This window comes from Nomascus leucogenys, unplaced genomic scaffold (assembly GCF_006542625.1).
Source record: "Nomascus leucogenys isolate Asia unplaced genomic scaffold, Asia_NLE_v1 000955F_66520_qpd_obj, whole genome shotgun sequence".
In the NCBI taxonomy this organism is placed as follows: Eukaryota; Metazoa; Chordata; class Mammalia; order Primates; family Hylobatidae; genus Nomascus; species Nomascus leucogenys.
The window spans coordinates 1-66,589 of record NW_022096510.1 but is presented as its reverse complement, the minus strand read 5'-3'; the positions used below and the strand labels follow the sequence as shown (position 1 = coordinate 66,589).

The window sequence follows — 66,589 nt, the reverse complement described above, 5'->3', positions numbered from 1 at the left end:
TTCAGAGCCTCTCCACAAATCCAACAAGAATATTCTCTTTACTGGGATAGAACTGGAGGCTAACAGCTGCATGAACTGGCTCTTCCTGGTCAGTCACATTACTCAGGGGGTTCCATTCATGCTAAAATAACACCTGTAAGTCACGTGGAAAGAAGCTGCAGACTGAACAAACATGCTGAGCGGTTTACTAGTGAAGATCAACATGGGAAAGTTAGCAAGTCTTTGTTTTTCCCATCCTTATCTTTTATCAGTAAATAAACATGAGTTCTTGTATTCTTTTTCCTGTGCAGTCCCTCATTTGGACAATACTATAGTCTCATTTTAAGGTACAAAATTCAGTGCCTGCTTAGAGGATCACAGCATGGAGTCATGATATTCACACCAGAGATGAAAGGCCAGTTAGTAGTAGTCCTAGGGGTTTTTGCTGTTCCCTTGCTCAGTTTCTCTAGACTTCTTTCCTTTTGCTATACAATTGCAGTGTAAACAACCTCAGGGAAATTAAAATGTTTAGACTTACAGTAAGAAGAAATAAAGGTGGACCACTAGAGAATTGTAGTAATCTATTTTTAAATTGATATTGTGTCTCATTTTTGTATACCTTTTGAAATAAGAGTAGATTATGTCTTAAAATTGCAAGTTTACAGTTTGATAACTGAAAAACATTTTTAAAAAGACAATTTTTAATACAAAGGTAGATAATTTAGGAAGACATAAATAAAATGAAGAAAATAAGTTACTTGTGATCTCACCAGTCTTTTAGATATGCATCTGTTGATGTCACACATGTCTGTTTATGTATTTATGCACCTTTAAAATTATATTGTTTTTAATTTTACATTTGCTGTTTATAATTTAGCACACATTTTTCCATGTCATTATATACTGTTGTACAACATGTTAAATTGTTGCATATTATTTCATTATGCAAAACTTTCAAAAACAAATCCTACATTATCGAATGAGATTTATGATATAGAGGTTACATGTAAGCTTTAGATCAGATAGCTGGAAATGTGAATCCCAGCTTCACCACTAATTTGTTATATGACCTTGGAAAGTTAGTCTCAGAATTTCAGTTTCTTTGTCTACAAATGGAATAATAATGCTTAACTCATAAGATTGGTTCAAAGAGTATTCAGAACCCAAGACGTCTGACACAAATCGTCCTGGGAAAGGTGTCATTACTAGCAGTGTGCAAAACTGATTGTTTCCCTGCACTCTCACCAACACTGGTGTTACCCAGGCTGACAGTGCACTACCTCATTTTTTTACTTAAAAAGAACTGCATTACTGCAATTAGAAGCTATATTTTAATTTGTAAGATATGTTTTCATATCAAAAATTACAAAGTCTGATTCTTAAAAATCTCTTTAAAAATATTCATTATAACTTTGTAATATACATCAAAAGCAAATTTTTAGAATATATTAGATCATACTTTACTGCCTCAATATTTTTCCTCATAATGTATCATAATGAATTGCTGCTCTGAAAACCTGAGTGCATAACTTTAAGAGAAATAGGAATAACCTGTGTAGGGATAATCTACTCAGTAACCAAGGCTATATTGTTTGTTCATTGTCTCTAGCCTCCTGCAAGTCAAGTGGTTGCACATAAAGAACAAGTATGTCGGCCGGGCGCGGTGGCTCATGCCTGTAATCCCAGCACTTTGGGAGGCCAAGGCAGGTGGATCACGAGGTCAGGAGATCGAGACCATCCTGGCTAACACAGTGAAACCCCGTCTCTACTAAAAATACAAAAACTTAGCCAGGCGTGGTGGTGGGTGCCTGTAGTCCCAGCTACTTGGGAGGCTGAGGCAGGAGAATGGTGAGAACCCAGGAGGTGGAGCTTGCAGTGAGCTGAGATTGTGCCACTGCACTCCAGCCTGGGTGACAGAGCGAGACTCCGTCTAAAAAAAAGAAGTATGTCACAGGATGGAAAAGAAATACTCATTTATTTATTGGGGAGTCCAGTATACAAGAGGGTTTGGGGAAAGCATGAGTCAGAAGTTGAGTTGTCTACTACCTAAAAAAAAAAGGCTCAGGCACACTACAGAAGCTTTCTACAAGAGAATAAAAAAAAAAAAAAACCTAAAATGAGGTTTTCAAATTCTGTTTTCTTTCAAAATATTTTGTAAAAAAACAATATTCTTACATGATAACATATGGTAATACCATGTAATAAAGGCAGACTTAATCAATTAAAATTATTTTGGCAGAGGGCGAAGAAAGAACTATTATTAAATGGCCATTTAAGATTAGAAGACAAGAGCTGAGCTAACTAACCAAACTGAAATATTATCTCATTCTCTGTGTTATCATTTCAGTAGATAAACTCCCTCTAATAGAGGAAGTCCAGATTGACATGAAGGTGAAAATATCTGTTAAAATCCATAAGCTCAATCTGATTTTTTTTTTAACCAAAGGAAAAATATACTTCATTGTTAAAAGCATTTCTAGGTCTTTAATTAGCTTCTTGTTAAAATGAACTCACTTTAGTTTACTGGGTGGGGAGAGGGCTGCCTCAGAGTTGGCCAGCCCCAACCCTGTCCCTCCCTGCCAAGGACAAAGCAGGGACCTTGTGTCTGAGGATCAGGAAAATGGTTAAGAGGAGAAGAAAAGAAAAATTGCTTTTCCAGCTTTTTCAACTTCCTATGTAGCTATAGAGAAAAGCAAAATCCCTTTGGGAGGAATAACAAAAGTGCCAACAATAGATAGATGTATGAAGCCTGCATCCCTGCAGTGTACTGGAGCTCTTACCCTTATAATGGCCTTTATCGGAAGGCCAATGCACATTTACTAATAAACTGGTCCTATCTTCCTGGGAGCCTCTCCCCTTCAAGTCATTCCTTGGCTTCACTCCCTTCTCCTGCCAGAAATATCGAAGTCAGAAAAGGGGATAAAGCTGTAAAAGTCCAGCTGCCTTGTTTGCTTTTCCTATGGCACAGTTGAGGTAGCCAGGTAGATAAGAGGTGTTCATAAAAGACTCAAGAAACAGTTAACTGAAGAGTGTCAGGTAATAAGCAAGCCTCTTACAAATCACTTGCCCACTGTATTATGTCTAAGGGCTCCACTTCAGCAGAAACCAAACAAAAAAGGCTCTAAAAAATTTACCTTAAAATTCTGTCTGGAACCTTTTCACTGCACATAGGTTGAATGTCTAATATGGGTTTGCCTAACCACACACTTTGATTTGTCAAATATTTAATTCCAACAATACTTCATGACCTCACTGTGCACTGCCACTGCACATCTCCAGTAATCACAAGCATAGCAGGTACTGATGCCATAGCTCTTAATTGTCTTAGGAATTAAGAGAGGCAGCATCAGTACCTGCTAAGTTGTTGATGAAAAGAATTGTTAAAAAGAGTTTATCAGGGCCGGGCGCGGTGGCTCACGCCTGTAATCCCAGCACTTTGGGAGGCCAAGGTGGGCGGATCACGAGGTCAGGAGACCAGCCTGGCCAACACGGTGAAACCCTGTCTCTACTAAAATACCAAAAAATTAACCAGGTGTGGTGGCGAGCGCTGTAATCCAGCTATTGGGAGGCTGAAGCAGCAGAATTGCTTGAAACTGGGAGGAGGAGGTTGCAGTGAGCCAAGATCACGCCACTGCCCTCCAGCCCAGGCAAACAGAGCAAGACTATGTCTCAAAATAAAAATAAAAATAAAAATAAAATGTAAAATTAGTTATTATTGACTATAGTCACCTGTTGTGCTATCAAATAGTAGGTCTTATTCATTCTTTCTAACCATATTTTGTATCCATCAACCCTCCCCATTTCCCACCCCTGCTCCCCTCACTACCCTTCCCAACTTATAGTAACCATCAATCTCTCTATTTCATGAGTTCAGTTGTTTTTGATTGTTAGCTACCACAAATGAGTGAGAACATGCAAAGTTTATCTTTCTGTGCCTTGCTTATTTCGCTTAATATAATGACCTCTGATTCCATCCATTGTTGTTGCAAATGACAGGATTTCCTTCTGTTTTATGGCTGAATAGTACTCCATTGCGTATAGGTGCCACATTTTCTTTATCCATTCATCTGTTAATGGACACTTAGGTTTCTTCCAAATCTTGGCTACTGTTAATAGTGCTGCAATAAACATGGGTATGCAGATACCTCTTTGAAACACTGATTTCATTTTTGGGGTTATTACTAGCAATGGGATTGCTGTATCATATGGTACTTCTATTTTAGTTTTTTTGTGGGAGAACCTCTATACTGTTCTCCATAGTGGCTGTACTAATTTACATTCCCACCAACAGTGCATGAGGGTTCACTTTTCTCCACATCCTCTCCAGCATTTGTTATTTCCTGTATTTTGGATAAATTTTAACTGGGGTGAGATGATATCTATTGTAGCTTTGATTTGCATTTCTCTGATGTTGAGCATTTTTTCATATACTCGTTGGCTATTTGTATGTCTTCTTTTTAGAAATGTCTATTCAGATCTTTTGCCCATTTTAAAATCAGATTATTAGATATTTTTGGCCTCTTTCATCTTAACTAAGCACTTATTACACACTGGCCATAACTTCTGCAGTATGAGTTGTGACAGCAAAACTATCATGAATTTCTTTTCTTTTTCACAATTTCATGCATGGAAGATTCATTCTTACAGTAGATGTGAGCATACAATTTTTTTTTTTCGAGAACTTTCACCTTTTCACTTAAAGGAAACACTTTGTGGCTTTTCTTTGATATATCTGAATTGCCAGAATCACTAATCTTGTGTTTGGGGGCCATTATTAAGTAAAACAAAGGCAGTTTTGAACACAAGCACTGACATAAGACAGTGAATTGGATAATTGAGGGAGGCTACTTAAGTGTCTGACAAGAGGGTCAGGTCTACAGCATGGGTACACTGGACAAAGGGATGATTCATGTCCTGGGTAGGAAGGAGTGGGATGGTGCAAGATTTCATTACGCTACTCACAACAGTGCACCTGTGAATTGTTTATTTCTGAGATTTTCCATGTAATGTTTTTGGACTGCAGTTGACCTTGGGTAACTGAAACCATGGAAAGCAAAACCGAAGCTAAGGGGGGACTACTGTATTAAGGAAATGTAGCATATGAAAGGGACAGGATTTGAATCTGAAGCACCTCTTTTGCCTGCTAGCTGGAGGACTTTGAGCAAGTCATTCAGTTTCCCTATTTCCAGGGTTATGATGGGACCCATGGCTATTGGAATCATCTCAAAGATCCCTATTTCTCAGGCTAATCTCAAATTGTGATAGTGACTTTGTGATTGTGATAACTATGTAATGAAAAATTTGATCAGACTACTTATTTTCCATAGGCTTCTATTTTGTCACTAGCTGCAGAGAATTAGGGTTTTCTATATATAAGTCATGTCATCAGTACACAGAGACACTTCTTGAATTTCTTCTTTTCTATATGGATGCCTTTTATTTTTATTTTTATTTTGCCTAATTACTCTGGCTAGGACTTCCAGTACTATGTTGAACAGAAGTGATGAGAGTGAGCATCCTTGTTTTTGTTCTTGATCTCTTAGAGGAAAAGCTTTTCACCATTCAGTATAACGTTAGCTGTGGGAAAAGGGAACTTTTTGAAGCTTATTAAAAACAGTCCAGGTTTCGGTTCTCTGGCGATGGATGGATGGATGGATATATATAAAATATAGACACATATATATGAATATATGGATGGCTATATATGATATATATATGGAGAGAGAGAGAAAAAGAGGGAGATGACCACATTTATTGGTGAAAACCAACTAACTTGCCCTTCTGTAAACATAATTCAGAAAGAGTTATTTGTGGAGTACCAGAATTGGTGAGAATTTCGACAGCTTTTCTGTTATAACGCTTTTGCCAGCTGCAGCAATTGATTCAGGTTTTTCTCGTCTTTTGCTGTGGTTGAGGGAAAATCTGTTGAGATTCATCGTTTAAGCTCCCATGTGTTAAGCCTTTTTCCTAGGATCAATGATTTGCTTTTTTCTAGACAAACCTTTTGTTTTGTTTTTTAGATAAAATGACCATTGCTTCTCTAAAGGAAGTATACAAAGAAAAGTAAAATTAGGCTGGGTGCGGTGGCTCACGCCTGTAATCCCAACACTTTGGGAGGCCAAGGCAGGTGGATCACGAGGTCAAGAGATCAAAACCATCCTGGCCAACATGGTGAAACGCCATCTCTACTAAAAATTAAAAAAATTAGCTGGGCGTCGTGGTGCACACCTGTGGTCCCAGCTACTCTGGAGCCTGAGGGTTCCGGTTCAATCGCTTGAACCCGGGAGGCAGAGGTTGCATTGAGCCGAGATCATGCCACCGCACTCCAGCCTGGCAACAGAGCGAGACTGCATCTCAAAAAAGAAAAAGAAAAAAGAAGAAGAAAAAAAAGAAAAGTAAAATTGAAGGCATTGTAATTTAATCTAGCTATAGACTTAGAGCACCTGTACGACTTCTATAGTTGTCAGTCATTTAAATCTCTGTGTGCTGCGTTTGGAACATGGGGGACATGATGATCTACTCTTACAGAATGAGATGCTGATTAATGAGATGCTGATTAAATAGATAATGCTTTTAAAATATTTTGGATTAAAGATATTTTAATGCGTAAGTATACTGCAACTCATTTAAACAAATCCACTTGGTAGTGAAGCTATCTGATTGTACAGGAAAAATATTGCCCTTATGATTTAGAGTAGTGCTGTGCAATATGAGCTACAAATATGTAATTTTTATTTTCTGAGATGGAGTCTCACTCTGTCACCCAGGCTGGAGTGCAATGGCATGATCTTTGCTCACGGCAACCTCCACCTCCCAGGTTCAAGTGATTCTCCTGCCTCAGCCTCTCGAGTAGCTGGGATTACAGGTGAGTGCCACCACGCCCAGGTAATTTTTTGTATTTTTAGCAGAGATGGAGTTTTGCCATGTTGGCCAGACTTGAGCTCCTGACCTCAAGTGATCTGCCCACCTTGCCTTCCCAAAGTGCCAGGATTACAGGAGTGAGCCACCGTGTCCAGCCCAAATATGTAAATTTTAAACTTTAAACTTTGGACTGTGGACTTTTCAGTTAATGCTGAAATGAGTTAAGACTTTGGGGGACTGTTGGGAAGGCATGATTAGTTTTGAAATATAAGGACATGAGATTTGGGAGGGGCCAGGGCAGAATGATATGGTTTGGCTCTGTGTCCCCACCAAAATCTCATCTTGAATTATACTCCCATAATTCCCAGGAGTTATGGGAGGGACCCAGTGGGAGATAATTGAATCATGGGGGTAGTTTCCCACATACTGTTCTCATGGTAGTAAATAAGTCTCACCAGATCTGATGGTTTTCTAAGGGGTTTTTGCTTTCACTTCTTCCTGTCTCTTGTCTGCCACCACGTGAGATGCTTTCACCTTCCACCATGATTGTGAGGCCTCCCCAGACATGTGGAACTGTGAGTCCATTAAACCTTTTTTTTTTTTTTTTTTAAGAAGGAGTCTCGCTCTTTCGCCCAGGCTAGACTGGAGTGGCGTGATCTCGGCTCACTGCAAGCTCCGCCTCCCGGATTCACGCCATTCTCCTGCCTCAGCCCCCCGAGTAGCTGGGACTACAGGCGCCTGCCACTGCGCCTGGCTAATTTTTTGTATTTTTAGTAGAAACGGGGTTTCACCATGTTAGCCAGGATGGTCTTGATCTCCTGACCTCGTGATCCGCCCACCTTGGCCTCCCAAAGTGAAGGGATTACAGGCGTGAGCCACCGCGCCTGGCCTAAACCTCTTTTTTTGTAAATTGCCCAGTCTAGGGTATGTCTTTATTAGCAGCATGAAAATGGACTAGTACAGCTGGATATGAAATTCTTGGTTGAAATTTTTTTTTCTTTAATAATGTTGAAATAGTCTCGCAGTCTCTTCTGGCTGGAAGGGAGACCTCTCAGCTGAGAGGTCTGCTGTTAGCCTGATGGGAATCAGTTTGTAGGTGACCTGCCCTTTCTCTCCAGTTGCCTTTAATATTTTTTCTTTCATTTCGACCTTGGAAAATCTGATGATTATGTCAGATTTTCCTGGGGGATGATTTTCTTGCGTAGAATCTTGCTCTGTATTTCCTGAATTTGACTGTTGGCCTCTGTAGCAACGTTGAGGAAGTTTTCATGGATGATATCCTGAAATATATTTTCCAAGTTCTTTGCTTTCTCCCCCTGCCTTTCAGGGATGCCAGTGATTCATAGATTTGGCCTATTTACATAATCCCATACCTCTCAGGGGTTTTGTTCTTTCTTTTTTATCCTTTTTTCCTTATTTTTGTCTGACTGTCTTATTTCAGAGAACCGATCTTCAAGTTCTGAGATCCTTTCCTTAGCTTGGTGTAATCTGCTGTTTGTAGTTGTGATTGCATTGCAAAATTCTTGTGTTGTGTTATTAAGCTCTGTCAGACCCATTGCGTTCTTTTTTGTACCAACTATTTTGTCCTTCAGCTCCTGTATCACTTTATTGTGATGCTTATTTTCCTTGGATTGGGTTTTGCCATCCTCCTGAATCTCAATGACCTTTGTTCCTATCCATATTCTGAATTCTATTTCTGTCATTTCAGCCAGTTCGGCCTGGTTAAGAACTCTTGGAGAACTGGTTTGGTCATTTGGAGAATATGTGACACCCTGGCCACTTGAGTCACCGAAGTTCTTGCGTTGGTTCTCACCTCTGTGTGTGGGTGTTCCTTTAACTGCAGTGTAGATAGAGTACAGCCAATAGACTTCTTTTCTGGATGTTTTCACGGGGCTGAGGCTTTGTGTAGCTATACTTTTTATTTGAAGCTGACTTCTTATCTTTGGTTTCAGAGGGAAATATGTTAATAAGGTATTTTTGGTATTGAAACTTCGGGGTGTGATCCAGTAGGTGACAGGCTTATTGGTCAGTTGGTTGACTCTTCCTCAATTGTGTGGTTTCTCTGTGTTTCCTCACAGTTGCAGCTGTGTTCCCTCTCAGTGCTCTGAAAGTGTGGGTTCTACTCCCCCTTGAATGCTGGCTGTAGTTCACAACTTGGCACTCTTGGGCTGCCCACTGCCAGTCTGGGGTGATGTCAGTGTTTATGTTCCTTCCCCAGCTTAGAGGCAGAAGAGGAAGAGATCTTAGTAGTGGTTGTGCCAAGGGTCATTTGCTTGACTCATGGGGGCTCCACCCCAGAGGGATATAGGTCAGCAATCATTCAGTGTAATCAGCCCAGCATGGAGGGTTTGTACAGGGCCCAAGCCAGGTGTTCCCTGTCTGGGGATGAGCTGTGGGGCATGTGTGGGACCCATGGGAACAGACTAGCCTCCTCTCCTTGGGGCAACTGCAGCTTGTTGGAGGTGTGGATAAGGCACTTAGGGTCTTTGCTCCTTCATTATTCCGACGGTGGCAAGGGCAGTTCCACTGCAGAGGCAGTGACAGAGGCTTTCAGTTGCCCTGGAGGCTCTGTCCATGGAGTTGCTGAGTTGGTACTGGTTTGATAGCTGTGGCAGGGGATGGCTGGAGGCCCAGGCCTGAAGGACCTGCCTGATGAGGACATACGGGAATGGGCACCTATATAACAGTCTGGCCACTTTCTGTAGGGCTTCTGCAGTATGCTTGGGGCCTACTCCAGTCCCTAGTCACCTCAGATTTTCCAGAACCTGTGGGTCTCACCAGCAAAGGCTGCAAAACAGCAAAGATGGCAGCCTGTCCTCTCTGGGAGCTTTGTTCCAGATAGATACAGACCTTTTGTCAGCCCAAAGGCACCTGTAGGAAGTGGCTGGAGACCCTGATTGGGAGGTCTTGTCCAGTGAGGAGGAACGGGATCAGGACCTGCTTAAAAAAGCAATCTGGCCACACTTTGGTAGAGCAGTCATGCTGTCCTGGGATTTCATTTCAGCCCCCAGTCACCTCAGACACTCCAAAGCCCAAAGGCTGGAATGGCTAAGTTGCCCAAACAGCAAAGATGGTGGCTTGCTGATGTGGTTTGGTTGTTGTCACCACCCACATCTCATCTTGAATACCCATGTGTTGTGGGAAGGACCTGGTGGGAGGTAATTGAATCATGGGAGCAAGTCTTTCCCGTGCTTTTCTCGTGATAGTGAATAAGTCTCACAAGATCTGATGGTTTTAAAAAGAGGCTTTCTCCTGCACAAGCTCTCTCATTTTTTGCCTGCTGCCATCCACGTAAGATGTGACTTGCTCTTCCTTGCCTTCCACCATGACTGTGAGGCTTCCCCAGCCACATGGAACTGTAAGTCCAATTTAACCTCTTTCTTTTGTAAATTGCCCAGTCTTGGGTATGTCTTTATCAGCAATGTGAAAATGGACTAATACACTTGCCCCACCCTCTGGGAGTGCTGTGCGGGGGGGATTCAGATCTCTGTCAGCTAGAGAGCTTGGGTGGGGGGTAGCTGGAGGCCCCTGTTGGGAGGTCCTGCCCAGTGGGGAGGAACGGGATTGGCCACCCAGTTAAAGCAGCAGTCTGTCCATGTTTTGGTAGAGCAGCTGTGCTGTGCTGGGGGATCCCTTCTGCCCCGGGTTGGCTCAGACACTCCAAAGCCTGAAGGCTAGAACAGCTAAGGTGCCTGAACAGCAAAGATGGTGGCCCACCCCTCCCCCTGGAAACTCCTTCTTAGGGAGGTGCAATGCTGCTAGTGGTTAGCTGGCTGGAATTCCAAGCCAATAGGTCTTATCTTGTGAGGTGCTATGAAAATGGGGCCTGCGGTCTGCTGCTGCTCAGCCCCCTGGATTCAGCCTCTTTCCTAGGGGTATGTACAAGATTCTAACCTCCCTCTTTGCCAGAGCTGCAGCTACTTTTGACAGAAAGCTCAAGTATCTAAGCCTCCAGGGTCTCCACACATGCCTGAGTGGCTGGTCTGCCAAGATTCCATGTAACTCTGTCTGTCAGACTGAAGACAGAAGGCCCTGTTGGAGTGGGTTCACAAGGTGATCTGACCCAAGGGTTGCAAAGATCTGTGGGAGAAGCATGGTTTCCCAGGGTTGCTCATTCACTTACCACTTCCCTGGGCAGAAGAGGATACCCTGTCTTCATGTTGCCCCCAGGTGGCCATTATCCTGTCTTGCTTTTCTTCATTCTCTGTGGGTTGAGTTGTTCCCTTGATTAATGCCAATACGAGTACCTGGATGTTTCAGTTGAAGGTGTCGTATTTACTAGCCGTTTCTGTTCCTCTCTGTGAGAGCCATGTATACTAGCTGCTGCTTGTCAGCCATCTTGCCAACTGCCCCTACATTCTTTTTTCATTCTAAGTCTTTGAGATCTGATGTGTATTTTACACCTGCAGCACATTTCAGTTCACATTACACACACTTAAGTGCTTGATGTTCACATACAGAGATTGGCTGCATGTGGGACAGTGTGGATTTAGAATTCATCATGCAAAAATTTTTATATAGGTAGACCTCTTCACTATCCCAAGTTTATTTTATTTCCATCTACCCACCCTCATTTACAACATGCATGCAATGTATGCAGGCATGCATGCAATGTATGCAGGCATGCATGCAATGTATGCAGGCATGCATGCACACATGCACACACACACACACACACACACACACTCCTCAGTACATGAAAATTAAAGCTAAGTAGTCATAATTGGTCATCTTTTGCCTTATAATTTGGATTTTAGGAAAAATAACCCTCTCCTATTTTCCTCCTTTTGAGAAAACCGTAGAGAAATATGTTAGCATTCTCAAATGTATTGGCCTCGTGTATTTTCTTTCTTCCCTTGCATGTAAACCTTGTAGTCTTGCCAAGGTTTTCTAACATTTGCATGTCAAATACAGATTACAAGCCCCCTGGGCTGGATTCACACTGGCCTCTTGGCTTTTTACAAAACTTTACATAGCCTTGTCACTAGCTTGATGTTAAAGCAAATAATGCTAGCATCCTTAGTAAGGCCTTTGCTCTGAAAACTGAGGAAATTCGACCACAATAAACATGCTGAGAATAAAATCAGTCTCTGCTGTAATTATTAGGTCACAGACAGGTAAGCACAATTATTTCTGTACTGAAAAAAAAACAGGTGGGTAGTAGCTGGCTCTGCAGTGAGGGGGCAAAATGCGTGAGGTCCAGGGATGTTCAGTCTATAAGCCCATATGTGTACAACACCCACTTATTCCCTCCTATACATTTTTCCCTTGATGCTATGCCTTCTTTTTGTTTTTAAAAGCAGTCTTAAATTGGTTACCATTTTTTTCCCTTCTCATACTTCTTTCTGTGCTTATAGGCAAGGGACAGTAAATTAAGCATATCTAAGGATTTAATGCTCAAAATCACCTTGGATAATTGGCTTACGGGGTTGAGGCATGCTTTTCCTTCAGTCTCCTAGTATTAATGCTATTTCTCCTCAGAGGGTACATCTGTCAATAATTGATGAAGCCTTCTTGGTAAATGAGCTGTTTCTTGAGACATTATAAATCATATTTGGAATCAAGTTTATTTTCAAGCTGCTTTTAAAGTCTCGATGCTGTGCTAACTGAACAGAGAATGTTAAATGTTTGAGGGACTAGCGCAAGCTCTCAAATGCTGATGGCATTAGTTGGACTTGAGAAAACAAATGGAATTTATACCCTCTGAGGCAACAAGAACACATCTGGTTTGTCAGCAAGGCATATGTAAGTTTGGCAAGGGTCTTCCAGAAGGAAATTGCCTGAGTATCTACTGCGTGCTGAGCACTGCGATTCATGATTCACTTGGGGCATCTGAGTTGATCCTCAGAACAAACTCATCTGGCAGGTGTTACTACAATTTCTACAGATGAGGAAACTGAGGCTCAGAGATGTTGATAACCTCCTCAGTGCACACAGTGAGCATGTGGTAGATTTGAAATTGGAATCCGTTGGATTGTGAAGTCTTTAGTATTCTCACTTCACCAGAAGTCAGACATGCTCTATGACGAGGTCTTCATTCTGTGTTCAGTGGTGTCCTGGTGATCTCTGTGTATTTGGTGTTAAGATTGAGGCCAACAGTCTCTTATGATCAGTGGTGTTCTAGTGATCTCTATGTATTTGGCATTGAGATTGAGGCCACCAGTCCCTTATCACCAAACCTTTTCTGGGTCTCTCAGCTTTGTTCCAGTTTCAGCACAGATACACTTTTATCTGTTTTATATAGAGAGCTTTGGCATGATATTTTTTTTTTTTTTTTTTTTTTTTTTTTTTTTTTTTTTTTTTTTAGACTGCATTTCACTCTGTTACCCAGGCTGGAGTACAGTGGTGCAATCTCGGCTCACTGCAACCTCCGTCTCCTGAGTTCAAGCAATTCTCCTGCTTCCGCCTCCTGAGTAGCTGGGATTACAGGGGTGTGCCACCATGCCTGGCTAATTTCTGTATTTTTAGTAGAGACAGGGTTTGACCATGTAGGCCAGGCTGGTCTTGAACTCCTGGCCTCAAGTGATGCACCTGCCTCGGCCTTCCAAAGTGCTGGGATTACAGGCATGAGTCACCACGCCTGGCCTGGCATGAGATTTTGATAATAAAATTTTGCTGCTAAAAGATACCTGTGAACCACAGCTGTGTGAGAATAATAATAATAAACTATCTTATAAGGCTATTAGCATATGTAAGAACATGACTGATATGTAAAAAATTGGGAAATATTTTGCTCCTTTCTTTGATTCAAAAGACATACTCAAAGAACATTCTAGAATTACTCTAAGCATTGCTGCGGGTGAGTGCTGAGCTCAGAGTCAGACCACTAGGTGTTCACTTTTGTTCAGACATTATCTTACTGTGTGCTGTTACTTCCCTTTCCTCACTTTGCACATCAATAGGCTGGAGATGAGAGTACTTGCTCTAACAACCTCAGATCCTTATTGTGAACACCAAAGGAGATGAAAGATTTAAAAACTAGTTTGAAAAAGAAAGAACATGCCTAACATAGAAGATATCACTACGATTAATACTGCATTTTCTATTTTTCAGGAGGCTGAAAAATCACTAGTAATTTTTCTGAACATTATAGTTCAGATTTCAAAGACAAAATGTTAAGAGTGGAGGGTATTTTGGCATGGGACAGATGGGGACATAAAAGGCATAAAACCATTTTTAAAAGCTCATTCAGAATAATTATTTTAGAGATAATGAATTATTAAGTTCATAATATCAGCCCTTGAGTTCTAGTTATTCACAATATTGGCTGCTGCTCATTTTTGAACTTTCTAATGAAAAGATAGACTATGAATCACTTTGCCTCATTTTTTTTCAATCTCTCCTAATTGTCAGGGCAAATAAGGGCAAATATACACTAGATTTGACAGAATGAAATTGCTGACATGGGACCAAAATTACTATTTGACTCATGCCGATTGAGATAAGGAGGAATTGTTTCCTGAATGCTTCTCTGCCCATTATTCCTTCTTCCTTCCCCTTCTTTACACCTACTTTTCTTTCCTCTCTTCCAGCAGACATTTGTTAAACACTAATACAGGCACACATGAATTGAATACAGTGTCTGCTTCAAAGGTTCTCAGTCCAGCATCTAAATAAATACACACTTCACTGTGATGTAAACTACGCCAGAAGCCTATCTAACACCTTACTAACACTGTCACAAACAGCGTGGGAGCCCAGAGGATGGAATGCCCAATTATTCCTGGGGAAGTCCAGAGAAGTTTCATGGTGAATATTTAGCAACTAACAGCTTGGGCGATTTCCTCTCTACATCCCAGCTTCTGTGTTTCTAATCAGTTCCAGTTCAACGCACTTGAAATCTACGCATGCTCTGGAGCCTTGAGAGTACAAGGATGTTCCTCTGATGAAATCCTGAGAATTTTGTCTGTCTCTTGCTCTCTTGATCCCTCTTTCTAGCTACATCTGTTTTTTATTTATTTATTTTTTAAATTTTTTTTTTTTTGAGACGGAGTCTCGCTCTGTCGCCCAGGCTGGAGTGCAGTGGCGCGATCTTGGCTCACTGCAAGCTCCGCCTCCCGGGTTCACACCATTCTCCTGCCTCAGCCTCTCCGAGTAGTTGGGACTACAGGCGCCCGCCACCACGCCCGGCTAATTTTTTGTATTTTTAGTAGAGACGAGGTTTCACCGTGGTCTCGATCTCCTGACCTGGTGATCCGCCCGCCTCGGCCTCTCAAAGTGCTGGGATTACAAGCGTGAGCCACCGCACCCGGCCTATGTTTTTTATTTTTTTAACCTCACAAAGACCCCAAATCTGTAGATATCTACCTCCCTGATTCTCTTTCTTTCCTTTTTTCCTCTATATTCTTCCTCCTCTATACCTCTTCTTCTTTCATCTCTCTGATGTACTCTCTCTCCCTGCCCTCCTTTGGAGAAGTTAGGGACAAGAAGGTTGGATTGGTTATGGGACACCTGAGGAGAATGTATGGGGAAGTTTAAAAGAAAACAAAATTGAGGACCAATGGTTTAATATTTTAACTTCCCCCCCACTTTACTGAATCCTCTCTTAGATTTTCCGTAATGTTCTCAAATTCGATTTTCGGTTACTTCTGGCACTGAGAGGAGGAGCAAATAGTTTCTAAGTAGTATCTAAGGGGGCAAGCCCTTCTTCCAGGTAAGATTGCAGTTGATAGTGCTAGTATGGATTGTGTAATTGATGTCACTTGGCACAACCAGACCTACTTAAGAATTTTGTTTTTTGGAGGCATTCTGTCTCTCAGTCATTACAGGGCAATAGCTGCAACAAACACTTTGCCCTGAAGCAGAGGCAAGATCTGCAGCACACTTAAGTGTAAGGGCTGTTCACTATGAATTCAAATAAGAATTAAATTACAGAGAAAGATTGAGATGAAAATTGCAGGTGATTCTGTCAGCCTACTTTCTATCCAGCCAGCTACATAATCATGTCCCCTTTTCCCTGCTGGGCTTTTTTTTTTTTTTTTTTTTTTTTTTTTTTTTGTCCTTCTTGAATTCAGGTGGTGGGCTCACACTGTCATAGCAGGTTCAGATCAGCAGGAACATGTCTGAAGGTTTCGGAGTTATCTCCTGGCAGTCTACAGAGGCACACAAAGCACACAGTCTTTGGAGCCAGGCTGCTTTGGCTCAAATTCTAGTTCTACTCCCTATTTTCTGTGTGAGCTTGCATAAGTGACTAAGCTCTGTAAATGTGTAAGACAGGACAAATAAAATTATCTTTGTTCCAGGGTTGTGTGAGGATTAAGTGGAGTAACAATTAGCTCTGTCTATTCATGATGAGAATGCCTTGCATTTATTGAACACTGAACTTTTACTGTGTATAAGATACCCACAGAAACCAGTAAGAACATTTAGGACACTGAATGAGGATAAAACTTTCCCTGATTCTTCTACAGTTATATTACCGGAAGGAGGGCCTTGAGTGTAAATGTCCAGGTCCTTGGCGTTTTGAACAAAGAACTGGACAAAACGCACAAAGTAACAGGAACAAAACACAGGAAGGAAGCAGCAAAAGCAGGAATTTATTAAAGCAAGAAAGCACTTCACAGGGTGGAAGTGGGCCCGAGCAAGAGGCTAAAGGGCCCGGTTACAAAGTTTTCTGGGTTTTAAGTAGTTTTTTTGAGATCCCTATTGGTTACCTGTTATCTGGAATGAAGGATTTGGTCTTTAGCTAATTTTAAGGCTGAGGTGAATTGGCGCTCTATGCACACGAAGGGATGGTCCCTGTTTGGCCTGCAGCCAATCCGAGGCAATCTCCCTTTCCATCTGAGATGTGGTGGAAGGGGGAGGGCTGTAGGGAAAGTAGCCTTTGAGCCTTTGTTACTTGGCCTGGGGCGATGGGGTTTTTCCTCTTGGTTTAGCTTTAGGAAGGTTGTGTTAATTGGCCTTAGGCGCCCTGCCCTAGACCCAGGTGTTTTCCTTTTGATCCAGCTTTGGGAAGTCAGCAGGAATTGGCCTCAGATTCCGTGACCCCAGACCTTGGTGTTCTCTATTTTAGGAAGTCAGCACAAATTGGCCTCAGATTCCCTGCCCCTAGGAAATCAAGGTGTTTTTCTTTGATTCAACATGAATTGGTCTTAAGTGCCCTACCTCCAGACCTTATTCTCCTGCTTCAGTTAGGCAACCCGACTTTGGTGTTTGTCCAGGTAAATTTAAATAACTTTTTTTAGTATTTGTTTTTCTTAGAATATCACTAGCTAATCAGGCTAGCTGACACTGAGTCAGACCCTGAGATGACTGTTTTACCTTCAACAGCTCATTTAATTCTCCCCCAAATTTTGCAAGGTAGGTGAAAATAATTTCATAACAAAGATGAGACTGAGAGGTGAAGCCGACTGGGCTTCTGGGTTGGGTGGGGACTTGGAGAACTTTTCTGTCTAGCTAGAGGATTGTAAACACACCAGTCAGCGCTCTGTGTCTAGCTAAAGGTTTGTAAACGCACCAATCAGCCCTCTGTAAAAACGCACCAATTGGCGCTCTGTGTCTAGCTAAAAGTTTGTAAATGCACCAATCTGCACTCTGTAAAAACGCACCAATTGACGCTCTGTGTCTAGCTAAAGGTTTGTAAATGCACCAATTGGCACTCTGTAAAATGGACCTATCAGCAGGATATGGGTGGGGCCCAATAAGGGAGTAAAAACTGGCCACCCGAGGCAGCAGCGGAACCCACGAGGGTCCCCTTCCACACTGTGGAAACTTTGTTCTTTTGCTCTCCACAATAAATCTTGCTGCTGCTCACTCTTTGGGTCCCCACTACCTTTATGAGCTGTAACACTCACTGTGAAGGTCTGCGGCTTCGCTCCTGAAGTCAGCGAGACCACGAACCCACTGGGAGGAACAAACAACTCCAGACGTGCCACCTTTAAGAGCCGTAACAGTCACTGCAAAGGTCTGCGGCTTCACTCCTGAAATCAAGCGAGACCACGAACCCACTGGAAGGAAGAAACTCTGGACACATCTGAACATCTGAAGGAACAAACTCCGGACACACCATCTTTAAGAACTGTAACACTCACCGTGAAGGTCCGTGGCTTCATTCTTGAAGTCAGCGAGACCAAGAACCCACTGGAAGGAACCAATTCCAGACACAGGACTAGCGAGCCTTAGAAATGTTAGGTAGTTTGTCTGTGATTTATACTTAGGCCTGTCAGCTGCTAAAACCTTTGCTTACCTACCACACTATGGTTTTGATCAGCCTGTTATTATCACTAGATAGCTCATCTTTTCTGAAATTGCCTGGCACTTCCATAGTGGATTTTGAAATGTTCCTTTTCTAGCCTTTGAGTGCTTATTCAAAATTCTGACTGTTCACTTATTTTTCTGCATACTCAGGGATTATATCCTCCTGGCCCTTTTGCCCATGGGAAGAGCCCTTTGCAGATCTAAACCTATTTATTCTCTAAGATCTAGGTCAGAACCTATCTTGTTTAAGAAACATCTCCCTAGTTAATACATATATATATACTCTCCTTAGTGCCACAATAATCTCGCACTCTGTGAATTCTTATTTTTGCATTTTTTTTTTTTTTTTTTTTTTTTTTGAGATGGAGTCTCGCTCTGTCGCCCAGGCTGGAGTGCAGTGGCGCGATCTCGGCTCACTGCAAGCTCCGCCTCCCGGGTTCACGCCATTCTCCTGCCTCAGCCTCTCCGAGTAGCTGGGACTACAGGCGCCCGCCACCACGCCCGGCTAATTTTTTGTATTTTTAGTAGAGATGGGGTTTCACCGTGGTCTCGATCTCCTGACCTCGTGATCCGCCCACCTCGGCCTCCCAAAGTGCTGGGATTACAAGCGTGAGCCACCGTGCCCGGCCTTATTTTTGCATTTTGAAGCAATATAACATGATACAGCACTTAGTCATTTTTATATTGATCTAATCACAATAAGAGCTCTTATTGAACATTTGCTTGGTGCTAAACTCTTTACTAAAATTATTTCACTTAATCTCATGAGAACTGTGCTATTTTAGTATACCTGTTATGCTCCTAGTTTTATAGAAGAGAAAATTGAGATTTGGTGAAATTCAGTGACATGCCTAAAGCTACAAATATGATGAAGCCAGGATTCAAATGGTCTCACCATGGAGCCCAATCTTCTACTCATTATTTTTTTGCCATCCACTTTAGTCCTTTGTTCTCAAATGCAATGCCAGGTGGCCCCTAGAGTTAATCATGTCCTAATTACCAAGGCATTCAGTGAGGAAAGGTTCATGGATCAGTGGGTGTTTCTCGAGTCCCTGTATGGTATGTAGGGTATAAACAGAGGTCAATTCTAATTTTCACCTAATGCTCTGGACACAAGCACACCAAACTACTTCAGTCCACTTACAGTACTTCTAGGAATCCTCACCTGTCGAATGTGTGATGAGGAGCTATTGACTTCTAATAGAGACAGGGAGAAAATCAATGGATGGGTGTCCAATATCTTGAATTGATGATATTAAGGGCTCCACTACTCCATTTCTGGCAGTCAGTTGGATCCATTGATCTCATTTACCTTAACTACTTTTGAGAAAAGAGGTTTTTAGCTTTTTCCATGTCTGAAGAGACATGCATGAAGAAAATGTAATTTTCTTGAAAATATGAAGTTGTGTATGAAAGAGAAGATCATTAGTTATGAGGATGAGAAGATAAGGGAAGTTACAATGTAACGTGGTTCTCTGCATGCAAAGTCAACATAATCAAGCCATAACTTGAGTGTTTACTCTATGCCAGGCATTAGTCTAAGAAGCTTTCATATATTTAGCTCATATAATCCTCACAACAACCCTATGAGGTTGCAATAGTTGTCTTCAGATTATCATAGATGTATCAACAGTCATGAGAGACTGAAGAATGTGTCTGTGTTCACGCAGGGCCAAGAGTCACCATTTAGTTTTTCTGACACAAGAGGCCAAATTCTAACTCGTTTGCTGTATTGTCTCTAGTGGTCTGGAGAAGATGGCAGATAACTTCTCCTTACAAATTTTGAAGGCAAAATTTGGAAAGGAAGGAAGGAACAGAGAAATAAATGACCTGCCTAACATGCACTGGGCTCTATACATTGTGAAGGCATTATATATATCTACAACTTTTAAGGTGAGAATTATTTATTCATTTTACAGATGAGCTTCAGAGGTTAAGTGACTTCCTCAATGCCACTTTGTTGGCAAATGGAGGACTCAGCTTTGAATCATCTTTGCTTTGTATGTTACCCTGAGAAGTTTAAATAGGAGACCCTTCCTGCTTCATAAGATACCTGTAATTCATGGCAACATTTAAATTCTTTGCTTATTTCCAGTTGACGAACAGCTTATATCCTAGCACCCTGTTTTTGTAGGCTTAATTAACAAAGTGTATATGCTACGAAAAAGATTTAATGAAAATCTGCGTGGTGTGGCAGAATAAGAGTTCACTCACTGGATCAAGGTTGAAGGGTGGTGTTTCAGAGTTTTAACTTCTTTATTAACTTGCTCTATGGAGAAGGGAGAAAGCTACTTTTTCTTCCTGGGGTTTAATCTCTGTAATGGAAGACTTGGATGAGATGGTGTCAATGTCCCTTACCATTCTACAACTCTGTGATTGTGTCAGGGCTGAACTGCATAGAGTCCAAGCTTTGGAAAGATCCCGGAGAGTATCAATGCCGTCTCCCAATCCTTCTACAGCTTTGCAGACCTAATCCAGGCCTTTATATCTCTTGCCTGGATTCTTACCTCTGTCTCTTAGTTTGCTTTTAGATGTCAACTTGATTCAATACCCAAAACAAGCAGCGCATTTGAAACATTCTTGTATAGCACAAGTCTAAGTAACCCATTGAAAAAATGTTGAACTCTCATGAAGTGCCTTACTTAACTAGTTTAATGACCTCTCATGGGAACATGTACAAATATCACAAATATAAGATCTGTGTCCAGACATTTAGTAATGATACATCCATTGGACACATACTGGAGAAGAAAATGTCACCTTGCCATGCGCAGCATGCCTCGAAGGTAAATCAGCACAAACGGGAGTTTCAAGCCCCTGTCTGTGGGGTTCCCTGCAACCACAGGCACCTCTTCTACTCAGAACACAGCAGAATGCTGAGCTATGCAGCCAGCAGTCAACAAGCCACTCTCAAGAGCCAGGGTTGTCCCAACAGAGAGAGGCAAATCAGAGATCAGCAGCCCTTGAAAAGTGTCCGGTGCAACAATGAACAATGAGGCCTGCGACATCCCCAATTCTTGCTCCCCAAGAAAGCTGTATCCCCAGTCAGTCCCCCTCAGCACCGGCCAAAGACACCCGGTGCCTCCAGCCACCATCACCACTGTCCAAGGCACTGTCTTCTTTGGGAAGGTATCTGATTTGGTCAGTCACAAATTCTTTTTAGCCTTCCCTAGAGAAAAACAAATCCCCAAGAAAAAATTCACTCTGTAGAGAAAAAATATTTTTTCTCATGTTAGTACATGCAGAACATTTAATGTTCCACAATATATATGGTTTTTTATTCATAAGAGGGTGATGGCTTTTATTTGTGCCGTGCTTGGTGTGAGCTTGGTTTCTGGAAGCGACAGGACATGGAGGGATGCTGACAGTGGTGCTGTAAGCCCACCTTCACCCTGAGTTCCTTCACTGAACCTTAGGGTTCCGTAATACTGTCTTTACACAAACAACAAAAAACTCTAAAAACAAGATGAGAAAAACCTATGAAGAATATTTATTACAGTATTACTTATAATAGCCAAAAAGTAAAAACAACCCCAATGTTAATTAACTGATGAATGGATAAACACAATATGGTGTATCATATCATATATGTAATATCATGTTATTGACCAACAAAAGTAATGAAGTACTGACATATGCTGCAACCTGGGTGAAAATATTATATTCTTGTAAATATCATGCTGCGTAAAAGAAACCAGAACCAAAGAGTGCATTTTGTATTATTCCATTTATATAAAATCTCCCAAACAGGCAAGTTTAGACAGTGGTTGCCTAATGATGTAAAGTGGAGGAGGAATGGGAAGTGACTGCTAATGGGTACTGAGACTATTTTGAGGGTACCAAAAATGTTATAAAATTAAACTTTGGTGATGATTGAACAACTGAATGAATATATTAATATGTATGAAACATTTTAAGTGAGTAAATTACACAAAATTTAAATTATGGCTAAACAAAGCTGTTTTTAAAAAGTGTACCAGCAGCATAAAATTAGTTATAAATTAATCAGGATTAAACAGTGCTCATCTTGATTAAGCTTATAATGGATGATGATTATTTTACTTGTTTTATTCTATAGTAAACAGTTTTAGATTCAGTGATTAAACAAAGGACTACCTTTACACTCTCCTTATTTTTTAAGTAAAGGAGAAACATTATTAAAAAGTGTATAAACGGGTTCATGTTTATGTTAACTATCTTACCCTTCCTTCTTTTTTACTTCCAATTACTTTAGTTATATTTTGGGTTCTATTTGATAATTGTCCATGGAATCTGTTAATCATTCTTTAAAGGAAAGAGGAAGTGGGTAGGGAATAAAGTATGGAGCCATCTAAAAAGGAAAAGATCTGGGAAGATGTTGTGCTGATTTAATGTTAAGAAATGTTGGGAAAGTCAACCCTTGATGTCTTGGTTTTTATTTTAGAAATATTATTTTGTTGACAATATAATAAAGTGCATACAACTGATTTAAAATAAAAATAAAGTATATGAAAATATGTAAGATGCAGCTGAAGCAGAGGTGAGAGGAAAATTTTTATGACTAAATGTTTGTATTAGAAGTGATAAAGGCCTCAACCAACTAAATTCCTACCTCAAACAACAAACAAACAAAAACAAGAAATAAAAAGAGCAAACCTAGTAGTTTTTTTTTTGTGTAGGTTGGAATGAATGTGAGAGACAGAAGACATGAAGAGCAGAAGAGAAAGGACAAGGTCAAAGGTGGCACTGGGGTTTTAAATACAGGAAATTGGGACGATGAACCAGCAGCCTTAGCAAGATACAGAAGAAAAAAGAGATTTAGGAAAAACGTAGTATGGGTCAGCCGGATTTGGGGATGCTGATGCCATAACCAACTATAACCAATGGAAGATGATTTAACACAGTTGTAAGTATCTTGAAGCCAACGGTCTTTTAGATGAGAAACAGTCTTTCATTTTCAAATTTAAAACTTTATTCTTAAAATGTATACATTTAATCCAGAATAACCTATGGATATGTATTGAATAAATGTGTTCATTTTAAATTTGTATCTGATTTGCAGTGTCCCATTTCACTATAGTTCTCTGAAGAAATCTCAGTTCTTTATGCAAACTGTACCGCAGTAGTCAAGAATTTAAGATTACTTTCACGTTCAAGGTCCCATCTCCAATTATCCTCTTGTTTAACACGATTGCCTTTTGACCTACTTTCCATCTTACCATTAACATTATATTTTTTAATTATCCTGAATCAAATTTCGATTTAAGAAACTCCAAAAATAACAAAAATTGGAAACAGCCTATAACATTTTAGGAAATCAAGAAATATATTTAATTGTAACAGCCAGTTTCATACTCCACAAGAGAAGAATAAAGCAAAGCCTGATCAAGACGTTCCTATAACACAACTCAATCACCTTTGAGCCTTTATTCTTTACCAGTCTCTCTATTCTCTGTGCCTATTTTCTACTCTCCCTGAGCAGAAATTTAAGTGTCACATTTTGCCAAGGCCTCCATTACATGAGTAATGAGTGCTTACATATATTGATATCCCCTGGTTTTCTATTGGTGAAGTTTCCAGGAACATTCACTCTTTTGGGAGGAGTAGAGACTCACATAAAGGTCATGTTATGTCTCTTCATCTTCCATCCTTCAGAGACTACTGGTGGCCAGAACACCTATGTGGGAGAGTGGGTATGGGAATTGGGGTGTGTGGATAAACTCTGTTCGGGAGAGGCTCTCAAGGATCTGTGAGTCGGAGGAGTCACCTATCTTTAGGGTTGCACAAATCTAGCACCTTTTATGAAAACTGCATTCACCCAGAATGTGAAAAGAAAAAAGGATAGCTGAGAACTTTTAAAATTCAGCAACAGACACCTGCCCACGAATCAAAGAAGCTCAGAGAACACCAGATCCTACTTTCCTACTGTCATAAATTAGGTAGTTATTTTATTAAAATAAAAAGATAGGGCTGGGCACTGTGGCTCACACCTGTAATCCCAGCACTTTGGGAGGCCGAGGCAGGTGGATCACAAGGTCAGGAGATCGAGACCATCCTGGCTAACATGGTGAAACCCTGTCTCTACTAAAAATACAAAAAAATTAGCCAGGCGTGGCAGCGGGTGCCTGTAGTCCCAGCTGCAGGGGAGACTGAGGCAGGAGAATGGTGTGAACCCGGGGGACGGAGCTTGCAGTGAGCCAAGATTGCACCACTGCACTCCAGCCTGGGCAACAGAGCGAGACTCAGTCTCAAAAAAAAAAAGGATAGAAAATAACATTGAACTTGAAGGACACTTTACACCAAATGGACCTAAAAGACACATACAGCAACTTCACCCAACAGCAGCAGAATACACATTCTTCTCAGGGACACATAGAACATTCTGCAGGATACACAACAGGTTAGAGCACAAGACAAATCTTTGCAAATTTAATATTAGAGTCATATCAAGTACCTTTTCAGACAACAGTGATATGACACTAGAAACCAACAATAGAAGGAATTTCAGAAAATGTACAAATATGTGGAAATTAAGCAACATGGTGCTGAACCACCAACAGGTGAATGAAGAAATTAAAATTAAAAGAATTAAGCAACATGCTCTTGAACAACCAATAGGTCAATGAAGAGATTAAGCAAGAAATGTAAAAATATCTTGAGAAAAACAAAAATGGAAACACAACATACCAAAACTTACGAGATGCAGCAAAAGCATTTCTAAGAGGAAAGTTTATAGCAATACACATCAACAGCAAAAAGCAGAAAGATCTCAGATAAACAACTTAGTATTATGCCTCAAGGAAATAGAAAAAGGAGAACAAATTCTTCCAATGTTAGCAGAAGGAAATAAAATAATAAAGATCAGAGCAAAAATAAGTGAAATGAAAACTAGAAAATGACACAAAAGATGAACAAAACTAAGTTTCTTAAAAATATAAAACCAATAATCTTTTAGCTAGACGGAAAAAGGAAAGAAGACTCAAATAAATAAAATTAGAAATGAAAAAGGAGACATTATAACTGAACCACAAAAATACAAAGAATCATAAGAGACTATTACAATTACATGCCTTTACGAAAATCATTTTTTCATTGGCAGCAACATTGGAAGATGTTATGCTAAAAGAAATAAGCCAAGCCAAAAAAGACAAAAACTGCATGTTCTCACTTATATGTGGAATCTAAAATAATCAAACTGAAACAAGCAGAGAGCAGAATGGTCCTTCGCAGAGGCTGGAGGTGTGGGGTGGAATGGATAGATACTGGTCAAAAGGTACAAAGCCTCATTTATACAAGAGGAATAATAAGGTTTTTTTTCTTTGAGATATATTCCAAAACTTGGTGAAAACAGTACATAGTAAAGAATTCTACATTTTAAAAATCACTAAGAGTAAATTTCAAATGCATTCCCCATTAAAAATGACAAGTATTTGAGGTGGTGGATGCTAATTAGCTTGATATAATTATTCCAAATTGTATTCATAAACTGTACCATCACTTTGTACTCCATAAATATACACAACTATGATTTGTCAATTTACAATTTAAAAATAAAAATTAAAGCACAAGAAAACACAACACGTGTGTGTACCTATGCATGTGTGCGTCCATATAAGTGCACACACACCCCCTCGCCTCCTTACTTTCCAAAATGGACAAATGTGCAATTATTTTGACTTAGGCTCCAAATATCTAATCTGATTCTAATATTTCCTTGCAGAATTATCAGTGGCCACTTGAGAAAGGAAGGGCTAGCTGGCAGACTACATCAGCTCAGGATTTTTAAAAGATGACTTTTTAATTTTGGTGTGTGTGTGTGTGTGTCTGTTTTTGTTGTTGTTAATGGGAGTTGGAGGTGATGTTCATCAGCAATGGAAATGAAGTCTGGTGGTCAATGCTTCCACACTGTCTAAACCCTGCAGCTGAAAATAATGGGCGTTATTCATCTGTAAACTATGTTTATATGGTCTTTACATTCATAATTCTCTATATCTTGTGCTGTCTGATATTAGAGAATTCAGAAGAAATTCTCATAAAGCAAGTTGCCTCTTTAAGAGTTATCAGGGCCGGGCGCGGTGGCTCAAGCCTGTAATCCTAGAACTTTGGGAGGCCGAGGGGGGCGGATCACCAGGTCAGGAGATCGAGACCATCCTGGCTAACACGGTGAAACCCCGACTCTACTAAAAATACAAAAAAATTAGCCGGGCGTGGTGGCCGGCGCCTGTAGTCCCAGCTACTCGGGAGGCTGAGGCAGGAGAATGGCGTGAACCCGGGAGGCGGAGCTTGCCGTGAGCCGAGATCGCGCCACTGCACTCCAGCCTGGGCGACAGAGCAGACTCTGTCTCAAAAAAAAAAAAAAAAAAAAAAAAAAAAAAGAGTGATCAGGCCAGAGCTGGTGGAACGCTCGAGGTTCCCGGCGGCGAAGCAGAGGAGGAGGCAGGCGGTGGCCCCGGTGGCTCTCCCCAAGGACGGTGCGCGGCCCGGCCCATCTGGCGAACTCGCGGTGGTCGCGCGGCCTCGGGCGCCGCCGACCCCGGGCCCCTCCGCCGCCGCCATGGCTCGGCCGCTAGTGCCCAGCTCGCAGAAGGCGCTGCTGCTGGAGCTCAAGGGGCTGCAGGAAGAGCCGGTCGAGGGCTTCCGCGTGACACTGCTGGACGAGGGCGACCTATACAACTGGGAGGTGGCCATCTTCGGGCCCAACACCTACTACGAGGGCGGCTACTACAAGGCGCGCCTCAAGTTCCCCATCGACTACCCATACTCTCCACCGGCCTTTCGGTTCCTAACCAAGATGTGGCACCCTAACATCTACGAGACGGGGACGTGTGTATCTCCATCCTCCACTCCCCGGTAGACGACCCGCAGAGCAGGGAGCTGCCCTCAGAGAGGTGGCACCCCACGCAGAACGTCAGGCCCATCCTCCTGAGTGTGATCTCCCTCCTGAACGAGCCCAACACCTTCTCGCCCGCCAACGTGGACGCCTCCGTGAGGTACAGGAAGTGGAAAGAGAGCAAGGGGAAGGATCGGGAGTACACAGACATCATCCCGTGAGGGCGGGCGGGGGCGTCACGGGAGGAGAGAGTCAGATCCGGCCGGCACCCCAGCCCCTGGTCCCACGGCCGCCCAGCCCCACCATCCTGGTGAGGGTGGCGGAGCTTCCTGGTGCCCATTTACAGGGTGCCAGTCACAGACGGAGGCCGGGCCGAGTGGCGGAAGGTCCAGCCAGGTTCAAGCCCAGCTTCTTGCCCCTTTTCCTCTTTTTTTTTTTTTTTTTTTTTTTTTTTTTTGAGACAGAGTCTGGCTCTGTCGCCCAGGCTGGAGTGCAGTGGCGCGATCTCGGCTCACGGCAAGCTCCGCCTGCCGGGTTCACGCCATTCTCCTGCCTCAGCCTCCCGAGTAGCTGGGACTACAGGCGCCGGCCACCACGCCCGGCTAATTTTTTGTATTTTTAGTAGAGTCGGGGTTTCACCGTGTTAGCCAGGATGGTCTCGATCTCCTGACCTGGTGATCCGCCCCCCTCGGCCTCCCAAAGTTCTAGGATTACAGGCTTGAGCCACCGCGCCCGGCCCTGATAACTCTTAAAGAGGCAACTTGCTTTATGAGAATTTCTTCTGAATTCTCTATATCAGACAGCACAAGATATAGAGAATTATGAATGTAAAGACCATATAAACATAGTTTACAGATGAATAACGCCCATTATTTTCAGCTGCAGGGTTTAGACAGTGTGGAAGCATTGACCACCAGACTTCATTTCCATTGCTGATGAACATCACCTCCAACTCCCATTAACAACAACAAAACAGACACACACACACACACCAAAATTAAAAAGTCATCTTTTAAAAATCCTGAGCTGATGTAGTCTGCCAGCTAGCCCTTCCTTTCTCAAGTGGCCACTGATAATTCTGCAAGGAAATATTAGAATCAGATTAGATATTTGGAGCCTAAGTCAAAATAATTGCACATTTGTCCATTTTGGAAAGTAAGGAGGCGAGGGGGTGTGTGTGCACTTATATGGGCGCACACATGCATAGGTACACACACGTGTTGTGTTTTCTTGTGCTTTAATTTTTATTTTTAAATTGTAAATTGACAAATCATAGTTGTGTATATTTATGGAGTACAAAGTGATGGTACAGTTTATGAATACAATTTGGAATAATTATATCAAGCTAATTAGCATCCACCACCTCAAATACTTGTCATTTTTAATGGGGAATGCATTTGAAATTTACTCTTAGTGATTTTTAAAATGTAGAATTCTTTACTATGTACTGTTTTCACCAAGTTTTGGAATATATCTCAAAGAAAAAAAACCTTATTATTCCTCTTGTATAAATGAGGCTTTGTACCTTTTGACCAGTATCTATCCATTCCACCCCACACCTCCAGCCTCTGCGAAGGACCATTCTGCTCTCTGCTTGTTTCAGTTTGATTATTTTAGATTCCACATATAAGTGAGAACATGCAGTTTTTGTCTTTTTTGGCTTGGCTTATTTCTTTTAGCATAACATCTTCCAATGTTGCTGCCAATGAAAAAATGATTTTCGTAAAGGCACGTAATTGTAATAGTCTCTTATGATTCTTTGTATTTTTGTGGTATCAGTTATAATGTCTCCTTTTTCATTTCTAATTTTATTTATTTGAGTCTTCTTTCCTTTTTCCGTCTAGCTAAAAGATTATTGGTTTTATATTTTTAAGAAACTTAGTTTTGTTCATCTTTTGTGTCATTTTCTAGTTTTCATTTCACTTATTTTTGCTCTGATCTTTATTATTTTATTTCCTTCTGCTAACATTGGAAGAATTTGTTCTCCTTTTTCTATTTCCTTGAGGCATAATACTAAGTTGTTTATCTGAGATCTTTCTGCTTTTTGCTGTTGATGTGTATTGCTATAAACTTTCCTCTTAGAAATGCTTTTGCTGCATCTCGTAAGTTTTGGTATGTTGTGTTTCCATTTTTGTTTTTCTCAAGATATTTTTACATTTCTTGCTTAATCTCTTCATTGACCTATTGGTTGTTCAAGAGCATGTTGCTTAATTCTTTTAATTTTAATTTCTTCATTCACCTGTTGGTGGTTCAGCACCATGTTGCTTAATTTCCACATATTTGTACATTTTCTGAAATTCCTTCTATTGTTGTTTCTAGTGTCATATCACTGTTGTCTGAAAAGGTACTTGATATGACTCTAATATTAAATTTGCAAAGATTTGTCTTGTGCTCTAACCTGTTGTGTATCCTGCAGAATGTTCTATGTGTCCCTGAGAAGAATGTGTATTCTGCTGCTGTTGGGTGAAGTTGCTGTATGTGTCTTTTAGGTCCATTTGGTGTAAAGTGTCCTTCAAGTTCAATGTTATTTTCTATCTTTTTTTTTTTGAGACTGAGTCTCGCTCTGTTGCCCAGGCTGGAGTGCAGTGGTGCAATCTTGGCTCACTGCAAGCTCCGTCCCCCGGGTTCACACCATTCTCCTGCCTCAGTCTCCCCTGCAGCTGGGACTACAGGCACCCGCTGCCACGCCTGGCTAATTTTTTTGTATTTTTAGTAGAGACAGGGTTCACCATGTTAGCCAGGATGGTCTCGATCTCCTGACCTTGTGATCCACCTGCCTCGGCCTCCCAAAGTGCTGGGATTACAGGTGTGAGCCACAGTGCCCAGCCCTATCTTTTTATTTTAATAAAATAACTACCTAATTTATGACAGTAGGAAAGTAGGATCTGGTGTTCTCTGAGCTTCTTTGATTCGTGGGCAGGTGTCTGTTGCTGAATTTTAAAAGTTCTCAGCTATCCTTTTTTCTTTTCACATTCTGGGTGAATGCAGTTTTCATAAAAGGTGCTAGATTTGTGCAACCCTAAAGATAGGTGACTCCTCCGACTCACAGATCCTTGAGAGCCTCTCCCGAACAGAGTTTATCCACACACCCCAATTCCCATACCCACTCTCCCACATAGGTGTTCTGGCCACCAGTAGTCTCTGAAGGATGGAAGATGAAGAGACATAACATGACCTTTATGTGAGTCTCTACTCCTCCCAAAAGAGTGAATGTTCCTGGAAACTTCACCAATAGAAAACAGGGGATATCAATATATGTAAGCACTCATTACTCATGTAATGGAGGCCTTGGCAAAATGTGACACTTAAATTTCTGCTCAGGGAGAGTAGAAAATAGGCACAGAGAATAGAGAGACTGGTAAAGAATAAAGGCTCAAAGGTGATTGAGTTGTGTTATAGGAACGTCTTGATCAGGCTTTGCTTTATTCTTCTCTTGTGGAGTATGAAACTGGCTGTTACAATTAAATATATTTCTTGATTTCCTAAAATGTTATAGGCTGTTTCCAATTTTTGTTATTTTTGGAGTTTCTTAAATCGAAATTTGATTCAGGATAATTAAAAAATATAATGTTAATGGTAAGATGGAAAGTAGGTCAAAAGGCAATCGTGTTAAACAAGAGGATAATTGGAGATGGGACCTTGAACGTGAAAGTAATCTTAAATTCTTGACTACTGCGGTACAGTTTGCATAAAGAACTGAGATTTCTTCAGAGAACTATAGTGAAATGGGACACTGCAAATCAGATACAAATTTAAAATGAACACATTTATTCAATACATATCCATAGGTTATTCTGGATTAAATGTATACATTTTAAGAATAAAGTTTTAAATTTGAAAATGAAAGACTGTTTCTCATCTAAAAGACCGTTGGCTTCAAGATACTTACAACTGTGTTAAATCATCTTCCATTGGTTATAGTTGGTTATGGCATCAGCATCCCCAAATCCGGCTGACCCATACTACGTTTTTCCTAAATCTCTTTTTTCTTCTGTATCTTGCTAAGGCTGCTGGTTCATCGTCCCAATTTCCTGTATTTAAAACCCCAGTGCCACCTTTGACCTTGTCCTTTCTCTTCTGCTCTTCATGTCTTCTGTCTCTCACATTCATTCCAACCTACACAAAAAAAAAACTACTAGGTTTGCTCTTTTTATTTCTTGTTTTTGTTTGTTTGTTGTTTGAGGTAGGAATTTAGTTGGTTGAGGCCTTTATCACTTCTAATACAAACATTTAGTCATAAAAATTTTCCTCTCACCTCTGCTTCAGCTGCATCTTACATATTTTCATATACTTTATTTTTATTTTAAATCAGTTGTATGCACTTTATTATATTGTCAACAAAATAATATTTCTAAAATAAAAACCAAGACATCAAGGGTTGACTTTCCCAACATTTCTTAACATTAAATCAGCACAACATCTTCCCAGATCTTTTCCTTTTTAGATGGCTCCATACTTTATTCCCTACCCACTTCCTCTTTCCTTTAAAGAATGATTAACAGATTCCATGGACAATTATCAAATAGAACCCAAAATATAACTAAAGTAATTGGAAGTAAAAAAGAAGGAAGGGTAAGATAGTTAACATAAACATGAACCCGTTTATACACTTTTTAATAATGTTTCTCCTTTACTTAAAAAATAAGGAGAGTGTAAAGGTAGTCCTTTGTTTAATCACTGAATCTAAAACTGTTTACTATAGAATAAAACAAGTAAAATAATCATCATCCATTATAAGCTTAATCAAGATGAGCACTGTTTAATCCTGATTAATTTATAACTAATTTTATGCTGCTGGTACACTTTTTAAAAACAGCTTTGTTTAGCCATAATTTAAATTTTGTGTAATTTACTCACTTAAAATGTTTCATACATATTAATATATTCATTCAGTTGTTCAATCATCACCAAAGTTTAATTTTATAACATTTTTGGTACCCTCAAAATAGTCTCAGTACCCATTAGCAGTCACTTCCCATTCCTCCTCCACTTTACATCATTAGGCAACCACTGTCTAAACTTGCCTGTTTGGGAGATTTTATATAAATGGAATAATACAAAATGCACTCTTTGGTTCTGGTTTCTTTTACGCAGCATGATATTTACAAGAATATAATATTTTCACCCAGGTTGCAGCATATGTCAGTACTTCATTACTTTTGTTGGTCAATAACATGATATTAATATATGATATGATACACCATATTGTGTTTATCCATTCATCAGTTAATTAACATTGGGGTTGTTTTTACTTTTTGGCTATTATAAGTAATACTGTAATAAATATTCTTCATAGGTTTTTCTCATCTTGTTTTTAGAGTTTTTTGTTGTTTGTGTAAAGACAGTATTACGGAACCCTAAGGTTCAGTGAAGGAACTCAGGGTGAAGGTGGGCTTACAGCACCACTGTCAGCATCCCTCCATGTCCTGTCGCTTCCAGAAACCAAGCTCACACCAAGCACGGCACAAATAAAAGCCATCACCCTCTTATGAATAAAAAACCATATATATTGTGGAACATTAAATGTTCTGCATGTACTAACATGAGAAAAAATATTTTTTCTCTACAGAGTGAATTTTTTCTTGGGGATTTGTTTTTCTCTAGGGAAGGCTAAAAAGAATTTGTGACTGACCAAATCAGATACCTTCCCAAAGAAGACAGTGCCTTGGACAGTGGTGATGGTGGCTGGAGGCACCGGGTGTCTTTGGCCGGTGCTGAGGGGGACTGACTGGGGATACAGCTTTCTTGGGGAGCAAGAATTGGGGATGTCGCAGGCCTCATTGTTCATTGTTGCACCGGACACTTTTCAAGGGCTGCTGATCTCTGATTTGCCTCTCTCTGTTGGGACAACCCTGGCTCTTGAGAGTGGCTTGTTGACTGCTGGCTGCATAGCTCAGCATTCTGCTGTGTTCTGAGTAGAAGAGGTGCCTGTGGTTGCAGGGAACCCCACAGACGGGGGCTTGAAACTCCCGTTTGTGCTGATTTACCTTCGAGGCATGCTGCGCATGGCAAGGTGACATTTTCTTCTCCAGTATGTGTCCAACTGCTGTCATGAGCTCCTGAGCTTCAGCACTGCTGCTGTACACACGTGATCTCTTTTTTACTGTTTTTTGACTCTCAGCAGTGACTGGTGCTGGCTTACTTTTTTTCTTTGAAAAAGCCCACTGAAAAAATTTCTTGATGTTTTCTCCAAAGTGGCTTACTGAAGGAGGCTGTTTCTTGGATGGCAGTAGCTGGATGCCTGCATCCTGATGGGTGTCTTCTGTTTTCCTGACTGGGGTAACTTGAGGAGTCCTCAATCCTTCAAGCCCCTCTTCATGTTTTTCTAATTTTCATGTTTTTCTAAGCCCTCGTAGGGCTTCCTAGAGTTCTCACTCTTGTGAGTAGAGGGAAACATCGCGCTTTGGCTCTCACATGAGCCTTGACAGTTTGGGTTCTTGATCTCCTTGTGCCCCAGGTTGCTCCTTCTGGCTGCCGTGAAGTCACGTAGCTCCAGGGAAGCCCCCATGTTCCCAGTAGGCATGCTCTGGAGATGGCCCTGGGGCACCTGAGAAGCCAAATTCTCTGAAGGATGGGGCAGAACAGATGCTTGCCCATCTGGAAGGAGCACAACAGCGGCAGAAACTTGAGGCTGGGTCTCTGACTTCGTGGCCATTCCAGGCTCAAATTCACTAACAACCTCCTCCCTAAGGCACAGCTTTCTTGGATCTTGGGAGACAGACACTGTAGGGAGTAGAGAGCTTTTGCTGGTCCCTGGAGCCTCAAAACCACGCACATCCTCACTTGTGGCTTGGAGGTTTGCCAGCCTACAGGTTCCCAAGGGGACTCTGGGTTGTGGCACTGCCTGCCTGGTCTCTCCAGCCTTTGAAGATTGGGCTCCTAAGCTCCTGCTCTGCTGGGTGCTGCCTGTGAGGCTGCATGTGAGGGGCTTAGATGGCCACCTGCCCTCCTGTCCAGCTGAAGGAGCCTTCAAGGGCCCATGACCATTCCAAGATGGCATCCCTCGTGGGACCATCGGGAACTGCTCACATGCAGGTGAGGAGGCCAGAAGACTCTCTGGCATGTGAACAGATGCTTTGGTCAGCACCTGCTTTCTCAGACTTGCCATTGGTGGCTTTCTAAGGGACGTGGCCACCTCAACTTTTGAGCCAGCCCCAGATTCACAGGTGGCTGAGGAGGGACCGGCAAGCTGTGTAAGGGACAAGGATGAAACCTTTTCCAGTTTAAAGCACCGAATGGGCTTGAGGACCGTGAGGGGTAGACCCCACCTGTGTTTGGCCCGTAACCTCACAATGTGGGCTCCCAGCACCTGCTGAGCACACGGCTCGAGGAAGGAAAGCACCTGGGCTGTGTTCACACAGGCTTTCCCACTTTCCGGGGCTGCTAGATTGCTGGTTTTCACGTGGGTGTTGGGCACGGGAAAAGCCTGGTTGGCAGCAAGCCAGGATCGACGCACAGTCAGGGGGACCAAGCCCTCGTTGGTCTGGCTCAACCTCCTGCCTATGTGGGCTTTCAGGAGGTTTTCTATACGATTCCTCTCTGTGCATCTTAGTAAATCACTTCCCGAGTCACTCCTCAAGGGCTTCCTCAAGATCCTTTCCGACTCCTCAGAGGTGGCCCCCAGAACCTTCCCTGGGAAGCTTTCCATGCCCCTGGATAGATTTTGTGGGGTCTGCCCCAGAATTTGCCCCAGATGTGGGCACGGGTCCTTCTCTAGCTGGAACTTCACCTTCTGTGCCTCCTTGCTGCTTTCGCCTGTGGACATGGAGGACTGCCAGGGCCTGGGTTTGCCCTTGGCCTGACTTGTCCCTGGCGATTCGTCCCCAAGCTGCATCAGATCTGGAGACTCTTGGATCCTTCCCAGGTTGCCCCAGTGTTGGATGATCCACTTTTTTATGTGTTGCTCCGGTTGTCTCTGGAGTTCAGGACTGACTGGAAAGTTCTCAGGCAGAATGGATGTCAAGCTTTCCTGGGGAAGGTTAGGAGTGGAGACACTACGGATGTCCTGAGATTTTTGGACCCTAGAGGGTAAAGCTAACCCACCTTCTAGTTGTTTCCTCAACAAAGGCCATTCAGGGTGCTGAGTTTCAGGTAGGGAGAGAGCTTGCACTTTGTTCTGCGATGCAGGGCAAGCTACTCCAGTGTTCTTAATCAGGGGTGGAAAAGCAGGAGATAGGACAGGGAAAGAGGATTGAAGATGGGCCTGAGCCTCGGCCTGAGCCATAGGTGTGGGCCGGAATTGGGGTGTGGATGAAATAAAGGGTTGGGACTCGGGCCCCAGATGGGACAGGGGCTGGGCCTGGAAAGGCAGTGGGGACAGTGTAGTATCCCTTTGAACTGGGCAGACATTGGACATTTCATTGAACAAGAAAGGAGGAGACTGTAAAGTATAAGACCTGTCAGTTACCCAGGCATTAGCCACCAGGGACTCGCTGTGCAGAGAGGGGAGGCCCCAGAAAAGCTGGCTATAATGCTTCCGAAAACTCTCCTGCAACAGCCTAGGATCTGAGAGCTTCTGAAGACTGGGCAGCTGTTTCGAGTTCTCTCCCATGTTCCAGAATGGTTTTGGGGTTGTGGTGTCCTGCTCAGCATCCAATTTCACTAAATTCCCCAAAGAATTTAAGTGCTTTTCTGGGGTCATTTGGTCTGTAAATGATCCATCATTTTCTTTTTCTTTCCAAATGTTGACCTTGGCTCTTTCTGTGACTTGTATCCCCACGGCATGCTGGCCATCAGAGCTGAGCAAAAACGGGCTACCAGCTTCCATCTGACAGGTCTCTGGTGGGTGGCGGGAAAGATGATCTTTCTGGACTGATGAGTTGAAGGCGCACCAGGTTCTGGTAGTCTCCTGCCACCAGGAGGAGGCAGAAACACGACTGACTGAGCTGTCAAGGCCTGCGATGGCTGGGACAGAAGCCGCCAAATCTCCATGTGGAGACAAGCTTTGAGGGACGGTGCCCAGTGGAAGTGCCCCCTCAGGGGATGGAGTCATCAGTGTGGAGCCCCGCAGGGGGGGAGCAGGGAAGCCTTTCAGAGGAGGCGGAGAGCAGGCCAGAGGATCAGGCGTGTGTGGTGGGTGAGGGAAAAGTGCAGGTGGCTCGGGTGAGGGCTGTTCTAGGGGAAGGGAAGGTTCTGGTGGCTGGGAGGCACTTAGGGAGGAGACTGAGGTGGTCCTTGGGCCTGGTGATGGGGTGGAGGCCAGATCCTGAGGATGCTTGGCTCGAGGATCCGGGGAAGCTACTGGGGAGAGAATGGGAGCAGCATCTGCCATAGGCTCATGAGAGGACCAGGAGGCTCCATCAGGTGCTCTTCTGCCCACCTCACCTGGGAGGTCTGGACCGGAGAGCTGAGAAAGGCCACCTTTGTCAAGGTATGGCCCCAGGAGGCTGCAGGAGAAAGGAGGCATGAGCTGCAGCCAGGAGCAGGTGGGGCCGAAGAGCAGAGTGGGCGCTCAGGCCACAGCCCCTCCACCACCCCACACCCTGAGTGCCCGATTCTCCTGCTACCCCTCGCCCCAGGGTTTTACTCCCATCCTCTTCCCCCCAGGTCTCCCCATCCCAGGTCAGCTCCAGGCTGCCGATGGCCCTGAGGTCGCATCCCAGCCCTGGTAGGAAGGATGCAGGGAAGGGGAAGTGCCTCACCTCTGCAGGTGTGAAAGCAGGTCCCAAGTCTCCTCCAGGCCTCTCGGGCACTGTCTACAAACTGGAAATCAGGAGACCGGGTTAGGGCAGTGAGGGAGGGGCCTGGGATCTCACAGGAGGCTGAGTGGCTGTTTCTTCAGGGAAGACCATGGAGAATTAGACCCTGGAACCCACACATCTGTGTCCAAAGCCACATGGCCCAATAGTAATAGCAAGGCATGGAGGGCGGGGCTTTGCCATTCACAAAGGGCTTCCACACAGGGACCCCCCACCCCCAGAGTCCTCACAACTGCCCTCTGGGGAGAAAGGACTGGGGTGGTCTCAAAGAGCTATCAGCCTTAGCAGAGTTGAACAGCTGTTCCCAGGGAGCGGGAGGCCCCCTCACCCCCCTCCGCATCCAGGCAGGCATTGGTCTCCCCAGGACACACACACTGCCCCCTGCTGGGTAATGCCCAGTCCCTGGCCCACCATGGCTTCATTCCGGCATGGAATCTGAGAAAGACCCGGGGTTCTGATTTCCTTCCTAGGAGCCCCCACCTCAGGCTTCTTCAACTGACTTCTTCAGAGTCAGTTCCCTCCGGGACAGACGAGATCAAATTAACTCTAGTGTGCCCTGGCAGAGGCTTACCTCTCAGACTGTGGTTTTTCATCCTGCCTCTGGGCCTCCCCCTCCACCGTACGGGACACTGGGAGACACGATGACGTGGGGAGACAAGATGACGCTGGGAGACAAGAAACGGCGAGGAGCTAGGACCGGCTCTCCCTCTCCGCCCCCAGCCCAGCCGCAGCATGCTGCACTCACGAACCGCCTGGCTGTCTTAGTCTTGCTCAGGGAGCTCTGTGTGCTTCCTCCCACTCATGTTTAAATGGATGACAAACTCCTTTTCTTCTTAGAAAAACAGGAAGAGGGGGCCAGGCGCGGTGGCTCACGCCTGTAATCCGAGCCCTTTGGGAGGCCGAGGCGGGTGGATCACCTCAGGTCAGGAGTTTGAGACCAGCCTGGGCATGGTGAGACCTCATCTCTACTACAAATACAAAAATCAGCCAGGCGTGGTGGCGGGCACCTGTAATCCCAGCTACTCAGGAGACTAAGACAGGAGAATAGCTTGAACTCGGGAAGCAGAGGTTGCAGTGAGCCAATATCTCTCCATTTCACTGCAGCCTGCACGACAGAGCGAGACTCCGTCTCAAAAAATAATAAAATAAAATAAAGTAAAAATAGCACACACACACACGGGGATTTTCAATATGAGGTCCACCACGGACACCGTCAGTCCCTGTTCCTCCTCTCCAGGAACACCCAGGCTCAGGCCCGCAGGAACTGCTGAGCCGTCAGGTAGGATTCTGCTTCCCAGGAGACCAGAGGAGATGTCAGGCCCCGGTGGGAGGCCCTCGGGGGCCCAGCACAGGCCCCAGTTCACCCCACACAGAGGAGGGTGGGCCCCGAGCCACCTGCCCCAGAAAGTGGCTGATGAGCCAGGGCTCAGGGCCTTGTCTCCGACAGGGACCTCCCCAGTCTCATGACCGGTCCTGGGGCTGAGTCCAGGGGCTTGATTTTGCCTTGATGCCTCCTGCACTCCCCCACAGATGGACTGAGAGCTTGGGATGGAAATCCCAGTACACAATCTACCCCTACCAAGCCCTGGCTGCCCTGCCTCTCCCTGGAAGCATGATGTTCTGGTCTCTTCTGAGACTTCCCATCGCAGAAGTCTCTCCACTGGATTTGGAAAAGTGGAACTAATAATAAAAAGAAAGGAGAGAATCAAGCTCTGTGGCTTTGAACTGAGGGCTCCTTACCTTTCTCTTCCCAGGCGATGGTGAGGGGGGGTCGTCACAACGGAGGTAAGAGAAGTAGGGGAGTAATAGGAAGAATAACCCCAGGGCAAACACCAAGGTGAGGAGGATATCCAACACCCATGGTGTGGGGCTGGGGGCGTTCAGCGATGAGGCGCTAAGTAATTTTAAAGGAAAGGGAAGATTCTCCATGTGAATAGGTGCATTGCTTTCAAGCAACTGAGCTCTGGGCATCCCGGTGGAGACCAGGGACTGGGGCCCAGGCCTGTGTCACAGAGCTGGGGCCTTGACATCACAAAGGGCTCCTTTGTTGGGGAGGGGCAGTGGGAGGGGGAGGGGTGATGGGAGGGGGGCAGAGGGCGGGGAGGTGCAGAGGGAGGGGGAGGGGCAGGAGGAGTGGGAGGCTAAAGCACAGCCCCTCTCCCCCCCCCAAGCCGGGGATCCCCCCACCCTCCCACCTTCCACATCCCTCCTTCCCACTAAGTTTTGTCAGTGATAGAACTCAGCCAATTTTCTATTCTTTCTCCCTGGGACATAGATATTACCTGGTTCCTTTTATCTATTGGAGACGGTGGCTTGAAGTTACCTATTTTATAGCCCTTGAAAATCTGAAGTTCTGAAATTTTGGCTATGTACCAGGGATTTTTATTCTCACAATCTCGTTCGTCCTCAACTCCAGCTTTCCCACACAATGTTTTTGTCTTGTATCAATACAGAGACAAAATGTAAATTTCTTTTACTCTTATTTAGTTTTGCAAATATTGAATAGTAAGTTTTAAAAAATTGTTTCTATCTGACTTTCAATCAAAGGGACCTACCCACATACAATTAAGATTTTTTTTTAACTTTTAAAATTTTATGTACTTATGTATTCATTTTATTTTAAGTTTCAGGATGCATGTGAAGGACATGCAGTTTTCTCACATAGGCAAATGTGTACCATGGTGATTTGCTGCACCTATCAACCCATCACTTAGGTATTAAACCCAGCACGCATTAGTTATTTTTCCTGAAGCTCTCTCTACCACCAGCCCTCCCCTGACAGGTGCCAGGGTGTGTTTTTCCCCTCCCTCTGTCCATATGTTCTCATTGTTCAGCTCCCACTTGTAAGTGAGAACACGTGATATTTGATTTTCTGTTCCTGTGTTGGTTTGCTGAGGATAATGGCTTCCAGCTTAATTACACACATTAATAAGTGTGTAATGAAACATCCCCTTTTTAAATTTAAGTTCATTTCAATAGATATGGAAATAATAGAAAATGCGTCTGACATCAAATTCCTGGGAAGTACAGTCAAAAAAAAAAAAAAAAAAAACCAGATCTTTAAAAGTATTTGAATAAGTAAATGTTGCAGCCAAACCATATCACTTGTTAAAAATGCACATGTTAACCATTGTATCAAAACCATATATAAGCTTAGATAATCAATTTCAGTCAGATTATTCCTTTTATTCTTTAAATGATGGAGAACAGTATAGCCATAGGCTTGTGGTGACAATTTTTCCCTTGAATGAATGAAAAGATGAATTTATTTTTCTCAAAGAATTCTGTACCATTATGGGAATAAAAGATCAGCAGTTGTAACAGGGAACAGCCAAAAAGCCTGAAATAACATTGCTGTTAAGAATTAGCTGTTACAAAATCGCCCCAAGAAATCTCAGTGCTCCACAAACTTCACATGGCTGAAGGCCATAATTATTATAAAAGTTGAACTATGTTAATTCAGACATCACTGTCATTATTACTCTCAAGTATCCAAGAGTCATGCATAATCCCAGAACATCACGTACCTAATCAGAAATGGAGAAGTAATGTCCTTTTGAATTTTATACCTCTGGGGCTGCCCATAAAAATCTTAGGATTTTGAGCTCCTTGAGGGTCATGATTTTTACCTCTATTCTCTTTGTGTCCACAAACATCTAAGATATCAGTAATGTTATTAACTAATTTGCTGACAAAGAGGAAATCGAATAAAATTTAAATATATTTACTCTGAAAGTAATAAAATTTAAATATATTTACTCTGAATATATGATCTTTAGAATAAACTAATTTTTCAGTGATTCATTCTGCACAATTGTAAATCTTTTTCATACTAACCTCAGTTTGCATGACTTTAAATGGGAAAACTCACATTTTAAATGTATAATGAAACATCCTCATTTTTGATTTGAGTTCATTTCAATAGATATGGAAATAATAGAATATGTCTCTGATGTCAAATTCCTGGGAAGTACAAGCAAAAAAAAATACCAGATCTGTAAAGTATTTGAATAAGTAAATGTTGCAGTCTGTACGTTATCAGTTAGCTATGATACAAAAAACAATGCATGGCAGTTGCTTGTCAATTTTGTGATTTATTCAGAAACATACATCTCTGCATACACTTACAGTTTTATGCAGTAAAGCCAAATGTCAAAAGCACTGATGTTACTCAAAGGAAATGTTAAGGGGCTAAGGCTAACCCCAAATTCCTTCACAAACCCATCCAATCCTGTGAGTGTTGAGTGGCCTTCACGTCGCAGCCTGCATCCTGACAGGCCCTGTGAGACCCATCCCGCTTCATGGAATGTGAGCTGTCAGCAGCTCAGAGAAGGACAAGGACATCTACATAATTGGCTTGAAATATTCAACTTTTCAAAATTTTATATTTTTATACATATAAATATATGTTCTTAAAATGTATTTTTGTTGTTCTATCCGAAGAGAAGTGCAATAATTCTTTAAAAATAGTTCTAAACAGACCAGGGCAGTGGCTCACACCTGTAATCCCAGCACTTTGGGAGGCCGAGGCAGGCAGATCACGAGGTCAGAAGATCGAGACCATCCTGGCTAACACGGTGAAACCCTGTCTCTAATAAAACACAAAAAATTAGCTGGGCGTGGTGGCGGGCACCTGTAGTCCCAGGTACTCAGGAGGCTGAGGCAGGAGAATGGTGTGAACCTGGGAGGCGGAGCTTTCAGTGAGCTGAGATCCCGCCACTGCACTCCAGCCTGGGCGACAGAGCGAGACTCCGTCTCAAAAAAGAAAAAAAAGTTTCTAAACAAATGATGATGAAAATAAGAAACTGAATACAGTTACAAGCAATGAATTTAATCATTAGTTTCTTCTACTTTATACTATATGTGAATTTGGTCTAGAAAATACAACATAAAAGAAAAACCAAACGTTGAGCATTACGTAAGTAAAAATGTTGAATGGAATACTTTGTTATTTATTTATTTGTTTGTTTGTTTGTTTGTTTATTGAGACATGGTCTTACCCTGTTGCCCAGGCTGGAGTGCAGTGGCATGACCATGGCTCACTACAGTCTTGAAGTTTCATGTTCAAGCTATCCTCTGACCTTAGCCTCCTGAGTAGCTGGAACTACAGGTGCGTGCCACCATGCCTGGCTAATTAAAAATAATTTTTTTTTTGGTAGGTTGGAATAACTTTCAAATTATCCTTTAAAAACAGTCATAAGTTAAGAATTTGGTGTACAAATTCTATTTTATGTCTCCTTACCTTTAAAATGCATTTTTTTTCGACACACAATCTCGCTCTGTCACCAGGCTGGAGTGCAGTAGCGCGATCTCGGCTCACGGCAACCTCTGCCTTCCAGGTTCAAGCAATTCTCCTGCCTCAGCCTCCCGAGTAGCTGGGACTACAGGCGCCCACCACCATGTCCAGCTAATTTTTGTATTTTTAGTAGAGACGGGGTTTCACCATGTTGGCCAGGATGGTCTCCATCTCCTGACCTCATGATCCGCTCGCCTTGGCCTCCCAAAGTACTGGGATTAAAGGCGTGAGCCACCGTGCCTGGCCTAAAATGCGTTTCTTTTCCGTGATATAAATGTATTACCTGTACTACTATGAATACTGAAATGCCATAATTGAGGCTTTTTTTTTAACTTTGCAAATGGAATAAAAGAGAGAAGGAAGGATGGGATTGTCCTGAGATATTTAGATAAATGTTAGAGAAAAGAAAAGATTCAAGTTGATATTCTGATAAACTTGATAAATCACATGACCAAATCTGACATTTATGCGAGTAAACGAAATGGAAAACAATATAACTGGGTGTAAAGAAAGAAGGATATAAAAAAATACAAAGTTAAATAGTCCCTCATACTGGTCACAAGGCCAAATCAGCTGGCTCAGAATGTCATTTAGTGCAGAAAGCTTCACTAAATTTCCTCCTTTAAGGAATGACTTTGTTCCTAGGAAATCTACACTACTGTAGAGAAATAAAGGGGCATACTGTCTGCATCTTGCTCTTAGATAATTCAGAAAAAAGTGTGTGTATATCTATATCAATACCTGTGTAGAATAAACAAGTGTGATGAAATGTTAACAATTGATAAACCTGGGTAAAGGGTAGGTATATGGGAGTTCTTTGTGTATTTTGTCAACTTATATGCACATGTGAAATTATCTGAAAGTGAAAATGTTTGTAAAAATTAAAAAACATACCATTTCAAAATAGACTGTATTTATATAAGAAGTGCCCAATGTTTTTGCTTAATTTTTTTGTGGTAAGATTTTAGTCTTCCAGGAAAAGTTTCATATTGGTTATTATTGTGAAAAACAATGAAGTGGGCTGCTTCAAATTTTTGTAAGTTCCTTTTCAATAACTAAGCATCTACACCAACTTAAAGATACTTCTCTATAATTTTTAAAAATTCAAAAAGGATGTCTCATAAAGTAAGAAAATAAACTGTGGTTTGTTCCTCCATTGTTGTTAATTTGCAATGTCCCACTTATCTCTGATGGGACATCAGTAAATTTACTTGCCTTATTGTACTTATTCCTTGATGTATTTCTAATGATTATATCATTCTTTGAAGACTTACATTTGTACCCCCTCAACGATTGTGAGATAAAGTGTTGTATTTGAATACACTAAATGAATAATAACCATCATGAGCTCTTCAGAAAGTAATGAGCTTAGAAGTCAACAAAATGTAGTACTTTTCAAGATAAGATAAATCCTTTCCAAATAAACAACAAAGTAGAATTTGATTTACTTTTTTCTTTCTTTCTTTACACCAACAGAACAAATCCATGCTAAAGCCCGGTTTTTCCTTTTGTTTACAACCTCATATATATCAGCTGTCTCTGTCGAATTTATCTCCCCATAGTGTCATTTTATTGTAACTGTGTTTTACACTTTTCTAGTGAAACGTGACTGATAACTCTTTTTTTTTATGTGTGCAATATTTTAAAGATTGTTTTTAAGATTCTGCTTATACAAAATACCAACAAATGTAGGTGAGGCCTCTGTGAGGAAATCTATGCAATTTCACTCTGAGAAAAAAAAAAATGGATAGGAAGGGCCTCTACGTAACAAGACGAGCAGGAACCGTTAAGGCTGTCAACCCGTCAAGAAAGCCTCGTGTTTGTACACAGACACGCACGTGTTTACACATTCATGTGAACACAGGCACCCAAGAGAAGGGGCTGTGGGGCTCAGCTCTGGGGCACGAGGGCGACGGGAGGAGAGGGAGAGCCATGGGTCACCACACACAGCCACGCAGGCGAAGTGGACCGCAGGTACAGAAGGCGCCGGGAGGCGGCTGCACAGCCATACCCAGAGCTCGCCAGGCCAAGAGCCTGCAGGGACGCATTCCGGACACGAGGAAGGCCAACACCCCTAACAGTCAATCACTGGGCACACACAGCACGACCCCTTTTCTTCATTAAAGCATGGACACATGTTCCCTGACTAACAGTCAGTCACTGGGCACACACAGCACGCCCCCTTTTCTTCATTAAAGCACGGACATGCGTTAAACTGAAAAGCCTGGAAGAATCTATGAAAACATTAACCACCAGGCCAGGTGTAGTGGCTGACGCCTGTCATCCCAGCACTTTGGGAGGCCGAGGCGGGGAGATCACCTGAGGTCGGGAGTTTGAGACCAGCCTGGCTAAGATGGTGAAATCCCACCTCTACTAAAAATTACAAAAATTAGCTGGGCGTGGTAGTGGGCACCTGTAATCCCAGCTACTCGGGAGAATGAAGGGGGAGAACTGCTCGAACCCAGGAAGTGGAGGCTGCAGTGAGCTGAGATCGCCCCACTGCACTGCAGCCTGGGCGACAGAGTAAAACTCTGTCTCCAAAAAAAAAAAAAGGACGGGCGCAGTGGGTCGCGCCTGTAATCTCAGCTCTTTGGGAGGCCGAGGCGGGCGGATCATGAGGTCAGGAAATCGAGACCAGCCTGGCTAACACGGTGAAACCCCGTCTCTACTAAAAATACAAAAAATTAGCCGGGCGCGGTGGCGGGTGCCTGTAGTCCCAGCTACTCGGGAGGCTGAGGCAGGAGAATGGCGTGAACCCGGGAGGCTGAGCTTGCAGTGAGCCAAGATCGCGCCACTGCACTCCAGCCTGGGTGACAGAGCCAGACTCTGTCTCAAAAAAAAAAAAAAAAAAAAAAAAAAAAAAAAAAAGAGGAAAAGGGGCAAGAAGCTGGGCTTGAACCTGGCTGGACCTTCCGCCACTCGGCCCGGCCTCCGTCTGTGACTGGCACCCTGTAAATGGGCACCAGGAAGCTCCGCCACCCTCACCAGGATGGTGGGGCTGGGCGGCCGTGGGACCAGGGGCTGGGGTGCAGGCCGGATCTGACTCTCTCCTCCCGTGACGCCCCCGCCCGCCCTCACGGGATGATGTCTGTGTACTCCCGATCCTTCCCCTTGCTCTCTTTCCACTTCCTGTACCTCACGGAGGCGTCCACGTTGGCGGGCGAGAAGGTGTTGGGCTCGTTCAGGAGGGAGATCACACTCAGGAGGATGGTCCTGACGTTCTGCGTGGGGTTCCACCTCTCTGAGGGCAGCTCCCTGCTCTGCGGGTCGTCTACCGGGGAGTGGAGGATGGAGATACACACGTCCCCGTCTCGTAGATGTTAGGGTGCCACATCTTGGTTAGGAACCGAAAGGCCGGTGGAGAGTATGGGTAGTCGATGGGGAACTTGAGGCGCGCCTTGTAGTAGCCGCCCTCGTAGTAGGTGTTGGGCCCGAAGATGGCCACCTCCCAGTTGTATAGGTCGCCCTCGTCCAGCAGTGTCACGCGGAAGCCCTCGACCGGCTCTTCCTGCAGCCCCTTGAGCTCCAGCAGCAGCGCCTTCTGCGAGCTGGGCACTAGCGGCCGAGCCATGGCGGCGGCGGAGGGGCCCGGGGTCGGCGGCGCCCGAGGCCGCGCGACCACCGCGAGTTCGCCAGATGGGCCGGGCCGCGCACCGTCTGTGGCGGGGAGCCACCAGGGCCACCGCCTGCCTCCTCCTCTGCTTCGCCGCCCGGAACCCCGAGCGTTCCACCAGCTCTGGCCTGATCACTCTTTTTTTTTTTTTTTTTTTTTTTTTTTTTTTTTTTTGAGACAGAGTCTCGCTCTGTCACCCAGGCTGGAGTGCAGTGGCGCGATCTCGGCTCACGGCAAGCTCCGCCTCCCGGGTTCACGCCATTCTCCTGCCTCAGCCTCCCGAGTAGCTGGGACTACAGGCGCCGGCCACCACGCCCGGCTAATTTTTTTGTATTTTTAGTAGAGTCGGGGTTTCACCGTGTTAGCCAGGATGGTCTCGATCTCCTGACCTGGTGATCCGCCCCCCTCGGCCTCCCAAAGTTCTAGGATTACAGGCTTGAGCCACCGCGCCCGGCCCTGATAACTCTTAAAGAGGCAACTTGCTTTATGAGAATTTCTTCTGAATTCTCCTATATCAGACAGCACAAGATATAGAGAATTATGAATGTAAAGACCATATAAACATAGTTTACAGATGAATAACGCCCATTATTTTCAGCTGCAGGGTTTAGACAGTGTGGAAGCATTGACCACCAGACTTCATTTCCATTGCTGATGAACATCACCTCCAACTCCCATTAACAACAACAAAAACAGACACACACACACACACACCAAAATTAAAAAGTCATCTTTTAAAAATCCTGAGCTGATGTAGTCTGCCAGCTAGCCCTTCCTTTCTCAAGTGGCCACTGATAATTCTGCAAGGAAATATTAGAATCAGATTAGATATTTGGAGCCTAAGTCAAAATAATTGCACATTTGTCCATTTTGGAAAGTAACGGAGGCGAGGGGGTGTGTGTGCACTTATATGGACGCACACATGCATAGGTACACACACGTGTTGTGTTTTCTTGTGCTTTAATTTTTATTTTTAAATTGTAAATTGACAAATCATAGTTGTGTATATTTATGGAGTACAAAGTGATGGTACAGTTTATGAATACAATTTGGAATAATTATATCAAGCTAATTAGCATCCACCACCTCAAATACTTGTCATTTTTAATGGGGAATGCATTTGAAATTTACTCTTAGTGATTTTTAAAATGTAGAATTCTTTACTATGTACTGTTTTCACCAAGTTTTGGAATATATCTCAAAGAAAAAAAACCTTATTATTCCTCTTGTATAAATGAGGCTTTGTACCTTTTGACCAGTATCTATCCATTCCACCCCACACCTCCAGCCTCTGCGAAGGACCATTCTGCTCTCTGCTTGTTTCAGTTTGATTATTTTAGATTCCACATATAAGTGAGAACATGCAGTTTTTGTCTTTTTTGGCTTGGCTTATTTCTTTTAGCATAACATCTTCCAATGTTGCTGCCAATGAAAAAATGATTTTCGTAAAGGCACGTAATTGTAATAGTCTCTTATGATTCTTTGTATTTTTGTGGTATCAGTTATAATGTCTCCTTTTTCATTTCTAATTTTATTTATTTGAGTCTTCTTTCCTTTTTCCGTCTAGCTAAAAGATTATTGGTTTTATATTTTTAAGAAACTTAGTTTTGTTCATCTTTTGTGTCATTTTCTAGTTTTCATTTCACTTATTTTTGCTCTGATCTTTATTATTTTATTTCCTTCTGCTAACATTGGAAGAATTTGTTCTCCTTTTTCTATTTCCTTGAGGCATAATACTAAGTTGTTTATCTGAGATCTTTCTGCTTTTTGCTGTTGATGTGTATTGCTATAAACTTTCCTCTTAGAAATGCTTTTGCTGCATCTCGTAAGTTTTGGTATGTTGTGTTTCCATTTTTGTTTTTCTCAAGATATTTTTACATTTCTTGCTTAATCTCTTCATTGACCTATTGGTTGTTCAAGAGCATGTTGCTTAATTCTTTTAATTTTAATTTCTTCATTCACCTGTTGGTGGTTCAGCACCATGTTGCTTAATTTCCACATATTTGTACATTTTCTGAAATTCCTTCTATTGTTGGTTTCTAGTGTCATATCACTGTTGTCTGAAAAGGTACTTGATATGACTCTAATATTAAATTTGCAAAGATTTGTCTTGTGCTCTAACCTGTTGTGTATCCTGCAGAATGTTCTATGTGTCCCTGAGAAGAATGTGTATTCTGCTGCTGTTGGGTGAAGTTGCTGTATGTGTCTTTTAGGTCCATTTGGTGTAAAGTGTCCTTCAAGTTCAATGTTATTTTCTATCCTTTTTTTTTTTGAGACTGAGTCTCGCTCTGTTGCCCAGGCTGGAGTGCAGTGGTGCAATCTTGGCTCACTGCAAGCTCCGTCCCCCGGGTTCACACCATTCTCCTGCCTCAGTCTCCCCTGCAGCTGGGACTACAGGCACCCGCTGCCACGCCTGGCTAATTTTTTTGTATTTTTAGTAGAGACAGGGCTTCACCATGTTAGCCAGGATGGTCTCGATCTCCTGACCTTGTGATCCACCTGCCTCGGCCTCCCAAAGTGCTGGGATTACAGGTGTGAGCCACAGTGCCCAGCCCTATCTTTTTATTTTAATAAAATAACTACCTAATTTATGACAGTAGGAAAGTAGGATCTGGTGTTCTCTGAGCTTCTTTGATTCGTGGGCAGGTGTCTGTTGCTGAATTTTAAAAGTTCTCAGCTATCCTTTTTTCTTTTCACATTCTGGGTGAATGCAGTTTTCATAAAAGGTGCTAGATTTGTGCAACCCTAAAGATAGGTGACTCCTCCGACTCACAGATCCTTGAGAGCCTCTCCCGAACAGAGTTTATCCACACACCCCAATTCCCATACCCACTCTCCCACATAGGTGTTCTGGCCACCAGTAGTCTCTGAAGGATGGAAGATGAAGAGACATAACATGACCTTTATGTGAGTCTCTACTCCTCCCAAAAGAGTGAATGTTCCTGGAAACTTCACCAATAGAAAACCAGGGGATATCAATATATGTAAGCACTCATTACTCATGTAATGGAGGCCTTGGCAAAATGTGACACTTAAATTTCTGCTCAGGGAGAGTAGAAAATAGGCACAGAGAATAGAGAGACTGGTAAAGAATAAAGGCTCAAAGGTGATTGAGTTGTGTTATAGGAACGTCTTGATCAGGCTTTGCTTTATTCTTCTCTTGTGGAGTATGAAACTGGCTGTTACAATTAAATATATTTCTTGATTTCCTAAAATGTTATAGGCTGTTTCCAATTTTTGTTATTTTTGGAGTTTCTTAAATCGAAATTTGATTCAGGATAATTAAAAAATATAATGTTAATGGTAAGATGGAAAGTAGGTCAAAAGGCAATCGTGTTAAACAAGAGGATAATTGGAGATGGGACCTTGAACGTGAAAGTAATCTTAAATTCTTGACTACTGCGGTACAGTTTGCATAAAGAACTGAGATTTCTTCAGAGAACTATAGTGAAATGGGACACTGCAAATCAGATACAAATTTAAAATGAACACATTTATTCAATACATATCCATAGGTTATTCTGGATTAAATGTATACATTTTAAGAATAAAGTTTTAAATTTGAAAATGAAAGACTGTTTCTCATCTAAAAGACCGTTGGCTTCAAGATACTTACAACTGTGTTAAATCATCTTCCATTGGTTATAGTTGGTTATGGCATCAGCATCCCCAAATCCGGCTGACCCATACTACGTTTTTCCTAAATCTCTTTTTTCTTCTGTATCTTGCTAAGGCTGCTGGTTCATCGTCCCAATTTCCTGTATTTAAAACCCCAGTGCCACCTTTGACCTTGTCCTTTCTCTTCTGCTCTTCATGTCTTCTGTCTCTCACATTCATTCCAACCTACACAAAAAAAAAACTACTAGGTTTGCTCTTTTTATTTCTTGTTTTTGTTTGTTTGTTGTTTGAGGTAGGAATTTAGTTGGTTGAGGCCTTTATCACTTCTAATACAAACATTTAGTCATAAAAATTTTCCTCTCACCTCTGCTTCAGCTGCATCTTACATATTTTCATATACTTTATTTTTATTTTAAATCAGTTGTATGCACTTTATTATATTGTCAACAAAATAATATTTCTAAAATAAAAACCAAGACATCAAGGGTTGACTTTCCCAACATTTCTTAACATTAAATCAGCACAACATCTTCCCAGATCTTTTCCTTTTTAGATGGCTCCATACTTTATTCCCTACCCACTTCCTCTTTCCTTTAAAGAATGATTAACAGATTCCATGGACAATTATCAAATAGAACCCAAAATATAACTAAAGTAATTGGAAGTAAAAAAGAAGGAAGGGTAAGATAGTTAACATAAACATGAACCCGTTTATACACTTTTTAATAATGTTTCTCCTTTACTTAAAAAATAAGGAGAGTGTAAAGGTAGTCCTTTGTTTAATCACTGAATCTAAAACTGTTTACTATAGAATAAAACAAGTAAAATAATCATCATCCATTATAAGCTTAATCAAGATGAGCACTGTTTAATCCTGATTAATTTATAACTAATTTTATGCTGCTGGTACACTTTTTAAAAACAGCTTTGTTTAGCCATAATTTAAATTTTGTGTAATTTACTCACTTAAAATGTTTCATACATATTAATATATTCATTCAGTTGTTCAATCATCACCAAAGTTTAATTTTATAACATTTTTGGTACCCTCAAAATAGTCTCAGTACCCATTAGCAGTCACTTCCCATTCCTCCTCCACTTTACATCATTAGGCAACCACTGTCTAAACTTGCCTGTTTGGGAGATTTTATATAAATGGAATAATACAAAATGCACTCTTTGGTTCTGGTTTCTTTTACGCAGCATGATATTTACAAGAATATAATATTTTCACCCAGGTTGCAGCATATGTCAGTACTTCATTACTTTTGTTGGTCAATAACATGATATTACATATATGATATGATACACCATATTGTGTTTATCCATTCATCAGTTAATTAACATTGGGGTTGTTTTTACTTTTTGGCTATTATAAGTAATACTGTAATAAATATTCTTCATAGGTTTTTCTCATCTTGTTTTTAGAGTTTTTTGTTGTTTGTGTAAAGACAGTATTACGGAACCCTAAGGTTCAGTGAAGGAACTCAGGGTGAAGGTGGGCTTACAGCACCACTGTCAGCATCCCTCCATGTCCTGTCGCTTCCAGAAACCAAGCTCACACCAAGCACGGCACAAATAAAAGCCATCACCCTCTTATGAATAAAAAACCATATATATTGTGGAACATTAAATGTTCTGCATGTACTAACATGAGAAAAAATATTTTTTCTCTACAGAGTGAATTTTTTCTTGGGGATTTGTTTTTCTCTAGGGAAGGCTAAAAAGAATTTGTGACTGACCAAATCAGATACCTTCCCAAAGAAGACAGTGCCTTGGACAGTGGTGATGGTGGCTGGAGGCACCGGGTGTCTTTGGCCGGTGCTGAGGGGGACTGACTGGGGATACAGCTTTCTTGGGGAGCAAGAATTGGGGATGTCGCAGGCCTCATTGTTCATTGTTGCACCGGACACTTTTCAAGGGCTGCTGATCTCTGATTTGCCTCTCTCTGTTGGGACAACCCTGGCTCTTGAGAGTGGCTTGTTGACTGCTGGCTGCATAGCTCAGCATTCTGCTGTGTTCTGAGTAGAAGAGGTGCCTGTGGTTGCAGGGAACCCCACAGACGGGGGCTTGAAACTCCCGTTTGTGCTGATTTACCTTCGAGGCATGCTGCGCATGGCAAGGTGACATTTTCTTCTCCAGTATGTGTCCAACTGCTGTCATGAGCTCCTGAGCTTCAGCACTGCTGCTGTACACACGTGATCTCTTTTTTACTGTTTTTTGACTCTCAGCAGTGACTGGTGCTGGCTTACTTTTTTTCTTTGAAAAAGCCCACTGAAAAAATTTCTTGATGTTTTCTCCAAAGTGGCTTACTGAAGGAGGCTGTTTCTTGGATGGCAGTAGCTGGATGCCTGCATCCTGATGGGTGTCTTCTGTTTTCCTGACTGGGGTAACTTGAGGAGTCCTCAATCCTTCAAGCCCCTCTTCATGTTTTTCTAAATTTTCATGTTTTTCTAAGCCCTCGTAGGGCTTCCTAGAGTTCTCACTCTTGTGAGTAGAGGGAAACATCACGCTTTGGCTCTCACATGAGCCTTGACAGTTTGGGTTCTTGATCTCCTTGTGCCCCAGGTTGCTCCTTCTGGCTGCCGTGAAGTCACGTAGCTCCAGGGAAGCCCCCATGTTCCCAGTAGGCATGCTCTGGAGATGGCCCTGGGGCACCTGAGAAGCCAAATTCTCTGAAGGATGGGGCAGAACAGATGCTTGCCCATCTGGAAGGAGCACAACAGCGGCAGAAACTTGAGGCTGGGTCTCTGACTTCGTGGCCATTCCAGGCTCAAATTCACTAACAACCTCCTCCCTAAGGCACAGCTTTCTTGGATCTTGGGAGACAGACACTGTAGGGAGTAGAGAGCTTTTGCTGGTCCCTGGAGCCTCAAAACCACGCACATCCTCACTTGTGGCTTGGAGGTTTGCCAGCCTACAGGTTCCCAAGGGGACTCTGGGTTGTGGCACTGCCTGCCTGGTCTCTCCAGCCTTTGAAGATTGGGCTCCTAAGCTCCTGCTCTGCTGGGTGCTGCCTGTGAGGCTGCATGTGAGGGGCTTAGATGGCCACCTGCCCTCCTGTCCAGCTGAAGGAGCCTTCAAGGGCCCATGACCATTCCAAGATGGCATCCCTCGTGGGACCATCGGGAACTGCTCACATGCAGGTGAGGAGGCCAGAAGACTCTCTGGCATGTGAACAGATGCTTTGGTCAGCACCTGCTTTCTCAGACTTGCCATTGGTGGCTTTCTAAGGGACGTGGCCACCTCAACTTTTGAGCCAGCCCCAGATTCACAGGTGGCTGAGGAGGGACCGGCAAGCTGTGTAAGGGACAAGGATGAAACCTTTTCCAGTTTAAAGCACCGAATGGGCTTGAGGACCGTGAGGGGTAGACCCCACCTGTGTTTGGCCCGTAACCTCACAATGTGGGCTCCCAGCACCTGCTGAGCACACGGCTCGAGGAAGGAAAGCACCTGGGCTGTGTTCACACAGGCTTTCCCACTTTCCGGGGCTGCTAGATTGCTGGTTTTCACGTGGGTGTTGGGCACGGGAAAAGCCTGGTTGGCAGCAAGCCAGGATCGACGCACAGTCAGGGGGACCAAGCCCTCGTTGGTCTGGCTCAACCTCCTGCCTATGTGGGCTTTCAGGAGGTTTTCTATACGATTCCTCTCTGTGCATCTTAGTAAATCACTTCCCGAGTCACTCCTCAAGGGCTTCCTCAAGATCCTTTCCGACTCCTCAGAGGTGGCCCCCAGAACCTTCCCTGGGAAGCTTTCCATGCCCCTGGATAGATTTTGTGGGGTCTGCCCCAGAATTTGCCCCAGATGTGGGCACGGGTCCTTCTCTAGCTGGAACTTCACCTTCTGTGCCTCCTTGCTGCTTTCGCCTGTGGACATGGAGGACTGCCAGGGCCTGGGTTTGCCCTTGGCCTGACTTGTCCCTGGCGATTCGTCCCCAAGCTGCATCAGATCTGGAGACTCTTGGATCCTTCCCAGGTTGCCCCAGTGTTGGATGATCCACTTTTTTATGTGTTGCTCCGGTTGTCTCTGGAGTTCAGGACTGACTGGAAAGTTCTCAGGCAGAATGGATGTCAAGCTTTCCTGGGGAAGGTTAGGAGTGGAGACACTACGGATGTCCTGAGATTTTTGGACCCTAGAGGGTAAAGCTAACCCACCTTCTAGTTGTTTCCTCAACAAAGGCCATTCAGGGTGCTGAGTTTCAGGTAGGGAGAGAGCTTGCACTTTGTTCTGCGATGCAGGGCAAGCTACTCCAGTGTTCTTAATCAGGGGTGGAAAAGCAGGAGATAGGACAGGGAAAGAGGATTGAAGATGGGCCTGAGCCTCGGCCTGAGCCATAGGTGTGGGCCGGAATTGGGGTGTGGATGAAATAAAGGGTTGGGACTCGGGCCCCAGATGGGACAGGGGCTGGGCCTGGAAAGGCAGTGGGGACAGTGTAGTATCCCTTTGAACTGGGCAGACATTGGACATTTCATTGAACAAGAAAGGAGGAGACTGTAAAGTATAAGACCTGTCAGTTACCCAGGCATTAGCCACCAGGGACTCGCTGTGCAGAGAGGGGAGGCCCCAGAAAAGCTGGCTATAATGCTTCCGAAAACTCTCCTGCAACAGCCTAGGATCTGAGAGCTTCTGAAGACTGGGCAGCTGTTTCGAGTTCTCTCCCATGTTCCAGAATGGTTTTGGGGTTGTGGTGTCCTGCTCAGCATCCAATTTCACTAAATTCCCCAAAGAATTTAAGTGCTTTTCTGGGGTCATTTGGTCTGTAAATGATCCATCATTTTCTTTTTCTTTCCAAATGTTGACCTTGGCTCTTTCTGTGACTTGTATCCCCACGGCATGCTGGCCATCAGAGCTGAGCAAAAACGGGCTACCAGCTTCCATCTGACAGGTCTCTGGTGGGTGGCGGGAAAGATGATCTTTCTGGACTGATGAGTTGAAGGCGCACCAGGTTCTGGTAGTCTCCTGCCACCAGGAGGAGGCAGAAACACGACTGACTGAGCTGTCAAGGCCTGCGATGGCTGGGACAGAAGCCGCCAAATCTCCATGTGGAGACAAGCTTTGAGGGACGGTGCCCAGTGGAAGTGCCCCCTCAGGGATGGAGTCATCAGTGTGGAGCCCCGCAGGGGGGGAGCAGGGAAGCCTTTCAGAGGAGGCGGAGAGCAGGCCAGAGGATCAGGCGTGTGTGGTGGGTGAGGGAAAAGTGCAGGTGGCTCGGGTGAGGGCTGTTCTAGGGGAAGGGAAGGTTCTGGTGGCTGGGAGGCACTTAGGGAGGAGACTGAGGTGGTCCTTGGGCCTGGTGATGGGGTGGAGGCCAGATCCTGAGGATGCTTGGCTCGAGGATCCGGGGAAGCTACTGGGGAGAGAATGGGAGCAGCATCTGCCATAGGCTCATGAGAGGACCAGGAGGCTCCATCAGGTGCTCTTCTGCCCACCTCACCTGGGAGGTCTGGACCGGAGAGCTGAGAAAGGCCACCTTTGTCAAGGTATGGCCCCAGGAGGCTGCAGGAGAAAGGAGGCATGAGCTGCAGCCAGGAGCAGGTGGGGCCGAAGAGCAGAGTGGGCGCTCAGGCCACAGCCCCTCCACCACCCCACACCCTGAGTGCCCGATTCTCCTGCTACCCCTCGCCCCAGGGTTTTACTCCCATCCTCTTCCCCCAGGTCTCCCCATCCCAGGTCAGCTCCAGGCTGCCGATGGCCCTGAGGTCGCATCCCAGCCCTGGTAGGAAGGATGCAGGGAAGGGGAAGTGCCTCACCTCTGCAGGTGTGAAAGCAGGTCCCAAGTCTCCTCCAGGCCTCTCGGGCACTGTCTACAAACTGGAAATCAGGAGACCGGGTTAGGGCAGTGAGGGAGGGGCCTGGGATCTCACAGGAGGCTGAGTGGCTGTTTCTTCAGGGAAGACCATGGAGAATTAGACCCTGGAACCCACACATCTGTGTCCAAAGCCACATGGCCCAATAGTAATAGCAAGGCATGGAGGGCGGGGCTTTGCCATTCACAAAGGGCTTCCACACAGGGACCCCCCACCCCCAGAGTCCTCACAACTGCCCTCTGGGGAGAAAGGACTGGGGTGGTCTCAAAGAGCTATCAGCCTTAGCAGAGTTGAACAGCTGTTCCCAGGGAGCGGGAGGCCCCCTCACCCCCCTCCGCATCCAGGCAGGCATTGGTCTCCCCAGGACACACACACTGCCCCCTGCTGGGTAATGCCCAGTCCCTGGCCCACCATGGCTTCATTCCGGCATGGAATCTGAGAAGACCCGGGGTTCTGATTTCCTTCCTAGGAGCCCCCACCTCAGGCTTCTTCAACTGACTTCTTCAGAGTCAGTTCCCTCCGGACAGACGAGATCAAATTAACTCTAGTGTGCCCTGGCAGAGGCTTACCTCTCAGACTGTGGTTTTTCATCCTGCCTCTGGGCCTCCCCCTCCACCGTACGGGACACTGGGAGACACGATGACGTGGGGAGACAAGATGACGCTGGGAGACAAGAAACGGCGAGGAGCTAGGACCGGCTCTCCCTCTCCGCCCCCAGCCCAGCCGCAGCATGCTGCACTCACGAACCGCCTGGCTGTCTTAGTCTTGCTCAGGGAGCTCTGTGTGCTTCCTCCCACTCATGTTTAAATGGATGACAAACTCCTTTTCTTCTTAGAAAAACAGGAAGAGGGGGCCAGGCGCGGTGGCTCACGCCTGTAATCCGAGCCCTTTGGGAGGCCGAGGCGGGTGGATCACCTCAGGTCAGGAGTTTGAGACCAGCCTGGGCATGGTGAGACCTCATCTCTACTACAAATACAAAAATTAGCCAGGCGTGGTGGCGGGCACCTGTAATCCCAGCTACTCAGGAGACTAAGACAGGAGAATAGCTTGAACTCGGGAAGCAGAGGTTGCAGTGAGCCAATATCTCTCCATTTCACTGCAGCCTGCACGACAGAGCGAGACTCCGTCTCAAAAAAATAATAAATAAAATAAAGTAAAAATAGCACACACACACACGGGGATTTTCAATATGAGGTCCACCACGGACACCGTCAGTCCCTGTTCCTCCTCTCCAGGAACACCCAGGCTCAGGCCCGCAGGAACTGCTGAGCCGTCAGGTAGGATTCTGCTTCCCAGGAGACCAGAGGAGATGTCAGGCCCCGGTGGGAGGCCCTCGGGGGCCCAGCACAGGCCCCAGTTCACCCCACACAGAGGAGGGTGGGCCCCGAGCCACCTGCCCCAGAAAGTGGCTGATGAGCCAGGGCTCAGGGCCTTGTCTCCGACAGGGACCTCCCCAGTCTCATGACCGGTCCTGGGGCTGAGTCCAGGGGCTTGATTTTGCCTTGATGCCTCCTGCACTCCCCCACAGATGGACTGAGAGCTTGGGATGGAAATCCCAGTACACAATCTACCCCTACCAAGCCCTGGCTGCCCTGCCTCTCCCTGGAAGCATGATGTTCTGGTCTCTTCTGAGACTTCCCATCGCAGAAGTCTCTCCACTGGATTTGGAAAAGTGGAACTAATAATAAAAAGAAAGGAGAGAATCAAGCTCTGTGGCTTTGAACTGAGGGCTCCTTACCTTTCTCTTCCCAGGCGATGGTGAGGGGGGGTCGTCACAACGGAGGTAAGAGAAGTAGGGGAGTAATAGGAAGAATAACCCCAGGGCAAACACCAAGGTGAGGAGGATATCCAACACCCATGGTGTGGGGCTGGGGGCGTTCAGCGATGAGGCGCTAAGTAATTTTAAAGGAAAGGGAAGATTCTCCATGTGAATAGGTGCATTGCTTTCAAGCAACTGAGCTCTGGGCATCCCGGTGGAGACCAGGGACTGGGGCCCAGGCCTGTGTCACAGAGCTGGGGCCTTGACATCACAAAGGGCTCCTTTGTTGGGGAGGGGCAGTGGGAGGGGGAGGGGTGATGGGAGGGGGCAGAGGGCGGGGAGGTGCAGAGGGAGGGGGAGGGGCAGGAGGAGTGGGAGGCTAAAGCACAGCCCCTCTCCACCCCCCAAGCCGGGGATCCCCCCACCCTCCCACCTTCCACATCCCTCCTTCCCACTAAGTTTTGTCAGTGATAGAACTCAGCCAATTTTCTATTCTTTCTCCCTGGGACATAGATATTACCTGGTTCCTTTTATCTATTGGAGACGGTGGCTTGAAGTTACCTATTTTATAGCCCTTGAAAATCTGAAGTTCTGAAATTTTGGCTATGTACCAGGGATTTTTATTCTCACAATCTCGTTCGTCCTCAACTCCAGCTTTCCCACACAATGTTTTTGTCTTGTATCAATACAGAGACAAAATGTAAATTTCTTTTACTCTTATTTAGTTTTGCAAATATTGAATAGTAAGTTTTAAAAAATTGTTTCTATCTGACTTTCAATCAAAGGGACCTACCCACATACAATTAAGATTTTTTTTAACTTTTAAAATTTTATGTACTTATGTATTCATTTTATTTTAAGTTTCAGGATGCATGTGAAGGACATGCAGTTTTCTCACATAGGCAAATGTGTACCATGGTGATTTGCTGCACCTATCAACCCATCACTTAGGTATTAAACCCAGCACGCATTAGTTATTTTCCTGAAGCTCTCTCTACCACCAGCCCTCCCCTGACAGGTGCCAGGGTGTGTTTTTCCCCTCCCTCTGTCCATATGTTCTCATTGTTCAGCTCCCACTTGTAAGTGAGAACACGTGATATTTGATTTTCTGTTCCTGTGTTGGTTTGCTGAGGATAATGGCTTCCAGCTTAATTACACACATTAATAAGTGTGTAATGAAACATCCCCTTTTTAAATTTAAGTTCATTTCAATAGATATGGAAATAATAGAAAATGCGTCTGACATCAAATTCCTGGGAAGTACAGTCAAAAAAAAAAAAAAAAAAACCAGATCTTTAAAAGTATTTGAATAAGTAAATGTTGCAGCCAAACCATATCACTTGTTAAAAATGCACATGTTAACCATTGTATCAAAACCATATATAAGCTTAGATAATCAATTTCAGTCAGATTATTCCTTTTATTCTTTAAATGATGGAGAACAGTATAGCCATAGGCTTGTGGTGACAATTTTTCCCTTGAATGAATGAAAAGATGAATTTATTTTTCTCAAAGAATTCTGTACCATTATGGGAATAAAAGATCAGCAGTTGTAACAGGGAACAGCCAAAAAGCCTGAAATAACATTGCTGTTAAGAATTAGCTGTTACAAAATCGCCCCAAGAAATCTCAGTGCTCCACAAACTTCACATGGCTGAAGGCCATAATTATTATAAAAGTTGAACTATGTTAATTCAGACATCACTGTCATTATTACTCTCAAGTATCCAAGAGTCATGCATAATCCCAGAACATCACGTACCTAATCAGAAATGGAGAAGTAATGTCCTTTTGAATTTTATACCTCTGGGGCTGCCCATAAAAATCTTAGGATTTTGAGCTCCTTGAGGGTCATGATTTTTACCTCTATTCTCTTTGTGTCCACAAACATCTAAGATATCAGTAATGTTATTAACTAATTTGCTGACAAAGAGGAAATCGAATAAAATTTAAATATATTTACTCTGAAAGTAATAAAATTTAAATATATTTACTCTGAATATATGATCTTTAGAATAAACTAATTTTTCAGTGATTCATTCTGCACAATTGTAAATCTTTTTCATACTAACCTCAGTTTGCATGACTTTAAATGGGAAAACTCACATTTTAAATGTATAATGAAACATCCTCATTTTTGATTTGAGTTCATTTCAATAGATATGGAAATAATAGAATATGTCTCTGATGTCAAATTCCTGGGAAGTACAAGCAAAAAAAAATACCAGATCTGTAAAGTATTTGAATAAGTAAATGTTGCAGTCTGTACGTTATCAGTTAGCTATGATACAAAAAACAATGCATGGCAGTTGCTTGTCAATTTTGTGATTTATTCAGAAACATACATCTCTGCATACACTTACAGTTTTATGCAGTAAAGCCAAATGTCAAAAGCACTGATGTTACTCAAAGGAAATGTTAAGGGGCTAAGGCTAACCCCAAATTCCTTCACAAACCCATCCAATCCTGTGAGTGTTGAGTGGCCTTCACGTCGCAGCCTGCATCCTGACAGGCCCTGTGAGACCCATCCCGCTTCATGGAATGTGAGCTGTCAGCAGCTCAGAGAAGGACAAGGACATCTACATAATTGGCTTGAAATATTCAACTTTTCAAAATTTTATATTTTTATACATATAAATATATGTTCTTAAAATGTATTTTTGTTGTTCTATCCGAAGAGAAGTGCAATAATTCTTTAAAAATAGTTCTAAACAGACCAGGGCAGTGGCTCACACCTGTAATCCCAGCACTTTGGGAGGCCGAGGCAGGCAGATCACGAGGTCAGAAGATCGAGACCATCCTGGCTAACACGGTGAAACCCTGTCTCTAATAAAAACACAAAAAATTAGCTGGGCGTGGTGGCGGGCACCTGTAGTCCCAGGTACTCAGGAGGCTGAGGCAGGAGAATGGTGTGAACCTGGGAGGCGGAGCTTTCAGTGAGCTGAGATCCCGCCACTGCACTCCAGCCTGGGCGACAGAGCGAGACTCCGTCTCAAAAAAGAAAAAAAAGTTTCTAAACAAATGATGATGAAAATAAGAAACTGAATACAGTTACAAGCAATGAATTTAATCATTAGTTTCTTCTACTTTATACTATATGTGAATTTGGTCTAGAAAATACAACATAAAAGAAAAACCAAACGTTGAGCATTACGTAAGTAAAAATGTTGAATGGAATACTTTGTTATTTATTTATTTGTTTGTTTGTTTGTTTGTTTATTGAGACATGGTCTTACCCTGTTGCCCAGGCTGGAGTGCAGTGGCATGACCATGGCTCACTACAGTCTTGAAGTTTCATGTTCAAGCTATCCTCTGACCTTAGCCTCCTGAGTAGCTGGAACTACAGGTGCGTGCCACCATGCCTGGCTAATTAAAAATAATTTTTTTTTTGGTAGGTTGGAATAACTTTCAAATTATCCTTTAAAAACAGTCATAAGTTAAGAATTTGGTGTACAAATTCTATTTTATGTCTCCTTACCTTTAAAATGCATTTTTTTTCGACACACAATCTCGCTCTGTCACCAGGCTGGAGTGCAGTAGCGCGATCTCGGCTCACGGCAACCTCTGCCTTCCAGGTTCAAGCAATTCTCCTGCCTCAGCCTCCCGAGTAGCTGGGACTACAGGCGCCCACCACCATGTCCAGCTAATTTTTGTATTTTTAGTAGAGACGGGGTTTCACCATGTTGGCCAGGATGGTCTCCATCTCCTGACCTCATGATCCGCTCGCCTTGGCCTCCCAAAGTACTGGGATTAAAGGCGTGAGCCACCGTGCCTGGCCTAAAATGCGTTTCTTTTCCGTGATATAAATGTATTACCTGTACTACTATGAATACTGAAATGCCATAATTGAGGCTTTTTTTTTAACTTTGCAAATGGAATAAAAGAGAGAAGGAAGGATGGGATTGTCCTGAGATATTTAGATAAATGTTAGAGAAAAGAAAAGATTCAAGTTGATATTCTGATAAACTTGATAAATCACATGACCAAATCTGACATTTATGCGAGTAAACGAAATGGAAAACAATATAACTGGGTGTAAAGAAAGAAGGATATAAAAAAAATACAAAGTTAAATAGTCCCTCATACTGGTCACAAGGCCAAATCAGCTGGCTCAGAATGTCATTTAGTGCAGAAAGCTTCACTAAATTTCCTCCTTTAAGGAATGACTTTGTTCCTAGGAAATCTACACTACTGTAGAGAAATAAAGGGGCATACTGTCTGCATCTTGCTCTTAGATAATTCAGAAAAAAGTGTGTGTATATCTATATCAATACCTGTGTAGAATAAACAAGTGTGATGAAATGTTAACAATTGATAAACCTGGGTAAAGGGTAGGTATATGGGAGTTCTTTGTGTATTTTGTCAACTTATATGCACATGTGAAATTATCTGAAAGTGAAAATGTTTGTAAAAATTAAAAAACATACCATTTCAAAATAGACTGTATTTATATAAGAAGTGCCCAATGTTTTTGCTTAATTTTTTTGTGGTAAGATTTTAGTCTTCCAGGAAAAGTTTCATATTGGTTATTATTGTGAAAAATAATGAAGTGGGCTGCTTCAAATTTTTGTAAGTTCCTTTTGAATAACTAAGCATCTACACCAACTTAAAGATACTTCTCTATAATTTTTAAAAATTCAAAAAGGATGTCTCATAAAGTAAGAAAATAAACTGTGGTTTGTTCCTCCATTGTTGTTAATTTGCAATGTCCCACTTATCTCTGATGGGACATCAGTAAATTTACTTGCCTTATTGTACTTATTCCTTGATGTATTTCTAATGATTATATCATTCTTTGAAGACTTACATTTGTACCCCCTCAACGATTGTGAGATAAAGTGTTGTATTTGAATATACTAAATGAATAAGAACTATCATGAGCTCTTCAGAAAGTAATGAGCTTAGAAGTCAACAAAATGTAGTACTTTTCAAGATAAGATAAATCCTTTCCAAATAAACAACAAAGTAGAATTTGATTTACTTTTTTCTTTCTTTCTTTACACCAACAGAACAAATCCATGCTAAAGCCCGGTTTTTCCTTTTGTTTACAACCTCATATATATCAGCTGTCTCTGTCGAATTTATCTCCCCATAGTGTCATTTTATTGTAACTTTGTGTTTTACACTTTTCTAGTGAAACGTGACTGATAACTCTTTTTTTTATGTGTGCAATATTTTAAAGATTGTTTTTAAGATTCTGCTTATACAAAATACCAACAAATGTAGGTGAGGCCTCTGTGAGGAAATCTATGCAATTTCACTCTGAGAAAAAAAAAAATGGATAGGAAGGGCCTCTACGTAACAAGACGAGCAGGAACCGTTAAGGCTGTCAACCCGTCAAGAAAGCCTCGTGTTTGTACACAGACACGCACGTGTTTACACATTCATGTGAACACAGGCACCCAAGAGAAGGGGCTGTGGGGCTCAGCTCTGGGGCACGAGGGCGACGGGAGGAGAGGGAGAGCCATGGGTCACCACACACAGCCACGCAGGCGAAGTGGACCGCAGGTACAGAAGGCGCCGGGAGGCGGCTGCACAGCCATACCCAGAGCTCGCCAGGCCAAGAGCCTGCAGGGACGCATTCCGGACACGAGGAAGGCCAACACCCCTAACAGTCAATCACTGGGCACACACAGCACGACCCCTTTTCTTCATTAAAGCATGGACACATGTTCCCTGACTAACAGTCAGTCACTGGGCACACACAGCACGACCCCTTTTCTTCATTAAAGCACGGACATGCGTTAAACTGAAAAGCCTGGAAGAATCTATGAAAACATTAACCACCAGGCCAGGTGTAGTGGCTGACGCCTGTCATCCCAGCACTTTGGGAGGCCGAGGCGGGGAGATCACCTGAGGTCGGGAGTTTGAGACCAGCCTGGCTAAGATGGTGAAATCCCACCTCTACTAAAAATTACAAAAATTAGCTGGGCGTGGTAGTGGGCACCTGTAATCCCAGCTACTCGGAGAATGAAGGGGGAGAACTGCTCGAACCCAGGAAGTGGAGGCTGCAGTGAGCTGAGATCGCCCCACTGCACTGCAGCCTGGGCGACAGAGTAAAACTCTGTCTCCAAAAAAAAAAAAAGGACGGGCGCAGTGGGTCGCGCCTGTAATCTCAGCTCTTTGGGAGGCCGAGGCGGGCGGATCATGAGGTCAGGAAATCGAGACCAGCCTGGCTAACACGGTGAAACCCCGTCTCTACTAAAAATACAAAAAATTAGCCGGGCGCGGTGGCGGGTGCCTGTAGTCCCAGCTACTCGGGAGGCTGAGGCAGGAGAATGGCGTGAACCCGGGAGGCTGAGCTTGCAGTGAGCCAAGATCGCGCCACTGCACTCCAGCCTGGGTGACAGAGCCAGACTCTGTCTCAAAAAAAAAAAAAAAAAAAAAAAAAAAAAAAAAGAGGAAAAGGGGCAAGAAGCTGGGCTTGAACCTGGCTGGACCTTCCGCCACTCGGCCCGGCCTCCGTCTGTGACTGGCACCCTGTAAATGGGCACCAGGAAGCTCCGCCACCCTCACCAGGATGGTGGGGCTGGGCGGCCGTGGGACCAGGGGCTGGGGTGCAGGCCGGATCTGACTCTCTCCTCCCGTGACGCCCCCGCCCGCCCTCACGGGATGATGTCTGTGTACTCCCGATCCTTCCCCTTGCTCTCTTTCCACTTCCTGTACCTCACGGAGGCGTCCACGTTGGCGGGCGAGAAGGTGTTGGGCTCGTTCAGGAGGGAGATCACACTCAGGAGGATGGTCCTGACGTTCTGCGTGGGGTTCCACCTCTCTGAGGGCAGCTCCCTGCTCTGCGGGTCGTCTACCGGGGAGTGGAGGATGGAGATACACACGTCCCCGTCTCGTAGATGTTAGGGTGCCACATCTTGGTTAGGAACCGAAAGGCCGGTGGAGAGTATGGGTAGTCGATGGGGAACTTGAGGCGCGCCTTGTAGTAGCCGCCCTCGTAGTAGGTGTTGGGCCCGAAGATGGCCACCTCCCAGTTGTATAGGTCGCCCTCGTCCAGCAGTGTCACGCGGAAGCCCTCGACCGGCTCTTCCTGCAGCCCCTTGAGCTCCAGCAGCAGCGCCTTCTGCGAGCTGGGCACTAGCGGCCGAGCCATGGCGGCGGCGGAGGGGCCCGGGGTCGGCGGCGCCCGAGGCCGCGCGACCACCGCGAGTTCGCCAGATGGGCCGGGCCGCGCACCGTCTGTGGCGGGGAGCCACCAGGGCCACCGCCTGCCTCCTCCTCTGCTTCGCCGCCCGGAACCCCGAGCGTTCCACCAGCTCTGGCCTGATCACTCTTTTTTTTTTTTTTTTTTTTTTTTTTTTTTTTTTTGAGACAGAGTCTCGCTCTGTCCCCAGGCTGGAGTGCAGTGGCGCGATCTCGGCTCACGGCAAGCTCCGCCTCCCGGGTTCACGCCATTCTCCTGCCTCAGCCTCCCGAGTAGCTGGGACTACAGGCGCCGGCCACCACGCCCGGCTAATTTTTTTGTATTTTTAGTAGAGTCGGGGTTTCACCGTGTTAGCCAGGATGGTCTCGATCTCCTGACCTGGTGATCCGCCCCCCTCGGCCTCCCAAAGTTCTAGGATTACAGGCTTGAGCCACCGCGCCCGGCCCTGATAACTCTTAAAGAGGCAACTTGCTTTATGAGAATTTCTTCTGAATTCTCCTATATCAGACAGCACAAGATATAGAGAATTATGAATGTAAAGACCATATAAACATAGTTTACAGATGAATAACGCCCATTATTTTCAGCTGCAGGGTTTAGACAGTGTGGAAGCATTGACCACCAGACTTCATTTCCATTGCTGATGAACATCACCTCCAACTCCCATTAACAACAACAAAACAGACACACACACACACACACCAAAATTAAAAAGTCATCTTTTAAAAATCCTGAGCTGATGTAGTCTGCCAGCTAGCCCTTCCTTTCTCAAGTGGCCACTGATAATTCTGCAAGGAAATATTAGAATCAGATTAGATATTTGGAGCCTAAGTCAAAATAATTGCACATTTGTCCATTTTGGAAAGTAACGGAGGCGAGGGGGTGTGTGTGCACTTATATGGACGCACACATGCATAGGTACACACACGTGTTGTGTTTTCTTGTGCTTTAATTTTTATTTTTAAATTGTAAATTGACAAATCATAGTTGTGTATATTTATGGAGTACAAAGTGATGGTACAGTTTATGAATACAATTTGGAATAATTATATCAAGCTAATTAGCATCCACCACCTCAAATACTTGTCATTTTTAATGGGGAATGCATTTGAAATTTACTCTTAGTGATTTTTAAAATGTAGAATTCTTTACTATGTACTGTTTTCACCAAGTTTTGGAATATATCTCAAAGAAAAAAACCTTATTATTCCTCTTGTATAAATGAGGCTTTGTACCTTTTGACCAGTATCTATCCATTCCACCCCACACCTCCAGCCTCTGCGAAGGACCATTCTGCTCTCTGCTTGTTTCAGTTTGATTATTTTAGATTCCACATATAAGTGAGAACATGCAGTTTTTGTCTTTTTTGGCTTGGCTTATTTCTTTTAGCATAACATCTTCCAATGTTGCTGCCAATGAAAAAATGATTTTCGTAAAGGCAGTAATTGTAATAGTCTCTTATGATTCTTTGTATTTTTGTGGTATCAGTTATAATGTCTCCTTTTTCATTTCTAATTTTATTTATTTGAGTCTTCTTTCCTTTTTCCGTCTAGCTAAAAGATTATTGGTTTTATATTTTTAAGAAACTTAGTTTTGTTCATCTTTTGTGTCATTTTCTAGTTTTCATTTCACTTATTTTTGCTCTGATCTTTATTATTTTATTTCCTTCTGCTAACATTGGAAGAATTTGTTCTCCTTTTTCTATTTCCTTGAGGCATAATACTAAGTTGTTTATCTGAGATCTTTCTGCTTTTGCTGTTGATGTGTATTGCTATAAACTTTCCTCTTAGAAATGCTTTTGCTGCATCTCGTAAGTTTTGGTATGTTGTGTTTCCATTTTTGTTTTTCTCAAGATATTTTTACATTTCTTGCTTAATCTCTTCATTGACCTATTGGTTGTTCAAGAGCATGTTGCTTAATTCTTTTAATTTTAATTTCTTCATTCACCTGTTGGTGGTTCAGCACCATGTTGCTTAATTTCCACATATTTGTACATTTTCTGAAATTCCTTCTATTGTTGGTTTCTAGTGTCATATCACTGTTGTCTGAAAAGGTACTTGATATGACTCTAATATTAAATTTGCAAAGATTTGTCTTGTGCTCTAACCTGTTGTGTATCCTGCAGAATGTTCTATGTGTCCCTGAGAAGAATGTGTATTCTGCTGCTGTTGGGTGAAGTTTCTGTATGTGTCTTTTAGGTCCATTTGGTGTAAAGTGTCCTTCAAGTTCAATGTTATTTTCTATCCTTTTTTTTTTTTGAGACTGAGTCTCGCTCTGTTGCCCAGGCTGGAGTGCAGTGGTGCAATCTTGGCTCACTGCAAGCTCCGTCCCCCGGGTTCACACCATTCTCCTGCCTCAGTCTCCCCTGCAGCTGGGACTACAGGCACCCGCTGCCACGCCTGGCTAATTTTTTTGTATTTTTAGTAGAGACAGGGTTTCACCATGTTAGCCAGGATGGTCTCGATCTCCTGACCTTGTGATCCACCTGCCTCGGCCTCCCAAAGTGCTGGGATTACAGGTGTGAGCCACAGTGCCCAGCCCTATCTTTTTATTTTAATAAAATAACTACCTAATTTATGACAGTAGGAAAGTAGGATCTGGTGTTCTCTGAGCTTCTTTGATTCGTGGGCAGGTGTCTGTTGCTGAATTTTAAAAGTTCTCAGCTATCCTTTTTTCTTTTCACATTCTGGGTGAATGCAGTTTTCATAAAAGGTGCTAGATTTGTGCAACCCTAAAGATAGGTGACTCCTCCGACTCACAGATCCTTGAGAGCCTCTCCCGAACAGAGTTTATCCACACA

The 66,589-nt window shown here is 43.5% G+C and overlaps 5 pseudogenes; 1 reads left to right on the top strand and 4 right to left on the bottom strand.

The window, feature by feature from the left end:
- Positions 1 to 26,520: 26,520 nt before the first annotated feature.
- Positions 26,521 to 27,066, top strand: LOC115833961 (annotated as a pseudogene).
- A 5,415-nt stretch (positions 27,067 to 32,481) lies between these two features.
- LOC115833962 lies at positions 32,482 to 38,514 on the bottom strand (annotated as a pseudogene).
- Positions 38,515 to 44,720: 6,206 nt separating this feature from the next.
- LOC115833960 lies at positions 44,721 to 48,350 on the bottom strand (annotated as a pseudogene).
- Positions 48,351 to 50,816: 2,466 nt separating this feature from the next.
- On the bottom strand, positions 50,817 to 56,846 carry LOC115833963 (annotated as a pseudogene).
- A 6,202-nt stretch (positions 56,847 to 63,048) lies between these two features.
- LOC115833959 lies at positions 63,049 to 63,917 on the bottom strand (annotated as a pseudogene).
- Between the last annotated feature and the right edge of the window lie 2,672 nt (positions 63,918 to 66,589).